Source organism: Castor canadensis, chromosome 10, assembly GCF_047511655.1.
Source record: "Castor canadensis chromosome 10, mCasCan1.hap1v2, whole genome shotgun sequence".
Classification (NCBI taxonomy): domain Eukaryota; kingdom Metazoa; phylum Chordata; class Mammalia; order Rodentia; family Castoridae; genus Castor; species Castor canadensis.
The window spans coordinates 13,288,103-13,360,191 of NC_133395.1; the positions used below are offsets into that span (position 1 = coordinate 13,288,103).

Sequence of the window (72,089 nt, forward strand, 5' to 3'; positions counted from 1 at the left end):
TGGCTGTCCAGCTGGGCTTGAAATCTGATGCTTCATCTGTAGCAAGTCTCTGACTTCTCCCTGTCATTAGTAGCCCTAAACACTCCTGCTTTATTGAGCTTCTCAGAGGACAGTGCAGAAGGGACTATTTTCCGAGAACCCAGCCCAAGACTCTTCTGTATCTTCTTACAAACAGTATTTATTCCCTCCATAACTGTGATTACAAAGGAATTATAACTGCTTTCTTTATATTTCTCTGCAAATAATGCTGGACAATTCTTCTTATACAACCATCCTTCTAGAATCCAGCCCCAGAACTCTTCAGATGGAGTGGGGATTTGTATTCGTAACTCACTATGTGTCTACGTGCACGAAGAAGTTTCCTCACTGTCAATCTTTACAAAGGAGTTTGCATTCTCAGAAAGATTGGTCACCTCAGAGGGGACTTCTAAATCTGAGACTTTATGAAGACTCTCTCAAAAATGTATATCTCAGGTTGAGGTAGGGCCTTCTTTTCTTCAGTTGTATTATGTGCTCTGCAGTTCTCATGGTGTTATCTTAACAGCTTTGATTTTTCAGCCTGGAGCCTTGCACACAGTACTGGTCAGTGTGAGACAATGACAAGACCGTCAGGGACTGGCTGTGGTGGCTGTCATCCAGCTGCTATCCAGCAGCACAACGTGGATAAGTTGTGTAACAGTTCTGAGCTTCAATAAAACTGGCTGGTGGGTAGATAAGGAAGGTCGTCACTTATCCTTATTCCCAAGGACTCTCTGACTCCACATCTCATTTGAACTGGTCTGATGGTCACATACCATAGACATGGAAGGTACTAGAAAGACCCAAGCTGAAGGTTGCAACTTATTGCTAAACTTCTTCAGCCCCCAAGAAAGGTCAGCCCATGTTCTGCATGTCCCCCTTCCATGTACAAAGTCAGAGACCAAGGTCAGCTGCTATTCTCTTAGAAACACTTGGCTCTTCTCTTTACCCCTCACATTGCTTCTTGCTAAATTTAGCAATCCTTTCTTCTTTCCTGAAAAGGAGTTCTAAAAATCACTGTTATCCTCAAACTCAAATTATGCTTTAAGCCAAAAAATATTCAGAACGTGGAAATGCAGTGTTTTTGCAAGGATTTAAATGCAAAGTCTACTTCATCATATTTTAATTCTATTTCATTTAGTGCTAATTTAAAACAGAAACCTGTGGTGTAGAGCAGAGGGGACAGCTATGATGCCAGAAGGGACAATCCTGGGAAAGCAGATAAGAGGCCTCTCCTTTGTCCCACTATGACTTGCCACCCTCTTCCTCCTTGCCTAATGCCCAGCTTTCTTAGCATTTGATTTAATAACTGCTGAGGCATCAGTGGGCTAACTTCATTGTCTCGTCCCATGTCACCTCTCATGATGACATATGAGCCCCTTTACAATGGAGCTGGTGCAGCCTGTCTGCTCTGCAAATTCAATCAAATGCACCAGTGGGATGAGTGGTGCAGGAGTAGATGAGGTGATAGCTGACTGTATCTGAGACTGAGAGGTTTATCAACGTCTGAGACCCACCCTTTGACTGCATTGTTCGTTATTTGCTGTTTCCCCTCAGAGGTTCCATCAGTACTGGAGCGTCTTGAGAATTTCAGCTGTCACTGAGAACTTCCTGGCATGAACAGGAGGACCAGTGTGACACAGGCTTGGCTTTGTGGCTGAGCCTTACGCTGTTCCCTGCTGCACTCCGGGGGCTGATACAGAAGGACCTAGTGTAAACCGATGCTTTCTCTCAGGAACCCAGAATAAGCGGGTTATACAAGGCAGGACTCATATCCAGCTGGCCAGTGGGACACCCAGGGGTCCTTGCAGACAGCGTTAAGCACCAAGTGAGGCATGGGGGCTAGCCATACCTTCCATTTTCTCCTGTGAGTTTTCAGGATGGGAATAGGAAAGGCATGAATGAGAAAACGTGGCCAGCTTGACACAACTGGAGTCATTTCTGTGTCCTGGCTTTCCAGTATCCTTGTTACTCAGGATGGTGTGATTAGCCACCAGAGAGCTCAAGTTCTTAAACTTGGTGTAATAAATTCTCATTAGGTAGGAATGATTGGGAAACCAGGGAGCAAGAATCAGAACTTCCAGAGGGCAGCCCAGGGTTATTGGCAAAGGTGGGGGTTTGGGTGGTATTAGGCAGAATTAACTCTCTCTTTCATCAGCCTTTTAAGATGGATGCCTCCCAGATACATAAGGACATTGAAGACTGAGTTAAGATTAAATAAGGTGGTTTATTTGACTACTTTGAACCAGAGATTTTGCCTGTAACTACACAAGATAAACGGTCTTTTAGGATTGTGGTGAACAGGAGAACTTGGAAACCACAAATCTGTATTGTGGGTGAAGGGGAGATAAAACCCATAAGCAGTTATGCTGGTGATGAATGCATGGTCTGTTCTAGTGCCACAGAGAAGAGGGTCCCCAGAGCCCTGAGGTACTGGCCACCATGCTGAGGTGTAGGAGGTCAGGGCAGGTATCACTGCAAATCCAGCCCAAGCCTGCTCAGCTCCAAGGATTTCCACCTTAAGATGCTCAGGGAGATAGAAAATCAGATGAGTGGTTTTGAGTACTATTCGCCAGAATGGAGACTTATTTACAGCTAGTGAGAAAATGAAAAGCTTGAAAGGAAAGTTAATGCCACCTGGCTGTAAGTATGGTCACACCCCGTTACACAGAGCAGACTATTGCTGGATTTCCAATAAACCTTGATACATTTCATTCTTTAGACTTGAACATGTAGTAGAAGTGGATGACAACAGGGAATCTCAAAAAGCGAAGGCGTCCTTTTTCCCTTACGTGAACATTATAAATAGGCTGACAACATAATCCGCTCACAACATCCATCAGGTGATAAACTCTGCCGTGGAAAACAGAAAGGAAAGGAACAGCAGAACCGTTTATCCCTTACTCCCCGTATGACCTTCCTTGGGTGAGTTACTTGCGCTCCGTCTTCTCATCTGAAAATGGGGACAATAATCCTACTGACCATACAGGGTTGCTACATAAGGCAGTTATCAGAGTACCTGGCACCAAACCCAAAGTATTCATTATATATAAAACGTGTTGTTAAGATACTTGGGAATTTACATGAAATTTCATGATTCATAAAACACATTTTCCATGTCATTGGGTTCTCATCACAGCTTAGCAAAGAAGACATCTTCATTCCCTTCGATCCTTTAAGGCGAGTCTCTTGCAGCATTAGGGGTTTTCCTCACGTGAGTGCACTGATCTCTGAAGATCTCTCGAGGGCTTTCTCTGGGCAACTCTTGCTTTTGCTATTTTATTCTGCAAGTCTATCTGCGTGGTCTCTCTTGGTACCCATCTTTTTTTGTCACTGAACTCTCTTGGCCCCCAATTTAAATCTTCTAGATTTGGAGTCTGCTTGGCTTCTGTGCACCTCCTTTTCTTATTATGCAAACTGGAAACTCCTAAGGCAGTAACTGGGGAAATTGTGGAGTTCTCCTTGTCAATTTCCTATCGGAGTAATCCCTGTTATTCTTTGTTATCTGTACCTGTTGCATTAAAACTATTATTTTTCTATAGTTTGTTCAGCCTTTTTTTTTTTGTATGTTTAAAATAGGAGAATAAATATTGACAGATCTTCTTTTCTGGTTTAAAAAATATACAATTAAATAATACAAAACTTAGAACATTACAAAAAAAAAAAAAAGAAATGCACATGGACCACCCAGACATAATCATTACTGACATTTTAAGATACAGTATTTCACTTCCATGGATTGAAACCTGCACTGAGTGTTATATTTTAATTAAAAAAATTTATAGGTAAAAATAGAACCTGTACTTTAATTTCAACTTTCATTTCTTGATTCACTAATTGAGGTAGAAACTTATGTTTCATCACATAATTTGTTATTAAATTACGTGATCTCTCAGAATATTGAAGATATTAATCACTTGTTTATCATATTAGGCACCATTTTCCCCCAGTTCAACACTTACCTTTCAACCGTGAGGGTTTTGACAAATAAGTTAAAATTTTTATGAAGTCAAATGTATTGGTCTTTTGTGATTATATTTCTATAGTGTTTCGGTTTAACAAGTCCTTCCCATCTAGACATCACATAAATATTTACCTACATTTTCTTCTAAGCCTTTTTTTTGAAATTCTTGACACCCCCCACCCTGCCAAGTCTAGCTAAACTTCTACCAGTGAATGGGATGACTGAAGCAAGTATTTAAGTGGAAATTTCTCCCAAATAACTTTCTGCTTTCCAATACTCTTTATAGAATAGCTTATTCTTTGCCCGTGGATTAAGCAACGTTCACTGCATCCAGGGCTTGTGGTTAGCAGGAGGATAGAGGCCTACAACGCCCATTCTGTCTCCCAGGTCTGAGCTGAGCACCCATTCTCAGCCCATGGTTTTTTTTGACTCACACAGTTCAGTGTGTTGAGCACGTTCTACAGAATGTCTAACTTTTCCCTTTTCCTTAGCCAAGGAGCTCCTGATGCGAATGTGGTGTGGATACCTACAGGTGCCATAATGAGAGTTTTGTAGCAACCATGGATTCTCAGCCGCCTCAGTGCTGGTCATTTCTTTGAAGGAGTAATAAACCAACCTGTCTCACATGACAGGACTTTCATACCAATGAACACACACACACACACACACACACACACACACACACACACACACACACAGAGATTGTCAGTTTGTCATCCCCTCTTCCTGTCACTCTTTACCAGTGAAGAGCCAAAGCAGGAAGAAGGTGAGAAGAGAGATTGCTGGTGCATGAGCAACTGTCACCATCTAAATATAGCTCATGCAAGTGGCCAAGAATCTTCTCTACAAATCCATCCCTTTCAGCACATTTCCTCATGTCTGCATCTCCAATCTGCTCTTATCCTCAATCCTTTTTTTTTTGGTGTTTCCTTCCAGCGTTCTACCTAACTATCTCTGCCCAGCAGCAGCAGGTTGACCTTTTCAAAGGAAGGTAGTGCTCATAGAGCTGTTCACAAATATTCCCATTTTCACTCCTTCATGGCCATTGGCACAACTGAACTCAGGCAGGCTCTAGTGACATGAGTGAATTATGAGCAGAAGATGAAAGAACTTCTGTGTTGTTTGGCACAGAGCTGATGACATTCCAGATGTTTGGCTACTCCATCAGCTTGGGTCCTGGTGTGAGTAGAGCACCCGGAAAACGATGAAGAATGTGTCATACAAGTGAGAGAAGTGAATCTCTGTTGTTTGAAGCCACCAAGACTTGCAGGATGTTTGTTCCACTGAACACTTACTAAAATCTGACCGATATATAGCATGAAGACTGTTTTCAAGACACAAATGGGATTTGTGGCACCCACTGGAGTATGTTCTTATTACCATAGAAGAAACTGGATGGGGTGGAGGGGTCAAGGGCCCTGGAGCTTCAGAGCACTCCCAGCCCAATCGTGATAACAGAGACCAATATTTTACACAAGAGCTGTTTGTATACCTTGGAGGAAGAACACTGCATAGACTTTTCTTGTATGACTGATTGGGAGCAAGACACAGTCTTGTCTTCTGTGACTCACCCGTCAGTTCAGCCTGTATGATTGACACTTGGGGTTAGTATACCAGGATGTAAAGAGGAGTTCATATTTTGATTTCAAATGATCCTACAATTGTGGCCACTTCCCCAGCAGGTGCTCTGTGAGAGCAGAAAAAGAAATAAAGAAATTCCAAGCAGATGCACAATTAATGGTAAGCACCGCCTTGTCTGCATTTTATCTCAGGACTAAAGCAAGGATAAGCATATTTAATTTTGGCCTCAATTGGGCCTTTGTAACAACTAATTAGTTATTTCAAGAGTTTTTCATAATCTGAATTTGAAAAGATTTCACTGTGCCTCATTGATCCGGAAGATTATATTCTTATGTTTTTGGTCCCCCCCATTTCTTTGTCATCATCCCTGTCACGGCTGTGGTTAAGCTTCATTGATGGGCACTAATTGGGTGGAAGGTCAATGTAAATCAGTTATTAGGCTGAATTAAAGTCAATTTTTAAAGAATTGCATTTTAAATGCAAAAAGCAAACTCAAACTCAATTTTCACAAAGTTCTGACAGAAGTCTTCCAAAGAGAAGTCCTGTTGAGCTGCTGTATTGAGTAGATAAATTTTACTTATAATTAGCAACCCTATTTGCATGCAAACAGTTAATGGGATAAAGTCTTTAAAAATGATTTGCTCTCTTCCAGGATAAGAATGTGCTTCTGAAATCACGTTGGGTCTAATCAGCTCCTTAGCAGAACCTCTTTGCACAGGCCACGCTGAACCCCAGCCTAGCCTACACTAACATACAACACAGTCTGGACTGGTGTTCTCAGAAGAATGTTAGTGAATGTAGTCAGGTATTTTTGCAATAGTGATTGAGGTTTAAAACATTCCCTGATTGCCCATTCCATCCTACATAACAGGGAGAGAGCAGAAATCTCCAAAGGCTTAAAAAGTTTTCTCATCTGCAAAATGAGTTTTTGAAATAGAAATTAAATTGTTGTCTATTTAGACAGTAATATTTCACATGCATACTTGGGTGTGGACTGATCCAATCCTACAATCACAAACTTATGTCATAATTGCAGCTGCCCTTCATTAGAATACAAAGTGAGTGGAGGGGATCTGAGCAGCTATAAGCATAAAGCCAGTGGAACTGGATATTTTACTTGTCTGTGGCTGTTGATGTGAGAACATGGTTGCTTCTCCTTTTTTCATTTGACAAGATTCTGCTCATCCTTTAAGGCTCAGATCAAACATCATTTCTTTCAAGCCTCCCTAGTCTCGCTGTTTGTATTGGTCACGGTTTCAGTAGGAAAGAGATGCACACTCAACTTGGGTGATTTGAGGAGTGTTTGTAAAAGGGATGTTTACATTGGTATGAGCAGGTGTATGGAAACTGTATGGATAGATGGTGAGACTTGAGAGTGTGTAACACCAGGGCCTAAAAACCCAAAGGAATTGTGTAGTCCCTGGGACCTGGTACAGTATCATGGTGCCAGTTCCGCAAGATAGGAGCTGAGAGCTTCATGGCTAACACAGTGACTCAATGGGAGAGGGAGCTGGGAGGCAAATGTCCCAGCCTTGCTCTGCTTTGGAATCCTTCTACCTTCACTCTCCCTTCATGGTTCCCTTATCAGCTGACTGGAAGTCAGAGTTGGGCAAGGGAGCTTGTTGATGAAGTCCAAAAGGTCAGTGTATTGTAACAAATTACTCCAAAAACCTAGCAGCTTAAAATAGCAAACATTACCCCATAGTCTCTGTGGAGTAGAAATTTGGATAGCTGGATTTGGGCTCAGGGTCTCTTCTGAGGTTGCATTTAAATCCTTGGCTGAAACTAGACTCAGTTGAAAGTTCTCCCTCTGTCCTCTGTTTGTATGGTAAGTTACCCATGCTCTAACTATAGCACTAATTATATTGGCTTAACATTTTTTGTGCCTCTGTTTATCTCTCTACTACAATGTAACCTCCTTGAAAAGAATGGCTGCATCTTATTTTTCTTATGTTTTCGGGGTCTACACAAGGCCAGGCTGTGGCAGGTACCCTAAATGCTTGAAGTTTTTAATAAATGAAAACTGTCTCTTGGAGATCTACAGTCAGCGAGGTGTGCTTTTGATTACTCGACTATGATTGAGCCTCTGCTTCATCTTCTTTCTTCTTTCCATCTCCCCTACAGTCGCCCACTGCTGTCCAAATAGCTTTGTGACAATTAAGAAATTGACCTAATATGCTATTTCATATATAAGATAATATTGACTGTTAAATCCTGGAGTATTTGCATATAACACTTTTTTTCTGAATACAAGAAAGGAAGGCTGGAGTGTTAGCAGTTCATTACTTTTCACCTCCCATGTTGACTATTTTGACTCAGGTTTTATCTACCCTTAGTGTTACTTTGGTATTCTCTATTTGCACCCCAAAGGCTTCTGGGTTGAAGTGCTTATATAAAGCAGGACTGTGACCATCCATGTGTGGAAAGACATTGGGCGCATATTCCAACCTTAAAGGCCTTGGGCTATAAACACTTCTCTGAAGCAACATAGCAGGTTCTTATGTGCCTGAGAAAAGGTCTCGAAGCTTGCTCATGGTTGGCTTCACAGGGAGATCCTTGTAGATAAAGCAGCTCTCTTATAGCCCCAAAAGAGACTACCTCCACATACGGCCAGAACTACCTGAGACGTCTCTGTCACATTTGATTTAGGGGTGGGCCAGGCTGTCTCTTTGGTATCACTATTACACCTGTATAGAGTCTCCTCTGCAGAGGAAAGGCTGAAAAATATGTTTTTCAGAATCTCCTTCCCCTGAATGGCCGTGGGCTAGTTTACCCAAGGAAGGAAAGCATATGAGACTTGGGAAGCAGTAGTAGGCAGATGTAGGTCCAGATAAGCTTCAGAAAGCTCTAGAGCAGTGGTTCTCAAAATTTAGCTTCACCAGAGTTACCTGAATGACTTGTTAATGCACACAGTGCTGGACTCCACCCCATCGGTAGATCTTGGGTAGGGCTTCCAAATTTATATTAATAACAAAGTCCAAGGTTATGTTGATGTCTCTGGTCCTCATACCACACTTAGAAAACCTTAGCTTTAGAGAAATAACTGCTCTAGTGCTTCCCTTTCCCCGATTAAGACTCACCATGTGTGGAACACACAACATGGCATCTCTTCCTGAATGAACTTGACAGATACACTGAGCCTCAGCAGCTAGGAGAGCTTTCCAGAGTGCTGAAGTTTACAGAATGGAATCAGGCTTGCTGGCACCTGTTTCTAAGACCCATGTGGCTTCCAGCTCTAGATCCCAGTCCAGTCTACTGCAGCCATGCTGGTCTTCAGCTTCCAGTGGGTAACGGGCCCCAGACCGGGCACTTTTGACTCTTGGTTCAGGGCTCCTCCCCACTGTGTGGGATGTAATAGGGCAGGACAGAACTCCAACTATTAGCTCTGGAATGCAGCCCAGGTAGTGGCCCTGAGTCACAGCTGATAATGAGTTTGCCATGGTGGTGGGGACATGTATGATTGTTATCACCATAACTGGGTGGCCATTGGAGTGTGCAGAGATCAACTGTAAGCAGCTGTGTGTAAAGAAGAGGAGCAAAGTTACTTCTACTGAGCAAAGGCTTTGGATTTGTGGTGAGGCTAAGAGGCTCCACTGTCAGCCACTAAGTCATCTCAGGAGGTGCTGAGCTGCTGGCCTCACAAGGCTCTCTTGGGCCATGCCTGGCAGAAATGACTGTCAGAACAACCACCACTTGAATGTTGCAACATGTATCATTTTATAAATTGTCACGATCTCACTGAATCTATAGGGAACCTTTTTTGAAAAAGGAAGAAATATTTTACAGAGAAAGAAACAGGCCCAGAGACTAACAGGCATTCTGAAGATCAGCAGTTAGTGGAAGAAGAAAGGCCAAGCCAGTCCTCTGACTCCAAACTCCACACTAGGCCCCAGACAAAGGGGGAAGAATCTGGGTTGAAAAGGTATGGAGAGGTCCTCTTCCACTTCCAACCTTGGAAAAATGCATGCTCCCTGCTGAACTAGGCAGGTTACCTTTTGCTTTCGATTTTGAAAAAATTGTAGATTCCAAGGAAATTGCAAACATAGCATGTAACAATGCCACAAATCCCTCATCATTTCTCCCACCATTTCTCTCCATCTTACCCAACTACTGTACATGATCACAACCGGGACAGATTATCTTGAAAGGAGCAGTGTCTCTCATAAAAGCCCCCCAGACCATCACAGGCAGGCAGTTAGAGTGATCATTGCTGTCACTTTCATTATCAGTTTGATGAATCCCTTTAATGTTCCAGAACAACAGATGACATGAGATGTGCCTGTCAGGGAGGATTGTTCTGAAGTTGTTTCAGCAGACCAGTCCCCAAAATTTGTTGTCTAAAATAATTATCCAATCATATTAATTGTACAAATTAAGGGGTTCCCCTTAATGCTATGATATTTCCATCATGCCTGTATCATGCTTTGATTGTATCCCCCAACCCTACTATGTTTTCTTCTTCACCATCTCCCCTCTCTCCCTTTGAACCTCTTCCCCATCTCTAGTAATCCACCATCTATTTTTGGGTCTTTTAACGTTTTTACATATGAGAGAAAACATACAATACTTACCTTTCTGTGTCTCAGTCTCAAAGATTCGTATCCAGGCCTGCACACCTCACCACTGCCTTGTGTCTCCTCTAGGTGGAAGACAGGTGGGCCTTTCAGACACATTTTACAAAAGATGAATTCCAACCAGGTTAGCAGGTACAGCAAGCTTGGCAGACCTTTCTGGAAATGTCTATGGAGCAGAAAGAACAGAGCGTAGTAGATTTGAGTTGAAGTTCTTATAATCAGTCTTGCATCAAAGATTGACAGTTCTTTTAGTATTGTCTTAAGAATGTTAAGTAAAATTGTAAATAATGTCTTGAAATTTAACTTTTTACAAACACCTGTTTTATTATGCCAACTAAATTATGAACTCCCAAATTGTGGAGCTTTGCAGTCTGTTGCATTTGCTGCTATGGTTTGATGATGATATGTGGAAACACTGGCAAGACTGTTGAAATACAGGTAGGCTGGCTTCCCAACACTGAAATTCAATGACTATGTGAGGCATAATTTGCCAGTTTGTAGTTATTAAAGAAATTAAACTTCCTGGTAAGCAAAAGCAGGTGTGTCCTCTTAGAAACGGAACGTGAATGCTAATTTGAAGTTTGTTAATCAGTGTAACATTGTCCATTTTGAAACCATTTATTTGTGCTTTAGGATTGAATGCTAAGAACCCACAACATGAATGCATTTCAAGATCTCAGCTACTCCACACTTGGCAGGTTTTATATCCCTCTAGGATTATCTTATATCCCTAAAAATAAGCACAGCTCACAGTCAACACATGCTAGGTAAAAGAGACAAAACCCATAGCTATGAACTGAATATTGTCTCCCCTCAAAATTCATATGCTGAAATCAGAGATGGAACCATTGAGGTAATTAGGTCACAAAGGTGGAGACCTTGTGAATGGGATTAGTGTCCTTACAAGCGGAGGCCAGAGAACTCTATAATTTCCTAGCCACTGTATGAGGACATAAGAAGTCAGCAGTCTGTAGCCAGGAAAGGGCCCTTACCAGAACCTAAGAAGGTACCAGCACCCCACCCTGATTTTGGACTTGAGCCTCTATGAGTAGATGCCTGAGGTTCATCAGCCACTCGGTCTATGATATTTTGTTACCTCTATTTGAAAAAAGACATCTATACTCACCTTGAAAAACACTGTTTTCTAAAAGAGAAAAATGTGATCATGTTCCCGTGCTCCAAACAGTGGTAAGGACTGCTGAATACAATTGCCATAGGTATTTTTGAACAGATGTGAGTGATACAAGGGTGAATCTTGTGTACATGAAGGTTGCCTTCTTTGGTCACTTAATATTATAGTGTAAGAATGTCTTTGTGTTACAATATTATATCTAGAAACAACAGTGTCATGTTGAATGGGCACTGGATAATTAGGTTATGGAAATATATTGAAGTCAGATGGTTCCACTAAAACCAAGGTATTAATATTTGGGTTTGGCAGTGACATTCAGCCTGTCACACAGGGCTTTGCAGTCAGTTAGCACACAGAAAACACTTGCGAGTCTGTAGACAGACTCTTAATTATAGTAAATGTCAATATTGTACACGTTTTCTGTTTTAATTAATTTATTTTTATGGTGGTAGGAATTGAAGGCACACATTTTCTTGACAGCATTTATTGTAATGGGCTTCATGTTAATGGCCGCTCTTATTCCTTTTCCCTGTTCTAAAGGAATCTTCTCAACAGGGGTAGAGTTCAGAGAGGTGTGTGCCAGCAGCCAAGGGTTGCATGCTACAGTGCTTGTGCTGGTGTCCCTGTGCTGTCTTTAATCACTCGGCTGTTCTGACTAGTGGTATGATTTCTAACAGCGCTACCAACAAAAATCCTGATCATTTGTAGAAAAAAGTAGTCATGATATTAACATCTCAAGTTCTTACTATTCCAATGCTAAAGATTCCTAAGCAATAAGACAAGAGATCACTTTACTGGTTACAAAGATAAGGATGCTGAGTGTGGATTGTGACTTCTCCAGGTGTAATGCAGAAGCTTTTCACCCATATTTGGGCAAAGACCCCTGGCCTTTACAAAATATAGGCAGGATAACCTGGATGAATTGTTTTGTTTTTTGCAGGTTTGTTTAGTCAGCCTATGTGGTACTTGACAATCAGACATATATCTGGGAAGCCAAGGATTTTCTCTTCATTTCGTGACATCATTGTGACCTTCAAGAAGAGAAGTGCTTTGATTGCAGGGCTGTAAGTGGGCACGGTTCCACTGCCAAGCTCAGCTAAGTGATGGTTGTGGCCTTTTGATGTACCCTGAAAATATGGTCACAGTCAGCTCAGGCCATTTGCGCCCTGGCCTTGGGGGACCAGTTGTAGAATGACAGTCGGGAGGCAAATTGATGTGAGGACAATCTCTCCATCGTGTTCAGCACTGCTAAGTTGTACTGAATGAGAAGCCAGGCTCAATTTCATTTTCCTGTTTCTTTGCAAACAATTATTTTATCAACATGCACTTGTATTCAGAGAATACTAAAAAAGGACCTGGTTTTCTCTGAGCTGGCACTAGTTTGCTTCTGTGTAGCTCTTGAACTCTTGAAGAGAAGCTGGAAGAATCTGCTGTTCTCTTAGTGTATTCTGACTATGTGGCATTGCAGAAGTTGTCCCCAACAGACCTCAAGCATGCATCAAGCAGAGGGGTCCTGTCTAGAGTTATAGGATGTCATGTACTTGTTAAAGTAGCCATTGACTTGTGGCTTTCTGATGCCCCTGAGTGTTTATTACACAGCAATTCTTGGGAACACTTAAAAGAGGCAAAATATGTTGGGAGATAGATTTAACATGTTTTGGGGATTTTCAATGTTTTCATAGGGTGGTCTCTAGTTCCTTCAATGAACTAACTCACCATCAGTCATTTGTTTGTCATATATACACATCTGTCACAACATCTGGCAGGATTGAATCTGGGAGTGCCTCTTTAGTTGTATTCAAAGGATCCCAGAACAAAATTCTACATTTAGGACCCATATGTGTGAACAATAGGTATTCCCAAGGGAACCCTCACTTCCTTCCTCAGCATCAGCAAGAAATCACCAGTGAAGACTGTTACATCAGGTGCTTAGTGGTTCTCATGGTGGCCAGGGGAACGGAGGGCTGGGTTTGACTTGACTGTCTTTGGTTTTCAGTTTGTGTATTCATTGGATGAGCCATCTATAGAATCGGGATCTAGAACACTTACCACCATCTGTTTTGGTGGCTGCCAGTCTCCCGGAAGCTGCTTATTTGTCTCAGGCTTCCCCAGAGAGATACACACATACAATTCCAGTTACTATGGCACATTGTGGGTGCTTGTCCTTAAGATGGAGTTCTTCGGGACTCCACCTGGGCCAGTGAGACCCATGTGGGTTTGATGCAAGTTCTACAGTGTGGGCTATGTTGTAGAACTGAAGAACTAACACAGGTATTGGTCCCCTGAGATCTCATTCTTCTAGGGAGATGTGGTAGGCCAGGGTAGCATTCCACTTGTTGGATTCTACCGCTCTGGAGACTCCTGCTCCCCAGCCATAAAACTGGAGACGTAGGCTGCTTGATGCTGGACCTTCTGTACCAGGGCCACCAGCTGTAGTCAGGAGTCTGGGAATATTAGCTGACCAGCACTTAAAAGACCCCAGGACCTACAAGATGTTGTGCCCCTGCCTCCTATTGGGAGCAAGGTACTGGTCCCAGGGGAAGGCAAGTATTACACAGCCCCTCTTGCTGATTCCAGTGAACTCACTGTCCAGGCCACCAAGAGATGAGCCTCAGGTCTCATCCCCTTCAGTCACACAGTGAACTCCAGCCCTTCAAGCTGCACGCTTCCTCTTCACTCATGCATGCTCCCCTCTGTCTGGAGTGTCCAACACACTTATGTTGGCTGGATCAGGTCCTGCTCACTCCTCAGGCTTATGGTAAGTACAACTGGAGATGTCCCTGCTCTGTGTGATGAGCAAAATCTCTTTTTTCAGTCCCCAAGCCCTCTCCATTTAGTTCCTTCTCTCCAGAGTCCATTTTCTCAGTGGTTAAGACAGATGGACGCTCTTGTTGTGGGGTGAAGGGCAGGGTGACCCTCTAGAGTGACCATGAGAGGGTGTACCTATGATAATGGGCACATAAGGATGGCACAAGCTGTGATGCACTCAATGCTGGCTGGACTGAGTTCCAGTTCTCCTTAGAACCTATCAGCTCCTCAACACCAGGGCTCCTTCCTTTACCTCTGTATTCTCAGCACCCAGGAAGCTATCCAGGTAAATTACACAAAGCAGCAAACAAATTGCAAACGTTGCAGGTTCATTTAGTCGGACTCCTCCTTCTTTTCTCCCTTTCTGTCATGCCTCTCTCCTTCTCCTCAGACAGTTTCAAGGAGCCTTTCTGTCTCATCAGTAATACCTTCCCCCCATTTTCCTAACCTGTGTCCTCTCTCTTTCTTGTCATTCACCTTAGTTTAGCATTGTTTGTCCTTCCTGAGCTGTCAGAATGCTTTGAACCAATGGCTCTGCCCCTACGCCCTACTCCAATCCAATCAGGCCACTGAAATCATCTTTTAAACATACCACCTGGTCATTTGCTCCCAGAATAGCCTGCCCTCGGGTCCTCTGATCCCTGCCAGTTGAGGCTTGCTTACGTGCACTTTAGGTGAAGCCTAACTGCCAAACTAGCTAATCACCCCACTTTACATACTGTGTTGTGACTGCCCAGGGATACCATTTGCCTTTCTAGAATATTCTCTTCTCTTCCTGGAAAAATCCTCATTCTTTGGCTTTTCAGTATGAGTTTCTGTTCCTGTGACATCTCAGCTCTACCCAACTAGAATTAATCACTTCCTTTTTGGAGATCAAGTGAGTTAGAACTTTCATCTGAGACAGCACTCATCAGCCGGATTGCAATGGTTGGTTTGTGGGCTGCTCTCACTAGCTCGATTGAGTGGTCCAACTTTACTTGCTTCGGTGAGTTGTTTCCTACCATACCTGGCACCTGTAGGTCTGGAATCAATACGAATCTGCTGATTCATTAAAAAGATAAGTCTGTTTAACCTTGTGATCTAGTTGCCTTTGGCGATTTACCAGCTAACATGAAGGGAGGGGCTGTTTATCAAGTGTCAGTCCTCAAAGCAAACCCTGAGATCAGTGCATTTCCCACTTTACAGTTGTGCAAACCGAGGCACAGACAAGTGAACTTGTCAACTGGGACCTCGTTCCTGTTTGTCAAATGGCCCTTGAACCCAGTTCTGACTCCAAGCCTGTGCTTTTACCATCATATTTTTTTTTCAGGTTTTTTTTTTTTTTGGTGCTATCGGGGCTTGAACAAAGGGTCTCACACTTGCTAGGCAGGTGCTCTATCACTTGAGCCACTCCACCAGCCCTAGGCCTATACTTTTGATCACCCTTCTCCATACTGTGTTATCTGAAGATTAAAGCCATACTGGGAATATAAGATTCTTTAGGGATAGAAACTATTATAATGTAAGAATTTATTTATTTAATTGCTCTCTGAGGGCTTAATTTGCAATATTAAAGAATTGACTCTTTTCAAAAATGGCATATTTATTTGGAAATGCCAATTGTTCACAAAATCAAATGGAAAGGAATTTCTCTTCAGAAGCTTATTGAACACATCCATGTTGATGCCCGTGGGAGCTGGTGACTGCCACTGTGGGTGGCAGTTGAGTTCTCCTGGAGAGGCAGAGACTGCCCTGCCTCAGTTGATTGGGGTATGAGTTGTGTGTTCAATTTTTAGTTTTCTTTTTCCATCAAGATAGTAGTCACAAGAACAGCAAGGATCACAGTGACTCCCCCTTTCACTAGCATTATCCGTTTGGTCTCCCTAACAGCTCCCAAGAAGGGAGAGGCAGTCTGCCCATTCCACAGACTGGAAAGTGGAGATTCAGAGAGGTTCCATGAAGCCACGCTTCCCTGCTATTTTGGCATCTGCCTTCATGCTTATCCAAATGAAAGCATTTTCTTTCCTAATGGATTCCAAGAATTTTAGCAAGAATTTGAAAGCCAAGGGTAAGTCCCTCTGCTTTAGAATGGTAGCATGCCCACTTATTTTTGGTTTGATGTTCTCTGGCTTGCCATTGCTTTCCTGGCTTTGTTCACAGTCTGGTGGACTTTTAGCTTCCTGGGTTGGGGATGAACCTAAGACTGACCCAGGGTAAGGACGTTTGGTGTTGACATTTCCAGTCTCAATTTCCTCCTTAGCTTCCTTCTGATTAATGGTCAGCCCTCCTCCCCCTGTGTTTCTGCCTTCTAGCCAGAGATGAGCTATCCAACAGGAACTGTGTTCCTGACGTTTTGGACTAAAAATAACAGCAAGAAAAGTCTTCATTAAGCTCCTGCTTCCCCAACTTGCTTTGTTGCAGCTCTCTGGGTTGTGCTCACACATTGGGAGAGGCTGCTGGCCCTCCAGAGAGCCTCTTTAAGCTGCCAGGGAAGGCAGAGGTAGGGGCATCTCAGAAGATCGCCCCAGGCTCGGGACGGGACAGACAGCACCTTATGTCTGCTTTATCTCTATTTTAATTCTGTTCCTTGAAGATTATTGTGTGCAAAAGATGTTATATCATGACGCCACATCATCCTCATAAATCATCCCAGTGAGGTAGGTGCCATGGTCTTCATTTTAAAGATGAGGACATGACACAGAGGTTAAGTAAGCTAGCAAATGTACTCAGCTAGTGACAGCATTTAAAAAGAGAGCTGCCTTGATTCATTGTCTTTTGATAAGTAGCTAGTTTGAATTCTAATTTATTACTATTATTATTATTAAAATTGTGAACACTCATTTAACAAACCATTTTATGCCTTTAGTGTGTACTAGGAAAGATGTCAGGCCTGGGGTTGGAGGTGGGGACGCAAGTCCAAAGTAATTCCGGCCTTCCAGTTTTCAGTTAAGGGATGAAAGGTCTCAGATCTCACGCTGAGGAAATATGAAGAGTGGTTGGAAAGGAAGCCATATTTGTTCTCCCAATCTCAACATGACAAACCTCCTCTTCTGTTTTGACCTCTCAGCAGGTATTAGATCTGTCTGGTCTCACACCAACCACTACACACATTTCTGCTGTGTTTTTAACAAGCGGCACACTGGGTACAATAGACCATTGCAATCAACAGCACCTTTACCTAAGCACAGACAATGGCGGGCCACGCCTTGGTGTGTCAGTAGGTGGCAGTCTGGCTTTGTACACACTGTGTCTGGGATCAAGTAGGACTCAGAAATCCACATGCCATGGAAAATCCCATCACCAGCCTCTTCAGATCTTTTGGAACCTAGAAGCAAGGCATTCTCCAAATCTGAAAACATAAATATTGTGCCTCAGCCATTTTGAGAAACTCTTAGCAGTTTGAGAAGACTCTGTAGCAGTGTGGCCTGAAGTTGACTGCTCCTCATCCATGGATGCTGAGCCTGCTAGACACCGTCTTAGATCCAACTCCCCTGTCCCATGTCCCTGGAAAGGGCTTCTGGCTCTTATGTGTATGGGAGCCTCTATTTCTTGCTCAGAGAATTCAAATGGCATTGTCCTGAAGTTCTAGCAGTTTTAAATCTCCCTAAGAGGATTGGACTTTGAGCACATGATAAAAGCGAGAACATACAAGGGAGGGGTGAGGACAGGTAAGACACCTAAAGAATTAGCTAGCATTTGTTGCCCTTAACGCAGAGAAACTAAAGCAGATACCTTAAAAGCAACTGAGGCCAATAGGAAAAGGGGCCCAGGAACTAGAGAAAAGGTGAGATCAAAAAGAATTAACCTAGAAGGTAACACACATGCACAGGAAATCAATGTGAGTCAACCCCCTGTATAGCTATCCTTATCTCAACCAGCAAAAACCCTTGTTCCTTCCTATTATTGCTTATACTCTCTCTTCAACAAAATTAGAGATAAGGGCAAAATAGTTTCTGCTGGGTATTGGTGGGGGGGAGAGGGAGGGGTGGAGTGGGTGGTAAGGGAGGGGGTGGGGGCAGGGGGGAGAAATGACCCAAGCCTTGTATGCACATACAAATAATAAAACAATAAAAAAAATAAATCTCCCTAAGATATCATTTGTTGTGATTAAATCATTGTAGGATTTAATATAACCTCAACTGAGACACCAATAACATGCTATTTGTGGACAATGATGGATGACAAAATAGATGTGAATTTTCCATGAAAAGCTTGTTTGCTAAGAAGACAATCCTAAAGATGAAAACATGGGAATCTTGTTGAATGAAAGGGAATTCCAAATCAGATATATGGTCATAGACTGACTGTATGAGCTGTACCATTGTCTACATCAAGCTGTATCATGGTACTTTCCACATTTATTGAATCCAGTTCTGCAGACTCTTCTTGGAAATTCTGAGTTCCTGGTTATCTTGAGTTGCTCTACTTACTAGAAAGAGTAAGGCAGTCTTTTCTTTAGACTTCTGTGTCATTGTATGGACTTTTAACTTGCAGTATATGCAGAAAAACTGGAGGTGGTCGCTAGCCAGGCACTCTAATCACTTGAGCCACACTCTCCAAATCTTTTTTGCTTTTAGCTATTTTTCAGATAGGGTCTTGCATTTTTGCCTAGGGCCAGGCTCACATTGCAGTCCTCCTACCTATGCTTCCTGGGTAGCTGGGATTACAGATACATGCTACCCCATCCAGCCTCCAATTTCTTTAAATTAATATGTTAACTAGATTAGTTTACTCTATTTGGAAAGCTAACTAATTTGGTCAGTTTGGCTAAATGGGTTTTACTATATTTTTGAGCTTTGTATAGAAGCAAGGAACTGTAGAATTGTCCAGTGACTTTCCTCATCACAGATATGGGATCATGTTTCTCTTTTTTCCATTTCAGGAAGTCCCTGATTGGCACCTATCAAATAAGACTCTTTTGGAAGCATCAGAAGGTTGTTACATAAGCCACTGGAAGCCACTTTTCATTTTTTTACTGTCAGAGATGAGTAACTACACACTGGAATTAACCTTGAACTAGAAGGTGTGTGCTCCATGACCTGGTGTCAGGGGAAGACTTCCATAGGGTTGTCTGCCCTGAGATCCCTCCTCCATGATGTCAGGCACCTATTTGGTCTTTGGAGATGGCCCTGAGAGACTCTCAGTCTTTAAAAGTTCCTCATATTTGCATTGCTAAGCAAATGTTTCTGTGGACCACATATTAAAGCTGAGGGATAGTTGTCGTTCACTTTCCAATCAAGGAAACCATGGGGAGGGAGCCCCTGTGTCCAGCCAGGTGCTGGTGGCTCATGCCTGTAATCCTAGCTACTTGGGAGGCTAAGATCAGGAGGACTGCAGTTTCAGGTCACAGTTCAAGGCCAGCTGGCACAAATCGTTTGTGAGAACCCATCTCCAAAATAACCAGATGGACTGGAGTTGTGGTTCAAACGGTAGAGCGCTTGCTTTGCTAATGTGAAGCCCTGAGTTCAAACGCCAGTCCCCGCAAAACCAAAACCAAAATGACAAAACAAATAAAACCTCTCCAGGCAGACAGGTTCAGAGGGGAGGAATGCAAGAGGGTGTGAGGAGTAACCAAAGGGTGCTGAGAGTGGGGATAATGACAACTAAACTCTTTTTTTTTTTTTTTTCATTTTTCTTTTATTATTCATATGTGCATACAAGGCTTGGTTTATTTCTCCCCCCTGCCCCCACCCCCTCCCTTACCACCCACTCCACTCCCTCCCGCTCCCCCTCTCAATACCCAGCAGAAACTATTTTGCCCTTATCTCTAATTTTGTTGTAGAGAGAGTATAAGCAATAATAGGAAGGAACAAGGGGTTTTGCTGGTTGAGATAAGGATAGCTATACAGGGCATTGACTCACATTGATTTCCTGTGCGTGGGTGTTACCTTCTAGGTTAATTCTTTTTAATCTAACCTTTTCTCTAGTTCCTGGTCCCCTTTTCCTATTGGCCTCAGTTGCTTTAAGGTATCTGCTTTAGTTTCTCTGCATTAAGGGCAACAAATGCTAGCTAGTTTTTTAGGTGTCTTACCTATCCTCACCCCTCCCTTGTGTGCTCTCGCTTTTATCATGTGCTCATAGTCCAATCCCCTTGTTGTGTTTGCCCTTGATCTAATGTCCACATATGAGGGAGAACATACGATTTTTGGTCTTTTGAGCCAGGCTAACCTCACTCAGAATGATGTTCTCCAATTCCATCCATTTACCAGCGAATGATAACATTTCATTCTTCTTCATGGCTGCATAAAATTCCATTGTGTATAGATACCACATTTTCTTAATCCATTCGTCAGTGCTGGGGCATCTTGGCTGTTTCCATAACTTGGCTATTGTGAATAGTGCCGCAATAAACATGGATGTGCAGGTGCCTCTGGAGTAACAGTCTTTTGGGTATATCCCCAAGAGTGGTATTGCTGGATCAAATGGTAGATCGATGTCCAGCTTTTTAAGTAGCCTCCAAATTTTTTTCCAGAGTGGTTGTACTAGTCTACATTCCCACCAACAGTGTAAGAGGGTTCCTTTATCCCCGCATCCTCGCCAACACCTGTTGTTGGTGGTGTTGCTGATGATGGCTATTCTAACAGGGGTGAGGTGGAATCTTAGTGTGGCTTTAATTTGCATTTCCTTTATTGCTAGAGATGGTGAGCATTTTTTCATGTGTTTTCTGGCCATTTGAATTTCTTCTTTTGAGAAAGTTCTGTTTAGTTCACCTGCCCATTTCTTTATTGGTTCATTACAACTAAACTCTTTACATGACCTCAAGGCTTTCTAGGACCTGCCCTGCCCACCTCTCCCCGTCTTGCTTACTTATTTGATTACTTGTGTATTTTTTAGCTTTCCTCTGGGTTTTGTTTTATTATCAGACTTTTGTTTTTTACTAAGAGATTTTGTTTTGCCTAATGACAGATATTCTTGTCTCTTGCCTCTTGGAAATTGCCTACCATTGAATAGGCACTCAATAAATATTTATCATATAAATAAATTTAAAAAAATCAAGTATAAGCTCATTACTTCAAGACATGAACTTGTCTGTTGGACATGAGACCATCAAGGACTGTGAGAGGCCTAAGTCACTCTTGCAAACTAACAGGCAGCCTGTCACAATGTCAGGTGCACTGACAGAAGACGTGAGCTTTCTAGGACTGATGTAAAAGACAGTTTACTATGCACTGTAATATCAGTAGCCAGAGTATGAATGTTTGAAGCAGGTTCCCCAGCTTAAATTTCTGCAGGAGAAAAATACAGAAGGCAAGGTAACATCTGCATACACAGAGGACATAGTAAAGGAGAGGAACCCTTGGCTTGGGGAACCCAAATATTTTATAATGGACAGCAAGCCTGTCTGATCATTGACCTGAAGGGAGACAATATTTTTATTATACTAAACAAGAAACAAAGCCACCCTTTGCTCCAGATGAAGACACTACCTCTAAATGCATATTTCAAGGATATTTGACTGAATGCAAATGTCTTTGAAAAGATAATCTAGGACCAACGCAGTCAGTGCCTCTGCTTGAAAGATGTGCAGAGCTGTGGGAGGTCCATGGAGAACTGACCCCTTTGTCCATCTTCCTGGCCTATCTTTCACTAATCATCCTTTTCTTCCATCTCTCCTTCCCATCCCAAGAAAAGCTCAAATAATGTTTGTTTAATGCAGCACTTCATCTTGTCTAGCACACATTCCTTTCTTTAGGGAAACAGCCTGTCAATAAATTGACCTTGTTTCTGGGGTGATCATGTGAGCAGCCCTTTTTCTAGAACTGTGGAATGGTTCTTCTCTAATCAGGTACCCATCAGTTAGTGGGTTCCTGGTGAAGTGTGAAAGGCAGGCAGAGCTATGGGGTAAAAATTGAACACTTCTTTTGATCGCAATTTTTACTAGAAAAATGAGTTCATTAACTTTTTATTAATACTACCATAGACATTATGCAATGTGTACAAAACCCTCAAGGGTTTTAAAGACTAGAAAAGATTTCCACTGTTATTTATTTCTTCTCTGCCCCAGAGTACAGATGAACTTTTATCTGCTGCTTTAGTGGAAAAGAAATTAGAGTCCCTTTATTTTGCAAACTGTGGGTCATGACCTGGTAATGGGTTGTGAGATCAATCAGGTGGGTCTTGACCGACAATTAATGATAATAAAAGACAGTGGAATAGACAATAGCAGAGGGCATTGTAAAGCTAAGTATTGCTTTATGAAATATTTATATCAGATTATATGTGAATGAGCTGGTCTATAATATTAAATGTATTTCTCAATGTGTGCTGTCATCACAGAGGTTACGAATCTACTGTGGGGAATATTAGAAAGTTAATAAATTATTATTCACAAACATCTTGAGCTCTACTGGGCACATCAGATACATGAACAGAATTAATGCCAAATGCTGATGGAGCCTTGGGAAGCAGGCTTTCAAAGTTTCAGAAGACAAAGCTAAAAACAAATAGCCAGTAGGATGGGTAATAGAATACAAATTTCAAATAATCTCAGCTTAAATTAGAGAACTCTGAATGGATAGATACTTGAAGTCCTGATTTTATGGTTGAAAATGTATTCCACCAAGTTAGAACCACTGTTTGTAGAGCAAGTTAGATTTGGACTCTTCTGTCTTTACTGTGAAGTGCATCCTGTCTGCAGATCTTTCTTCACATTGTGGGGGTTCATCTGCAGGGGATCATTTGTATTCCTGGTAAGGGACATGTGGAAGATGGCCTGAAAGATGGAACTTTTACTTGAACAAGAAAACACTACAGGCATAAAGACAGTGACGTTATTTGGTTGTATATTCTGTTTCAGACAGCTAACACATCTGTATATATTTGGAAGGTATCAGCTGAAAAAGAGAGTGGTGGTACATGTGGTCAGACAGCTGCCATAGCTGTGGCATTGTCATAGCAGCTCCTCATCAAGTGACTTCTGTGCATTAGACATTGTAATTGATGCAGTGCAACATTTCTTTAAACAATTCATCAGCAACCACCATTTACAAGGCCTGACTCTGTTAGAAGTGACGTAAAGCATTTCACTTGGACTGTTTAACTTAATCCTCCCTACAATCTTCTGAGGAAGGTACCACTTTTATGCCCATTTCCTCATTTTTTGCAAATGAGGAAAGCGGGTGTCAGAGGGATAGTTACTTGCCTGGCATCACACCGTTGTTCATTGTTAGATTTTGGCTCAGTGTGAAGAGAAACTCTTTAACCATTTAAACTGCCTCAAAATGGAATGGCTAGTGCTTGATGAAATGACATCATTGACCTTGGAACTAATCAAGTAGGAAATGTCTCCCATTGGTCAGTATCCCTGGAAGTTGAAGTTCAGATACAGGAAAATTGATGTCAGATTCAGGAAGGTGACTTCAGGCAGATGTTTTAAGGGAGGCGGTGGGACTTCCCCTGGTCTTTGAAGGAAGAGTAGGAAGCTGGTGCAGAAGAGCAGGCTGGGAAAGTCTGTTGGAGGAGTTAGAGAAAGCATCTTGGTAACAGAGGAAGGTCTGCGCAATGGGTATTGTTTCTGAGGGATCTCAAGGGAGCATGTTGCAGTTTACCCCTCCTTCAAGCCTTTTTTGTCTGGTTTCACCTTCCTGCTACATCCTTGACTGCATCAGTCCACCTGCTCCCCTGCCCACCTCCTCATCTAACTCAGTACCAAACTGAGTTCTGGGTGTACTAACAATGACAATTCTCCACCTTATCCCTTGGGCTGTTTTCTTTTGCCCCCCAACTGAATCCCACCCTATGTGGGGCTGTAGAGGTGAAACTTAGGCTCCCACTAAAAACTCTTAATATTAGTCATGCATCTTGTTTTCCATCCAACTCTCAGTTGCCCATCACTTCTTTCCTCTGCTCAGTTTCTCAGACTGTACTTCTGATTTGTTCAGGCTCCCTTGTGAAAAATTTTTGGGAAAATCCCTCTTGGAATCACTGCTACGCTGGATCTGCCCCAAATTCACTTGCTGAGATCCTAACCTCACAGGTGATGGTATCAGGAGGTGGGGCTTCTGGGGAGAGAATTAGGTCATGACGGTGGGGCCCTAATGAAGATGATTAGTGCCCTCATAAGAGAGGCTAGAGAGAGCATATTTTCCTCTTCTACCATGTGAGGACCCTGGGAGAATTCCTGTGACAAAACTGTTACGTGCTAGACGCTGAATCTGCTGGTGCCTGAATTTTGGACTTCCCAGTCTCCAGAAATGTGAGACAACAATTTCTGTTTTTTATAAGCTACTAAGTCCATATTTTATTATAGCAATCTGAATGCACTATGACAGCATGTTGTGGACTGAAAGTCTAGGTTTCCTTGCAGCTGTCAGCGGGGGAGTCACCCTTCACTCTTACAGGTTACTTGGACTCCTTGCCATATGACATTCATCACATGACCTCCTTCCATGTTTGGAATCTTTCTGACTTCCTCTTCTGCCATCAGCCTGAGAAAAACTCTTACTTTTAAAAGGCTCCTGTGTATAAATTCCAGGTCCACTGGAAAATTCCTTTTCCCATATAGCCTTAGTCATAAGCACAGTGATGATACCGTATTATAGGCCCTACCACACTCAAAAGGGAACGTATCATGCAAAGGTTAAGTAACTGGGGTCGTCCCACAGTTCTACCTACCATGTTTGGCAAATCCACCCACTTGGCCTTCTTACCTCGCTGTTTGAATGTTAGTGAGAGTGGAGGAGGTCTGCTGCCAACTCTCTTCCTTTAGCATTTTTGGTGCTATTGATTATTTCATTAGATGTTTTTCTAGTGATTTCTAACTACCTGGATTGTGCAGTGCCTGACACATGGAAAACGCTTGATTGCATATGTGTCACTCCGTTGTAGGCTGGATCCCTAGGTATGACCACTGTCACCTGTTGGCAGGACAAAGCAGAGTTCCTTGTTCACTGATGGAATGGAGACCACCTCCACAGTGCTTTGGCAGTGACTCAAAGCAAGAAGGCAAGGTGAGACTTTGCTGGAAATTGAAAGTTTGATTAATCTTCCAATATGTACATGTGTGTCATGGGGGATTGGTCAGGACTGGGTCAGGTCCTAGAGTGTTGGCAACAGTGAGGTGAGCATTTTTGAGATAAGAGTTTTAAATACATTAAGGGTGCAAGTAATCACTGCTCTTTCAGGGAAGAATTGGTGGGTCTTTTAGGAAATAGCTGTAATGAACAATCAAGACATTTTCTTGAGCAAAAATGTTCTAGAATAGTATTGGCATATTGATAGACAGTGAGGTATGTGTCTATGCAGTTATAAGCTTCAGTCTCTAAGCTGTGTGTATGTGTGTGTGAAGATGATTTTAGCTTTCTTTTGGAAATTATCAAAATGAATTTATGATTTCAAAACATATAATTTTTAAGAAATGAAAAGAAAAATTTTCCAGAGTTTATATTTTGGGTATTTTTACTCTTATTCTTCAACATTATGTTACATACATTTTCTTCTGTCATTAAACGATCCTTAAAGATCCCTGTTTTGGCAGTACTGAGGTTGAACTGAGGACCTCACACTTGCTAGGCAGGTGCTCTACCACTTGAGCCTCTCCCGTCAAAGTACAACTCTCGTGGGAGTGTAGTGTTCTGTTCTAAGAATGTGACATGGTATATTCCCACCATTCCCTACTATTAGATATTTAATCATTTTAAACAATGTTACAAAGTACATCTTGTGTTTTCTGTGATAGATACCTAGAAGCAGGATTTGTGTGTTGCAGAGTATGAAAACTTTAAGGCTTTTTACACATGCTACCAAATTTATCTCTACAAAAGAAGGAAGGAAGGAAGGGAGGGAGGGAGGAAGGAAGGAAGGAAGGAAGGAAGGCTATTTCAGTGATATTACTTCCAAGAGTGTATGAGCAATCTCATCTCAGAGCAAGCTTTCCCGCCATTAACTATTGAACATCTTTTGGTCAATTTGATAGTAGGTTGAACCATATGAACTTGACAATATCTGAATATTTTCTGTCCACAAAACATCACTTCATGTAGTTCAATATAAAAATATTAATAATAACAATTAAAATACTAGTGAGCACATACTGGGTCCTTACTTTCCCTAGGGGATGGCCAGGGGCCATGCATCCCCAAGAAGTGGTGGCCAGAGGGTACACTTCCCTTTTCTGGCTCATCTCCCCAGGGAGGTGGTTCTCAGCATTCTTTAGGTGTGGCTGATGTCCTTACAGATCTGGCTGTCATTTGGGGTTAGGCCAATGTAATGTGTCGGAGACAAGGCTCCCTTTGTGAGCCATTCTGTCTTGACCTTGCCCACGGTTGTTTGTCCCAACTTCTCCATCTCCAGCACAAGATGGCGCCGTCCCTGCTTCTCTTCCGGGAGTTTACCTTGCCGCCGGCGTGAACGTGCACCCTATCAGAAGTCCTATAGCAGAACCAGCCAACCAGCCTGCACCTCGTCGTACCCCTCACTCCCTCAGCACATAAATACCCCTGTGTGAACAATGCAATTTTGCAGCTTGATCAGAACTCCTGTCTTGCTGTCATCCTTCGTGTCTCTTGTCCCTTCATTCTTCCCCTTCTAGGTTCGCTACCCACGCTGATGTGTCCTGCAGGACGGGACATCTGGCGCCCAACGTGGCTGTAGCTATTCCTTTGATTGCGGGGACAACACCGTCCTTCGGGAAGGCTTGGGCCCAAGCAGAGTTCGCGATCGCCTCGGCAAACGCAACCGAGAGACAGATCCAGGAGGAGAGTGAGGACGGCGAACGGTGAGTGACCCACCCTGGGACAAGCAGTGTCGTCACATGATTTGTTTCTTTCAGGCCTCAAGGAGGCCCTCAAGACACGAGGGGCGCGTGTTAAGAAAAAAGACTTGAGGTCATTATTTTGTTACATAGGAGATTTATGTCCTTGGTTTCCTCTCGAAGGAACCATTGATGGTAAAAGATGGCTCCGGGTCGGAGACTGTTTAAAAGACTATTATGAATCTTTTGGCCCCGAAAAGGTCCCTGTGACTGCCTTTTCTTATTGGAACTTGATTAATGACATTCTCAAAAGTGCACCCTTTGATAATGGTACTTTAAAACTTGTTAAAATTGGGCAAAATGCTATGCAGCCGGCTTCCCGCCCTCCTACAGGGGTCTCTGATGGTGGAGGACCCATGGATGCTGTCAAACATCTTCAAATAATCGAGCTTTTAAAACCCCAAATCCCTGAACTCACGTATCACCCCTTAATGTTGCCTAAATCTCAGATTCCAGATTTAGATCCCAATACATTAGATATTTTGGGAAGTACCTTCTCCTTGCTTAACACTTCCAACCCCACCCTTGCTAAGGATTGCTGGCTTTGCATGACCACAGGAGCAATAATGCCCATGGCAATACCTGTTAACTCCACCATAAATAATCAGGATACCTGCCAATCTGGACTTCCCTTTAAAGTACAGCCTATGGATGCACCTACAGTATGCCTTCAAGGCAGGATGCAAAATAATTCTTACGATATTGACGTTGGGGTTAGTTCTTTTGGAAATTGCTCATCAGTTCTAAATTATTCCTCACCCACCCCAGCTCTTTGTCCCCCCAACGGTACAGTTTTTTTGTGTGGAGGAAACTCAGCCTTCCCCAGGCTTCCAGCAAATTGGACTGGTGGCTGTGTTGTTGCCTTATTACTCCCAGATATTACTGTTGTCTCAGGAGATGAACCTCTGCCCATTCCTAGCTTAGACACCTTAATTAAAAGACATAAACGGGCAATACAAGCCTTACTGCTCCTTGCCAGCCTTGGAATAACAGCAGCTATAGGCACAGGTACAGCTGGGTTAGGCACGGCTATACACTCTTACCGTCGCCTATCTCAACAACTTATAGATGATGTACAAACTCTATCTGGAACCATTAAGGATTTACAGGACCAAATAGACTCCCTGGCAGAAGTGGTCCTTCAGAACAGGCGAGGCTTAGATCTGCTAACAGCCAACCAGGGAGGTATCTGCTTGGCCTTAGGGGAAAGATGCTGCTTTTATGCCAATAAATCAGGCATATTACGCACCAAAATTAAACAGCTTCAAGAAGATTTAGAAAAGAGACGAAGGGAGCTATTTGAAAACCCCCTCTGGACTGGGCTTAATGGAATTCTACCCTACCTTCTTCCACTATTAGGCCCCTTGCTAGGTCTACTTTTAATTGTGATCATAGAGCCCTGCATTATAAACAGGCTGATACAATTCATTAAAGAACAAATTAACACCTTAGCCTCTAAGCCTATACAGGTCCATTATCATCGCCTGGATATGGAAGACCGTGCTCCTGAGACCTTCCTTTCAATAGAAACTCGCTAAATGCTCCATCTGGGTTTCCAAATTTTCTCTCTGCCACCCCCTCTTCTTATATAACATTCTTGACCACTCATCGCCCATTGGGCCCTCCTCCACTGGGCCCCTCTGCTTGGGGGAGGCAGCACCCAGGGAGAGTGATCATAAAGGCTTTTCTAAACGAGGGTGCAGGTAAGACTGCAGGAGGGTGGATCCTAGGATCCCCAGACCCAAGACCTCTGTATGACATGCCCTGGTGCATGGCGGTTGGCATGCTCCTAAAAAATCCGCCTCCTCAAAAAACATGCCGAGGAGATTCTCTTGAGAACTTAGCAAGGACGCTTGCTTACAAAGCAAAAATGATCTCCACCCTGAGGAACTGGGCCTCTGTCATCCCCTCTCAATAAGCCGACATATTCTGGTCATGTTTGTATAAGAATAAGGGGGAAATGTCGGAGACAAGGCTCCCTTTGTGAGCCATTCTGTCTTGACCTTGCCCACGGTTGTTTGTCCCAACTTCTCCATCTCCAGCACAAGATGACGCCGTCCCTGCTTCTCTTCCGGGAGTTTACCTTGCCGCCGGCGCGAACGTGCAGCACATAAATACCCCTGTGTGAACAATAAAATTTTGCAGCTTGATCAGAACTCCTGTCTTGCTGTCTCCTTCGTGTCTCTTGTCCCTTCATTCTTCCCCTTCTAGGTTCGCTACCCACGCTGATGTGTCCTGCAGGACGGGACAGTAATGTTTTTTTGGAAGGTGGAAAGAAAATGTTTTTAGAAAAATTCCATCCATATAGGCAAGAGTAACCCTTTGGTATAGTACTTTTCTCCTCTTCCTCCCCCTCCTCCTCCTCCCCCTCTCCTTCCTCCTCTCCCTCCCCACCCCCTCCTTTTTTCACACAGGGTCTTGCAACATAGCCCAGGCTGGCCTTGGACTCAAGATCCTCCTGCCTCATTCTCCCAAGTGCTGGGATTATAGTCACGCACCACCATGCCCAGTTCATTGTACTTTTTAGTAGAGGAAACAAGTGCTGAAGTGACCCAGGAGTTTCCATTATTAATAAATGGAGAAGGAAACCCACTGCAAACTGTTGCTTCAAAAGTTTTAAATTATTTCTTCATTCACTGACACTTGGTTCCAGGTTAACTTTAAAGACCCCAGTGGCATCCCCCTTCTCAGGTGGAGCCTGAGGTTTGGCTCACGGTGGTTTACAGGAATGTGTGTGAAAGCCACTGAGCTCTAGGAGTTGATGTCTCTCCTGGTTTGTTTCCCCCCAAGAGGAGTTTTTCCTGCTACCCTGTTCCTTTTCACCTCTCACCAGCTCTTGGTGCCCTCGAGGCTTATATTCTAAATAGAAAGTGCAATCTTCCAATTTGAAAACCACTTTTTGAAGCCAGGGCACTGTGTAGTAGTGGCATCCCACTGTTAAAGGTTTAACTACATCTGTGGAGTGGTCTCCATGGCAGGCCACCTGAGGGCTGCTCCTGAGTATTCTCTTTTCCCGTGGTCACACTGGGGACTTGCAGCTTAATGACTGCAGATAAGAATGACAATAAATATGAGTCCCTGTGCATGGGCGGATGTGGAGAGAAAGCCCTGAGCCCTTTTCAGGGTAGCACACGGCTGAACCAGGAGCAGTGTCTGCATGGACACACTGTCCTTTGTGATGCTGAGCTATTGTTTCAAGGACACATGCTAAGTCATGGTCACTTCTCAGGGAGCTGCTCCTGGTCACTGAAGGCTTCTGTTGACCCCATCTGCTGCAGACTATTTTAGGACTTGGTGCTTCTGTCAGGAGTTTCTCCCACATAGAACAAATGTTTTTCTTCCCCTTTGTTCTTCCTCCAGTCATTTGGTGTCACGCAGTGGAGAGCTGCCCTGGCAAATTTGAGCTGTGTGTTCATGCTCTCCTCACGTGCTTGAGAAACAATCTCAGATCTAGCTCTTTGGGGTTTTGACTTTTTCCCTTTTCAGGCTAGAATGGACTCAGCACTGGTGGGGAGTGTATAGGGTTGCTTCTCAAATTCTGGTATGCTTACCAGTCACCTGGGGTGGGGGGATGGGGGAAGAAATTGTTAAAAACGCAAATTCTATCTCAGTAGGACCAGATTGAGGCCTGAGATTCTAAATTTCTAAAAGGCTCCTAGCTGATTCTGCTGCTGCTTGTCCAGAGACCATACTGCATGGGTTTTCACTTTGAACACTGGAGTCACCTTGGAGAATTAAGTACCAAGGTCCAGGTTCCATCCCCGACCTGAGAACTCAGAATTAAGGCAAGTGGGATACAGACACAGGGATATATATATATATATATATATATATATATATATATATATATATTTATTTATATATATATATAAAATACATTTACTACACTTGCACACACATACATATGTGTATGTACACACACACACACACACAACATTCTTCATTGAGAGTTGATACAACCATTGCATTTAAGAAATCATTTAATTCGGATTCAAAAGGCAAAGTTTATTGCAATTATACTACTTCCTTAGCATGTTGTACTCAGAGAGACATACTTAGGTGCTCTGGCTATCACACGTAATCATAATTACACTTATCCCTCCTCACCCAGCTTAGTATTAGCCAGTTTACAAAACAGTCCATGTTGGCTCTCCATTCCATAGAAGGTATGGACCCAACTCCTCGCTGGCATTATGACTCCTTTGTTTTTTGGCCATCCATAGCCGTTTCCTACTACAGATTTATGTTGGCCACACGTCTTGTCATGCGCACACTACAGGCTTCCTGTTCACCTATTGTTGCTTCCTCTCTTCGCTCTGCCCTACAATCTCCTTTTACCCCACCTTCTTCTCTTGTATTCCCCTGTTACGTGGGTGTAGTCATAGCCACCCATTACAATATGGGTATGAAATGTTCTTCAAAGACCCATGCTTGCCAGTCCGTGGTGCCATTGGGAAGTGGTGGAACCTTAAGAGGGGCCTAGTGGAAAGAAATTAGGCCATTGGGGGTGTGCCCTTGAAGGGAATATTGGGACTCTGGCTTCTTCCTGGCTTTCTCTTTGCCTCTTGGCTGATATACAGTGAGCAGTTTCCTCTACCACACACTACCACCATGATGTTCTGCCTCTCTACAGGCCAACTAAGCCTAAAATGAGAACTCTGAAACTATGAGCCAAGATAAACCTTTCCTCCTTCTAAGTTGTTCATCTCTGGTATTTTGTCACAGTGATGGAAAGCTAACACCTCCTCCTGGGAGGCCTATTTCAGTTCTTCTGTGAAACTGTCCCTTGTTCTCTCTTCAGTTAGCACAAATCTACGTGGTTTTGGTTTTTTGGAAGTTTCACTCTGTCTTTTGCAATTTATCAGTCTGCTTTGTATAAGTTATTTTTACATAAATCTTCCTGGTCCAGACTGTGAACTCCCTGAGGCAGACCACATCTTATTTATCTGTTTGTCCTTCTGGCTCACTTTCAGTTTGTTCTTTCAGTTGCTCACTAAAATTGGAAACATGGGCTCTTAGGGGTATGGTGAGAATGGTCCCTGCAAGAGGCAGATGGTGGTCCATTATTGGATTAAGAGGCCAGTTCAGTGCTAGCCAGATCTGGTGGGTCTAGCATGGACTAACTTCCTCAGTCTGCAGTACCTGCAAAGGGTTCTGGGCAATCCAAGTCAACCCTGGCTCAAGGACAGTCTGTGTCTCTCTGATTCTGAGACTACAAGGTGCTTAGGTTTACCATATTGGAAGGTCAAATTGTCATCTCAACCCAGACCTTCCTAATCGGGAATGACTCAGAATGGGGTGATAATTTTTGAGGTTGCGCTGTGCTATGGGGAGGGGAAAGGAGCTCATGTACTCATCACCAGTAATCTTGTAGTTGGAATGTGTTAACCAGATGGTGTTATTTACTTTTCACATTTACCTTATGAGGTGGTTGTTATTATCCCTGTATTAAAGATAAAGAAAGCAAAGTTCAGCTAGGTTTGTGCTTTGCCCAAGGCCACATAGGTAACACATGACAGCCCATGTTTGCTCCAAATTCTGTCAGACTCTGAAACCAATACTGTTTGCTTTAAAGGAGAAAACTTGTATCTCCTGTCATGCAGTGTTTAGCTGAGATTCCCTTCTCATAAAGATACAAGATAGTGACCCAGACTGGTGTAACTTCTTGCATGACAGAGCTGAACAGGTCTCTTAGGAAGCCCTCCTCCTCCACCATATGCTCTGCAAGAGCAGAGATGGAGGCTTCCACCATTATATCTTGTCCTTAACTAGGAGTCAGAATGGAGCAAAGTTAATTGAACAGAAGGTGTTATCTGACAGTGTCTGGAGTCCTTGCTCTGCCAGTCCCTAACTGGGTAATCTTGGCAAGTTACCTAAATCTCCTGAGTCTTGGTTTCTTTAGATTATAAACTGAGGTGAATATTAAGTAGGAGAAATCACTTATATAAAATAGACATTCCATAAATTCTAGATGAAAGCAGATATGACTCTGGACCCAAATCCACAAACATGTTTGTTCTTTTCTATAATTCAACTTACTATTTATGTAGGTGTCCATTCTTTTGGGATGAGTGGAAGCACTCAATTTGAGTCTCTGATTCCCTTTCCAGGTGGGTATGTTTGAAGCTTAGGTAGTGCCAAGGTGCCATATGAATGGGGCACATATGGTCCTGGGTGACATGTCCACAGGGACATCTACCACTCAGGGGGCCTTCTGATTTGGTCCATGTGCAGATACAAGAGTCCTGCATTCTTTTTCAGAATCTGTCTGTCTTGGGGGTCACTTTATCACTGAACTCCTCATCTTCTGGTAGTGGGTTTTGCTGCTTCCCTGGGACACTAACTAGGAAGCAAGGCACAAGACTCTTCATCTGGGATCCACCACATTCTCATCCTGTGGGTGACTCACACCGCATGGTCATGCTGACCCACAGAGACCATCTGCCTCTTTTATATTCTACAAGTCTGGAGAATCCTTTATTCTACTCTGGGGAGGAGAAAATGTCCTCTCTTACGCCTGGCAGTCATTTTGTCCAAGCTTTTCTAATTCTCCAAAGGCACCTGCTTTTGAAACATGGAAGACAAAGAATTCTCTTTCATTCTTTCCTATCCACAAAGCCATGCCTTTCTCCTGAAGCAGTGAGCACAAAATGACTTAATTGGGATGTGGGTGGGAGGGAAAGAGAGAAACCAAAGGGAGAAAATAGGCATGCAGGGGAAACCATGGACTAATATTGCATCATCTCATTACAGCTCCACTCAGCTTCATCCTTGTTACGGTTCTGCTAAGACCCTGTCCTCGTCTTTTCATCCTTGTGTTCTTAATCTTCTGGCATGGGCAGTTCTGTGGGTATTCTGACTCTCTGTGCGATTAAAGCCTTCTATGCACTCGTTCCTGTCAGTTTTGCCTTTTTAGTCATATGATAAACTCATTAGGAATTTCCTACCGAGCTTGCCTGTGTTCTTAGGCAGTGAACACAGTGAACGTTGACTGACTCACTCACAGAGGTGCTGACTTAATTCTCTTGCCTCAATTCTCTTTTCATTAGTAAAAATACTTCATATAAATGTTTCTAAGTCCTTGTCATCCCATGAGGCTAATTACATATAAATAATTATCTCATATTACCTGAGTGGCACATGACAAATATTCACAGAAAAAATTTAAGCCTATTGAAATGAATATTATATATGTATACATATGAGTGATTGCATATATAAAAAGCCAGATAGCCAGTTTTGAAATATATCAACTACAAAATCTTTTTTTCTTCTTACTATTATTATTACTTATGGCAATGGGGTTTGAATCTAGGGCTTTGTGCAATCATTCTACCACTTGAGCCAGGCCCCCAGCCCTTTTGTTTTTATTTTGTTTTTGAGATAAGGTCATTTTTACTTTACTGGGCTGGCCTCAGACTTGTGATGTATGCCTCCTGAGAAGCTGGGATTATAGGTGTGCACCGTCATACTTAGATACAAAATCTTTTTTTTTCTGAGTCATATGGAGTTCCTCTTACTGGGAACCTCAAGAACAGAACATGAAGCACTGTGCTACCTCAGAAAATGCAAGAAAAGGGAAGTCAGCTAAGACTGACAGTCATTTCTCTTGTTGGAAAGGGTTGGGGCAAAGCTGGAGTCTTGTGTTTGGTCTATCATGGAAGGAGCTTGGAATAAGAAAAAAAATGAGCCAACTGAAAATCAACCACTGTTTTTATGTCCTTCAGATAAGGTCATTGGCAAACTGCTGTCCACCAGGTTGAAGAAACAGAGGTAGATAGAATCACAACTTGACAGATGAGAAGCCCCAGAGCAGAAATTTCTGAGCAAACCAGCATAAGGGCAGAAAGCCCTAAAATCTGCTGAATTTCTAAAGGCTCCATGGGACAAGCCTGAGAGTTAAAAATTGCAGAGGGTCTAGCCTTAGGGTTGGGGTCCTAACACTTTTATGAGGTTCTCATCATGAAGACCAGAGAAAAAAAAGTGTGCTTCTTCCAAAAAGAGGGAAAAAGACATGATTTTGAATTATACCCAGAAAATTCTGTTCTTAACAAGGGCTGCTTACAAGAGAATCTATTTTACTAGAGCCTAGCCCTCTGGGGCTTTCTGAAGGGCAAATGTACACAGGGAAGGGAAATACCCAACTCTAGTACTTTCTGTTTTTCCCGTCTTTTCTGGGGGATGGATGGGAAACAAAAGAAACCAAAACTGAGACACACTGGTGAAGGTCACAGCTCAAGGACATAAGCTCACCAAAAGACTGAGACAAATCGCAGGACTATAGAGAGCTTTTTCAATTCATCACAACAGTGGGGCTTCTGTAAGATACCAGAGAATTATAACAGAAAAAAACACACATGTGTTCTGGACTTTATTTAAGAATTTGGTCAAAGCTGATCTAGATACAATCTCATACACCGAGGGCTGACAGATGGCTTGGACACAAAAGATGGAGAGAACAAGGACATGAGTCCAGTTCTGGACTGAGCAAAAACTAATGGTGTCAGCCTCATGCAGATATCCGTCCAAGAATCACACACATCATGTAAAATTGGGTCTAAGACAAAGACTCAAGGAAGAGTCACTTTGTGCTAAGAGAACCTATCATTGGGCAATTATCATGAGGACCCAGAGGCTTCCCTGAGGAGGGAAAGATCTGAAAGTTGAATGAATCTTAACTAATTTAGGAGGCTTTCCAAGTGAAGGGAACATATGTTCGAAGACTCTCAGGTGGGAGCACCATGGTAAGAATGAACAATTGCAAAAGCCAAAAGCCCAGCCTCTTAGGTCTTGGGAGCAATGATCAAGAATCTGTCTGGGCTGGGAGCCAGTGGCTCACACCTATAATCCTAGCTACTCAGTAGGCAGAGATCAGGAGGATTTCCATTCAAAGACAGTGCTGGGTAAGTAGTCTGTGGACCCTATCTCAAAAAAACTGATCATAAAAAAGGGATGTCAGAGTGGCTCAGGGCCTCACATTTGTTAGACTGGCAAGGGTGAGGCCCTGAGTTCAAACCTCAGTGCCACCAAAATAAAAAGAAGTCTGTCTGTCTGGATGGTGTTGGGAGGTTGAAAGAAATTGAGGGGTTATTACTTACAAATAAGCACTGTGTATATTGCAGGCATTTTCTTGGCAATTTTATAAAAATTTAGATATCACTTACAAATGATATCCAGTCTAAAAAACAGCATGAAACCAAAGCAGAATGATGGCTAGGTATGCCAGTTACATCCATCATTCATATAGCTTAGGAGGAAGCTGAATCCAGGCTAGAAAAACTTGATGGAATAGCTGACAAAAGACAGGTAGAAGCTGAACATGCTAAGAAAGAAATCCAGAGAGAATTAACCTAGAAGGTAACACACATGCACAGGAAATTAATGTGAGTCAACTTCCTGTATAGCTATCCTTATCTCAACTAGCAAAAACCCTTGTTCCTTCCTATTATTGCTTATACTCTCTCTTCAACAAAATTAGAAATAAGGGCAAAATAGTTTCTGCCGGATAGCGAGGGGTTGGGGGGGAGAGGGAGGAGGCGGAGTGGGTGGTAAGGGAGGGGGTGGGGGCGGGGGGGAGAAATGACCCAAGCCTTTTATGCATATATGAATAATAAAACAACAAAAAAAAGAAATCCAGCAAATAATCTCATTCACAATAGCCCCCCCCCAAACCTAGGAATTAATGTAACTAAGGAGGTGAAAAACCTCTGCAATGAAAACTATAAAACCTTGAGGAAAGAAATTGAAGAAGACACCAGAAGATGAAGTGACCTCCCATGTTCATGGATGAGCAGAATGAATATTGTGAAATCTATATTACTAAAAAGCAATCTACAGATTCAATGCAATCCCTATCAAAATTCCAATGACATTCTTCACAGAATTTGAAAAACCAACTCTAAAATTTATATAGAAACTCAAAAGATCCCTAATAGCCAAAGCAATCTTGAGCAAAAGGGGCAATGCCGGAGGTATCACAATGCCTGACTTCAAATTCTACTACAGAGCAATAGCAATAAAAACAGCTTGGTATTCCCACAAAAGCAGACACAGAGACCAATGAAATAGAAGAGAAGACCCAGAAATAAACCCACACAGCCATCTGATTCTTGAAAAGGGTGCCACATGGGTTCATGAAAGCAATGTTAGGAATCTCTCTGTATAGCTATCCTTAACTCAGCTAGCAAAAATGCTTTGTCTTCCTTATTATGCTTGTGCCTTTTCTTCAAGAAAATTAGTGATAAGGGCAGAACAGGACCTGCTTGGAACTGAGGGGGGGTGGTGAAGGGGGAAAGGGTGGAGGAGGGGGACAGAGTGGAGAAATGACCCAAACAATGTATGCACATGTGAATAAATGAATAAAAAACAAAAAAGAAAACAAATACAAGTATATGAGAGAAAAAAAAAGAAAAGGGTGCCAAAAACATACATTGATTAAAAAAAAAAAGAATCTTTAGCAAATGGTGCTGGGAAAGCTGGATATCACATATGGATGAGTGAACCTAGGTCCTCTCTCTTACCCTGTATGGATCAAAGACTTTGAAATTACTTAGAAAACACTTCAAGATAGAGGTATAAGTTCTATTTCTGAATAGGACTCCAATATCTCAGGAAATAAAAGCCAGAATTGACTAATTTGATTACATCAACTTATAAAACTTCTGCACAGCAAAGGAACAATTACCAGAGTAAAGAGACAGTCTACAGAATGGGAGAAAATATTCACCCAACAAGGGATTAATATCCAGAATATATGAAGAACTCAAAAAAGTATAAAGAACAAATAATTTAATAAATAAATGGAAAAATAAATTGAATGAACAGTTCCCATAAGAAGGAAAACAAGTATAAATGTCCAATAAATATATTTTAAAAGTGTTCAGCATCTTTAGATATCTAGGAAATGCAAATCATCTTACTCCAGTAAGAAAGTCTATTAAGAAAACAGCAAATGATGGTGAAGATGTGTGTTGGGGGAGGGTGGTGGCAGGGAACCCTTTTAACTTGTGGGTGCATATGAAAATTAGTGCAGCCACTATGTAAATCAGTATGGAAGTTCCTGAAAAAAACCCCTAAAATTAGAACTGCCTTATGATCCTGCTATACCATTTCTGGATATATACTCAAGGGAATCAAAGTTAGCGTACAATGGAGACACCTGCACACCGTGTTCGGTGCAATTCACAACAGTCAAGTTATGTCCATCACGGTTGAGTGGATGAAGGGAATGTGGTAATACACACACAAAGAAGAAACATAAGGAAGAAGAAATTATGTCTTCTGCAAAAAAAAAAATGGATGGAACTGTAGATCATCATGTTAAATGACATAGGCCATGCTCAGAAAGATAACTGTCACATGGTTCTTTCATACACAGTCTAGATTTAACAAAAAAGACATGAAAATAGAAGTGGGACTATTTGGGAAGAGGAAGGGGAACAGTGGGAGGGGAAGGAAGGGTAACAGAGGGTAATGGGGGGGAATTTAAATAAAATACATGTTCAGTTGTGTCATAATAAAACCCATTATTTTGCACAACTACTATAAGCAAATAAAAAGATATTAAATCAAAAAAGACAAATCAAAGCAATAATGATGCAATAACACACTAGCCTGTTGCAGTCTGCGTGCTGGTCTGTACATCTAGTACTGTTTCTTTGCAGCCTAAAACCCTGGAACTCATGCCTGGTTCCTGTCCAATAGTGACTGGTGTCATCAGTGCTAAATATTTTTACAAGATGAAGTTTCCTTACCATTTTTTTTCTTAACATGGCACAAATGTCTTTGTAGTTTCTTTCTCTTTATTGCAACTTTTTTCAAAGAGGCTTACGGGTGGATTCAACAAATCAGCCAGACTTGCACTAAAGTTACTTATATAGGATTGTAAGTTTTTGTCTTTCCTTCATATATTTCTACAGGTTTTTCCTTAATGTGGAGAAAGCTTGCTCGTGTTTTAAAATAGTACTCAGAAAAATGACAGAAGAAACAACATTTCTAGTTTATACAGATATAATCTGACCATGTCTCAGTCAGATAGGACCTATTCTGTGTTAAAGGAATAAGTATTGTAACAGAATAACTTGCAAGTTATTTTTAAAACAAAGCCACTGGAAACCTATTCGTGTAAATAAGTAGTGCTGTCTTCCCAGTATGTAACTGGGCAGATAGTATACTTTTTTCTTCTTGCAGTATTGGGGTTTGAACTCTTGTACTTGCTAGGCAGGAGCTTTACCACTTGAGCCATGCCCCAACCCAGATAATATGTTTTATAACAACAAATGGTCCACTTCATCTGAAGTGCTCTGAGAGTCTGTTGTGAACTGAGTGGCACCTCACCCCCTCCCCCAAATGTGCTGCTGTGCTCATCACCAGTGCTGCTGTGTTTAGAGAAAGGACATTTATGGAAGCAATTAAGATATAAGGGCTGGTCCATCATCCAATAGGAACAGTGTCCTGATCAAAAGAGTCACCAGACAGCTCTCTCCTTTCTCTTCCACCTGAGGACCCTGTGAGAAGGTGGGTGTCTGCAAGCTAGGGAGAGGATCCTCCCAGACCCAGCCATGTTGGGCCCTGACCTCAGGTTTTCCCCAGAATTGCAAGAAAATAACTTTCTGTTGTTCACTCAGTTTACGGTGTCTTGTTATGGCAGCATGAGCTGACTACTAAAGAGCCTTTATACAGTCTTTTAAATGTCTTCAGAATAACATATCTTTGTCTTAAGAAGGCACATTTTACGTTTGGAATTCGCCAAACCTTGTTTTGAAGCCAAGGCGACTGAAGAAAGTGGATGAGTGAACAGAATAAGGACATTTTCCAAAATAAGAAAAAAAAATGAAATTTAGTTCTCCAGCAAAAGCATTGCTTTGGGCTGGATTTGGCGTAATTACAAACAAGGCCAGTATCATTGTGACCATTGTGTGATCTTCCACAGACTCACTTGGAAGGACAACAAGTGATTCTGTCATTTTCAAAATTAATTTTTCCCTTGATTATAAAAGAACAAAGATATATTAGTATTCATTACAGAAAATCCTCCCAATTTAGAAAATCATAAATGAATTAAACAGTAGAAATTTGCTAGCCTGTCATCCAGAGATACTGTCAACATTTTGTAGATTTTACGCTAGAGCCCACGGCCCCCAAATATCTACATATGCACAAACAGAAGCTCATGTATTTGGGATCACACTGATAGGGTGGATCTTGTCTTATTTCCACTTAACATTATACTATGACCATTTCAAAAGTAAGCCAATATTCCATCCTATCACTATATCAATCTTCTCTTTAACTTATCTATTGTAGGACATTGAACCCTTTCCAATGATTAAATCTTACAAATAAGATTTTAAGTGACATAGTATTCCATGGACTTTGTCCAAATGAAGTTGATAATTAAATGGGTTTTAGAAGTTCACTTCAGTTCCAGAAAGCTAAGTGTGCCAATGTCTCCCAGTTGGCAAAAATTTTAAAGAAATGAGAATATAGAAGGGACTAGGGTCAGCTTTTAAAGTAATCACCAGATAGCACGTATTTGAGGTTGAGGTATATCATCACAGTGAACCCCTGGTCCTGAAATGAGCCCAGGTGTTCCCTATGTGCTGTAAAGTTAATCGGAATGGTCTAAGGTCTTAAATCAATATTTGCAACATTTCGTGGTAAACCACTTATATAAAATCCAGAGCTCTATACGATCTAATCGTGAAACTTTCTCCACTTTTTAAACAGTTAATCATGGAGCTTTGTTTTGCCTACAGTCAGCAGAAGAAGACAAACGATGCACACCCTGAATTTTCTAACAGTTATTGTCGAGGAACAACCACAGAATATAGTCTACCTACCTCAGTGGTTGCTAGCTTAGAGGTGGCCCAGTCAGAAGTAATGTCACTGTGGGCCCCACACTTCCTTCTTCCCTGTTTTCTGTACCAATTTCTTGGGAAGAGGGTCAGGTGTGGTTCTTTTGAGCTGCATATGGACCCTGGTGAGGGCCTGATACCACATATTCTGTAGGACAGGAACCCGGGAACCAGGGCATTTTCTCCCTAACTGCTGTCACTTCTTCCTTCTTTCTCATCCTTAGCTTAAAAGCTCACCCCTTCTCTCCAGGGAAGAGAGAATTGATATTTTTCAATAGTCTATCAATTGGTTTTCTGGCTATAGTTTTCACCATAGCTATCTGATCCGTCTTTAGAAAAATTTACAAGTTCTAAGCAGGCACTCTTACTGCTTAAACCACTCTGTAAGCTATGTAAATGGCTATCTCTTTACAGTCTGCAGGACTAAACCTTAGTATCTTAGCATAACATTCAAGGATCTTTGAGGTCTGGTCCAATCCCTATCAGACTCCATGCTCCAGTAATATTCAAGTGATGATAGCTGAATTCCCACAGTCTGACTTTGGGAAAGTTCCTTAGTTCTTCTGTGCTTTGGCCCATTTAGACATGGGGACTGGGAACTGCATAATAGGATTGTGTGAAGGTGACATGAGATAGCATGAATTAAAAGCTTAGTGAATTGCTCAGTGAATTCTATTGTTATTTCTCCTTCCTGGACTTCTTCTTCACTTGACCTCCACTTTCTCTTGTCAGTTTCTTGTCTTTCCTTCGAGATGCAGATCAAGTATCTCCTCCTTTGCTGAGTGTTCATTTGGATCAGCTAAGCCAAGAGCATTGCTTCTTTTGTTGCCAGTTGTACTTGGGACTATGGCTCCATCATCAGTGATACCTCAATGCAGTCACCTGCTTCCATACTTGCCTTTGCAATGAGTCTGTAAGCTCACAAGCCAGTTGTCTCTGTAGACCTCACTTAGCCCCAAGCTGGGCACACCCTAGACCCTCACTTGACTTTTATCAAATAGGTTAAGATGAGGGTGCCATACAACTCAATCCCTCCCAGCCTAGTTCCCATGTGGGAAGATGGGTGACCTTTAGGTCAGCTGAATTTTTAGCCCACAGTCATGTCAGGTGGTCTGTGAGCATCTAGCCACAGAAAGACATTGCAAATGCCTTCAGCTGACATTCCCACCCCAAGAACGCAGCTCTCAGCAACTTTCTTTGTGCTTCATTCAGCATAAGAGCCATGTTGCAGAGAGCAGGGAGGCAGATTCTGAGCTGGCCCTGCTCACCAGACAGATGCCTGATTTACTCTCTCTAGCCCTCTCATGTTGATTTTGCACCAGTAAGAACATTTTCATTGTTGGAAGCCAAGCTCTAAGACCAATCTGACTGTTGGGTGAGAAGGAATTTACTTCATTTTCCAATATTGCAAATTCTGCTTCTTCTTAGCAAACAAAGTTGTCCATGCAGCAGTACCAGTCCTTCATAAATCTCTTAAATAGCTCTTGTGTAAAATCTGATACAATTCCAAAATGTCCATAAAGATGATTAGAATAGAGCACAGGAATACCTTACCTTGCCACAGAGAAACCTATTTAAAATCAGGCTTAAGCTGATTTTGAAAGATTGCAAGAAGCGAAAAATATGTAAAGTAGGGAAAATGTGCTATAAGGGAAAAAAAAATGTGCGAGAGACTATCACTCTGTGAGAGAATTGTAATCAGATCCTGGGCTCTGCTGAAAGGATGACACTGGCTCTTTAAAGTCCTTAACAATGCAATTGAACTGTGAGTCTTAAGGTCAAGGTGTCAAGTATATGACAAAGATTACTATGGGGTCAAACATTTAGAAAGATCCAATATTAGGACCTCCACTGTACTGGAAAGTCATTAAAATGGTATTAAACATTTTTAGTGGTGTGAGAAATATTAGTGAAGTAATATTAAACCAGACAGAATAATAATAATTAGGAAACCTGATATGCAGAATGATCTGAAATATGTCAAATGAGCAGTCAAGGATAGAGAAAATCTGTTGGATCTATCAAGGTGACAGCTATGTCTTTGACTAGAGAGTGAAATTAATATTCTCTTTCTGCTCCTGGCTTCTATCAATTTATCAAATTAAGTTAAGCGAAAACATTTGATGATTATTTATTTTGGTGAAATAATCTTTGGCTCATGTTTTGAACTGAAGATTTGCTGGTGAGCTATTGGCTCTTTTGGAATATTCCATCTTTAGAGGATGATAGGGCCTGGGGAGACCAGCCTGTCAGAAGTAAAGTATCAGCTAGTCCAGCCCAGCCTGAGAACTGGGATTTATCGCTTATCCCAGATAAGCGATTGTTTGTGCTGGGGAGACAATGTGGGAAAACTTTTTGCATATGGGTGTCTATTATAGATTAATGCCAACTTCCCATGCCTCCTATGGGAGCCTTAAGGTTTGGACCAGCTATTCCCAATATAGGAGAGGAAGTGAGCATACTATTGGTGGAGAGGAAAGGGTTCAAGGACATAGTCACAAGGCTATCGAGCAAGATGGAAGCCATGTAGAGCAGAAAGGCAAATAAGTAAAGAACTTAAGAAGTGGTAAAAATACAAGATGGCTCTACATTGGCCTGCACTGGAAGTAAAGTAAAATGAGATTACTCCAAAATCTCATTTTGGGAAGCAGAATTTAAAAAAAAAAACAAAACAGAAAATTAAATGATCTTCTTTGCTAGTTTGCACTGGAGAGAGATAACTAGATTTGAGGAGATTGATGGTGGCATTGATCTGTGAGGCCCCATTGAAAAAGGAAATTTAGATGGATATGTGTGGAATCTTTGTCCATCTGTCTTGGCTGTCAATGTTGCCCAGGTCAGGACCTTTATGTTGCTAGAGAGGATAGCAGAGGGAAAACAATTTCACTCCACTTGTCAGAAACTTTGCTACATCATAGTCAGACCCTGGTCTTTGACTCAGGAGTATTAGGCAGGAAAAAAAAAGACATTGTATCTTCTCATTTTACTAATTAGTTGGCAAGTGAGCACCTGGTCTCATGAGATAATTTAGACAGATGGTTGTGATGTCTCTAGTCCTTATGAATTGTAGGGATCTTGGGAAAAATTGACTCAATAAATACTTTGGGGGCCTCTGTGATGTTTTAGACCCCACTATAAACAGTGACTAGTGGCACTAGTTATGGATCCCCATAACTAATGACCTCAAGGAATTGTTCAAAATATGTTTTAAGCTGAATTGTTTACAGTTGATCGTGGAAGACAAAGTTTGTAAGGGAGCGAATATGAGCCCTGGTATGAAACAGGTCATGATCTGTGTCTGGGTCCTGATACCTAAAGCAGTATTACTTTGTGAAAGGCTTTTAATCTCTTTGGATCTCAGTTTCCTCATTTTTAAAATGTATTACTATGAGGGGTAAAAAGATCAACTTCTCCAGATGATGCCAAATTGTTTTTGCAAATGTAGGCACTCCCATTGCTTCATTTCTTCACTAACTCTTGGTATTGTCAGATTTCCCAGAAGTGAAGGAGAAAAAATATCAAGCAAAACCTCAAATTCCTTTACAAATTTTTGTATCTATTTCCTAGCATGAAGGAATTAAACCTGGCATCCAAGGAGATAAGAATTGACCAAAAACTTGGGGGGAGAAATGAAACAAAAACAAATAAAGCAATGGGAAATTGAGCTAGTAAAGAAACCATATGTGGACTTTAGAATAACTGTGCTCGATACATACAGGGATTGAAAAACAAGATTGAATGGGATAGCCAAAATTTGTTCTTAAAAATAACCAAATGGAAATTGTAAAATTGAAAAACACAATAACCAAAGCAATGGGTTTGTACACTTAAAATTGGTTAAAAGGGAAAATTTTGTTATGCTTATTTAACCACAAAAAGAGGGAACAATAGATGGGTTTATTAGAAAATTAGACATTTGTTAAGTGGTTATTAGTGCACCAATTAGAAAAAACATTCAGACTGAAATAGTGAAAGGAACCAAAAGATAGAAAAGAGTATAAAAGGTACATGGATGTGCTAAGTCTAACATAAGTGCAATTAGAGTCCCAGAGGGGAAGGAGAGAGGATATAGTAGAAGAGAATATGAAGAGATCGTGAACAAGACTCCCCACACCAGGGAGATAGGAAGTGGACTTGATAACATTGCGGCAGGAAGTGGCCAGTGAGGTTGGGGACTGGAGGTAGTGTCGGGCTTCGACATGGTGACCCAGTTGAATGCCAGCCTGCCTACCCCTGAGCAGCTCGGCTGACGAGGCCAGATGGTACCCTCTGCAGGAGAAGCATGCTTACAAAGGCAAGAACACCTGCTTCTTTTCTTCTGTTCTTGCCTCAGCTTGCAGGCTCCTCTACCTGAGGTACCTCCTGCACACCCAGACTTCTTCCTGCTTATCCAGAAATAGAGTGGATGCCAGGGAGCAGACAGTAGCTGTCCCCGCCAGGCTGCATCTCATGTTCCTATTGCTGCTGTTACTGTTACCCTGCCTCTGAGGTCCAAGTCCTTGATGACTTGCCATCTCACAGACCTTTCCTTTCTTTCCTGTCTCCCATTCTGCAGAGACACTGGTTTTGTTACTCATTGGTGGATTCAGAAGACCCTGGTTGAAAAGATCTCAGGCCCTTGGTGTTCTGAATAAAGAACTGATGTGTGGAAGCACACAGATGGAAAGTAGTAGCGGAGTTTTATTGCAAGTGAGAGGAAGTGAGTGAGAGCAGAACAGTACACTCCCCAAGGAGCGGGGGGAACAGGCTCTGAGCAAGGTGGCTAAAGAGCACTGGTGCCTTGGTTTGGCTGGGTCTTTATACATTATAAAGGGTGGAGATTTGGGTGGTACTTAGGAGTGGCTTTTCGTGATTGACAGATTGATTAGCTGCATGTGAATTCACTCTGTTATAATGAAATGCAGTCCCTATTTGTTAGTCTACAATTAGGGATCCTTGTGTACATGCCCAGTTTGGGTCCAGATGAAAATTCTTTTCAAAAGGGGTATTTTGGGGCCATTCTTGGTGATTTGTGGATGATCTATGAGGGTACCACCTGTACTCATGTCCTGGTTTGGATACTTTCCCTAAATTTCCTGCCTTAGTCTCTGACTGATTTCACTACCTAACACTTATCACTTTCCTTTTCCTCCTTCTGACAGTGGGCTGACAGAACCCTGAGTATGGCATAACTCCAAGGCTGAATTCCACCAGAATTCTACCAGTAGAGGCACCCTGGAAGGTCGTTACATGGGGTACCTACCACATGAATGGTGCACTCTGGACTTGGGCATCCCTGCAGTATTCCAACCCGTGTACCTGGAAGTGGAAAGCTCCATGAAGCCGGAAGTGGAAAGCTCCATGAAGCCTGAAGTGTGAGCCAGTTGAGAGAGCTTTGCCCTCCACTTTTGGATTGGTTTATGATTTTGGTATGACAAACAAGTCCTCCTTCTTGTGGACTTTCTGTTTCTTCTAATCTTAGTACCCCTCCTCTGGCCAGAGTTGTAGGTACCTTACTTGCTTTATTCTTCATAGTTCTTGTTGGGATTGGGCATGTGATGCAGAGTTGACCAATCAGAGTCCTTCCCTGGGATTTTCCCATGCATACATGAGCAGAAAGATGCTCATGAACAGAAAGATTTGATAGGGGATTGCTAACTGGGATTTGGAGGGGGAAAATGTCCATGGTACTGCACTGCATATGTATAGACCATAAGGAATAGAAAGGAATTATACCAAGTATGTGTGTGTGGAGAGACAGAGAGAGAGAATTATTTGAGTTCCTGAGGTCAAGTCTCCTTTCAGACTGCCCACCTGTATAAGCCTTTACCTGCCCTTTTTTGCTCAAGATAAATTGAGTTGAGTTTCCATCTCCTTCACAATGCCCCTGAAAGCAATAACATCCTGGTACCTTAGGCAGTTTTTTCACAAGGATTCTAATAGTAACCACAAAATACACATTATTTCATAAGCCTGTAAATTGTGGGGCTACAGAACTGGGCAAGATCACTAGAGGATGATTTTACATCAAGTTAAAGCAACGCAGAGGAAACAGCAGCAACCAGCCCTGCCTGGAACTCCAGACTCCCAAAGGCAGCCTCTGCACCTGGGCTGAGCATTTGGGTCAAATTGGGCTGCATCCTCCACCCTAACTTTCGCTGGGCTTGAAGACAAGGCTCTTGCTGCCCTGGGTCTTGCCAAGCATTTTCCTCTTCTCTAGACAGCGTGTCTGAGAGGAAAAGGGACGAAAAAACATCTCTGGGTTTTTGCTGTCAGCTAAAATTGATGGAGAGCTGACTATTCTGGCACTGCTGAGTGTACCCGGCTGACGCACTGGTTGCCATGGTACCTGAGCACACTCTGCCATTGCCAAAATCTCTGCACCTGTACCTGCAAAATGCCACTGGTGGGGAGCTTATTGTCGTGATTAAAGAAGTTAGTCATGCATAAACAGCACTGGAGAAGATTCTGCTGCCTGGAACAGGGCGTCTCTATAGGTCAAACAGGAACACTTTGTGGATGCACTTTAGCAGGTAGTTCAATTCATTTAAAAGCATTTACTGAGAAGCAATGGTGTGTCAGATCTGAGGGGATGTGGGGGTGTGGAAATCTCGCTCTGCAGACAGGGAGGTCATACAGCAGCAGCTGAAGGGTTGTTGCAGGCAGAGAGGGAATCACACAAGGACACAGCTTGGCTGGTGTTTCAAAGTCACCAGTGGAGAGAGAAAATTGCAGACATTTCCATATTTTTATTGGTGTGGTGTGGAAGGTTGTGGTGGTGGAGGGCTGTTTGGTAGTAACCTGTTTGGGTCTCTTCTTTCTTGTTTCCAGATCTTATGCTATTATTGCTTTTTCTGCACTCTGCCCATGGGCTCCTGACCCTCTCTGGTCTCAAATGTACTCCTTTTCAAACTATTCTCCACCTGGAAGGGAGGTCATGGTTTGACTGTGATACTCTCTGCTCAAGAACCCTCCGTGGCTCCTTCTGCTGTCTCCATGATCATACTTGACTTTTCTTTCTAGAAAGATCTGTGTCCTACCCCTCAACTTCATACCCTTAAGTTCTACCTGATGGAACCAGGCACTTACCTGCAGTATCTTCCTTATATGGAATCCTTTAAGGTGCAAGTCACCAAAAACTTCCTTCTTGAATCCTTCCATCTTCTGAGCAAACACAGTATTTCCCTCTCATAATTTCCTTTGTGCGTAGCACTTTTCAATGGTCTTGAATTATAATTATTTCATGTCTTTTGTGACTATCTTGAGGGCAGGGCCATGCTGATTCATCCTGTATCATTCAACCATTTTAACATGCTGCCTTGTTTTGGGTATCCAATTAGTATTCATGAACAAATTAATGAATGATGGGATAAATTAATAACAATAAACATTCAGTAATAAATTGTTATAGAATGATAGTTAAAATAGGCTATAGCCATGACTTTCATAGAAATGTGAAATGAAAACTTGTTAAAGATTTTATGTAGAGCATGGATGAATGAGGAAACCAGCAAGATGTTACAACTGGATCAAAAGAGAATTCTAAGAATCAAATGTCTATAGCTAGAAAATGATGTTGAGTGAATTTATAAGTAACATGAAAACTGGTGTGGGAGTCAGTTGAAATTCTATGGTAAACAAATTCATTTGCATGTATCTGTGGACAAGCTTCTGGGATATGCCAAAGAACTCAGAGACCTTGAAAGGGGCAGAGATGCCTGCAATCAGATACCCAGGGGTATCTGTAAATATCAAAATTGATTCTTCAGATTATTGACTATTAAATGGAAAAGCGCCTGCTTTTCCATTGATGACACCTGGTCATCCTTTCAAACCATTTCAAACTTCCTACATTTTTTTCTTCCTGCAGTGTATTTTACCAAAGGGAGATCTCCAAGTGTGTCTTGTAAATTGAAGGTACTGATGGTGTCCTGGTGGTCAACAGTCACCTTATCCCATCCCTTTGACTTTCTTATTCATGAATACGTTAGCTTACCTTTGATTATCATTTATTAAGATAGAGGGTGAGAGTAATAATGACACCCAGTGCTGTGCGCCAAGCACCATTGTAAGTGCTTATCATTTTATCCAACAACCCTATGAAGAAGTCCTAATATTCTCTCCATTCTAAGGTGTGGATGCTGAGTCGTGAAGCAATGTCCCCGAAAGTCACATGGCCATTAAGGGATGGAGCTGGAATTAAACTCTGAGTTCATATTTTTAAGCACTTTTCTGTAACAATATGTGTAGACTAGAAGTGGGGGATGGTAGCTAAAACTGATTTTAGAGGTTAAGTTTTAAATATTTCCTAAGTAAATTCTAATGTATAACTCTTTGTTTCAGGAATACAGCCAGATAAATAGTTTTGCTTTTTGGAGGGAATTTTTCCCTAAGCAAAATTTACTTAATAGAAAAACCTCAAATTGCGGAGTTTACTCCCACTGCTATAGGTTCCTGCAGGTTTCCTGTAGACTTCTCATCCTGCAGTGTAGGATTGCACAGTGGGGTTAGTACACAATGAAGGTGCAGTAAGTTGTCCGTATAAAATCAAATGAGTTTACTTGTTAATTTATTAATTCATTGAAAGTATTTTGGACATTTTCTTTTTTTTTTTTTTTTAAGGATTGTGTTATTTATTTTTGTTTTTATTATGGTTGTACTAGGGGTACATTGCGACAGTTACAAAATTTCCTACAATTTATCACAATTGAACTCACCCCCTCCATCATTCCTCTGTATCCCCCTCATTCCTGGAATAGTTTCAACAGGTCTCATTTTTCCATTTTCATACATGTGTGCAAAATATTTCCACCATATTCTCCTTCTGACCCTCTTTCCTTATCTCCTCCCCCTTCCCACTGGTCCCCTTCTTTTTCTTTTCGTTTTTTTTTGGCAGTACTGGGGTTTGAACTCAGGGCCTTGCGCCTGATAGGCAAGTGTGTTGCCACTTGAGCCTCTCCTTCAGCTGAGTTTATTTACATTAAAACCACAGGATTTGAGCAGCAGTCTTCACCATCAATACTAGCTATGGCTCTGGATACCCGGAGGCCGTAGTTTGAGGAGGATCCTGGGAAGCAGGGACCTTGACATGGCTTTAGGTGACGCTTGCAGCATTTGACAGCATCATGACTCAGCGACGAACTGAACGGCTAAGTAGAGGAGGAAGCCAGATGGGGCTCCCTGACAGGATGGCACAGCAAGCTCTGTCCTCACTGCTGTGTGGGGAGCCTGGTCCTCTGCCTCAGCTCTGGCTTCCTTGACTGTCACAAAGATCTGAAAAGCTTGGAGGAGACCCAGGGAACAGAGCCACAAAAGTTAATGAAAGCTTGGAAATGCTAAGGCCTACAAACAAAACTAAAAGGACGAAGATGATTCAGGAACGAGGAGAAATTTAGTGGCAGCCTTAAAAAGCTATGAAAAGCAATTACAAGGAAACATGGTGACCAGCTTGTGTTTAGTGCACACTGAGTGGATGAGAAATAGGCTTGGATGTAAACACCGTTCAGTCTCCAGTGCTGTTAAATACCAGAATTGATTATTGAAAGAAGTTAGGTTTCTTTTGATGGCTTTTAGAAAAGCGGGTGACACATCTACAATATATGTGGATGATGTTTTCAGAGTCACACAAGTGCACATTGATCTCTTAAATTTCTAAAGACAGGGTCAGGCGGGGTGCTGCATGCCTGTAATCCCAGCTGCTTGGGAGAGAGAGAGCGGAAGGATTGCGGTTCAAGGCCAGCTGGGGAAAAATTAGTGAGACCTCCCATCTCCACAAATAAGCCAGGCACAGTAGTGTGTGCCTATAATCCTAGCTATGTGGGAGGCATAGGCAGGAGGATCAAGGTCTAAGACTGGCCCTGAGCAAAAGGTGTGAGACCCTATCTGAAAATAACTAAAGCGAAAAACGGTTGGAGACGTGGCTCAAGTAGTAGATTGCCTGCCTGGCATGAGCTAGGCCCTGAGTTCAAATTCTGGTACCGCTAAAAAAGTTTTTTTTCCTAAAGACAAGTTCTAGGAGTCCACCTGGATTATGTCCTTGAGATTACAGTTTGCTCTGGGGATGTGGCTCTGTCACTCGTTGACAGGGCATGAGCTAAGCTGGCCTTTGATTCCTGTCTGGAGCTGCACTTCTACTTCCTCCAAAGGCTTTGGGGAAGCCTGGTCTTTGAGCCAGTTAGGGTCTTATTTACATCCTAGCTCTGCTGTTGCGTCCTCTGTTCCAGCCAGTTACCTCTCTCTTCTGGGACTCAGTTTCTTCTTCTTAAAATGGAAAGATTACCTCAAAGTTTTTTTGTGGAAAATGAAAATTCATAGTGTATGTGGGAAGCCCTGTGTAGCTCCAGGACTCTCTACTGAGTAATAAAACGTTACCACAAATATTAATGTTTGCTTCACATGATAATAACTGGGAAATATTATTTCCAGGGTAACATGTGTGACCACTTATATGCAGACTATTATTAAATGTTATCCCACTGCAAATATAAATCGAAAACACAACTTTAGTTCAGAAGGCCTCTTTTTTTTCTTTTGTAAAGAAGTATCAGTATGAAATGTGCAGGCAGGGACATACAGCATAGTCCCATTGTCCTGTGCATGAAGGCCTCTTGGTGGCAGATGATTTGATGATTAACTTACTTTGGTGATTAAGGATGACCTTATAAATGTCCCCTCTTAGCCTTTACTGCACTCACTGTCACTACAGTGAGACCAGGAGAAGTCACGAAGGAATGCTTAGAAAACAAACAAAGGGGAAGTTAGAAAAGAATGCAAGCCCTGTCCCTTGCTCTGTGAGTAGTTCCCTTATTTTTATTTGTTTCTTGGCAGTCCTGGGGGCTGAACTTAGGCAGATGCTGTACACGTAAGTCACACCTCCAGCCGTTTGTGCTCTGGTTATTTTCGAGATAGGCCCCATCTGGCCTCGACTGTGATCCTTCTGTTTATGCTTCTTGCTCTCGCTGAGAAGGCGAGGGCACTCCCATGCCCAGCTTTTTATCCATTGAGATGGGGTCTTGCAAACTGTGTAGCCTGGGCTGGCCTGGAACCATGATCCTCTTGATCTCAGCCTCCCACGTAACTTAGGATCACGGGTACATGCCACAGTGCTTAGCCACTGGTTGAGATGGGGGGTCTCAAGAAGTACTTTGGCCAGGGCTGGTCTTGAGCCGTGATTTGTCTGAGCTCAGTCTCCCAAGTAGCTCATCTTACAGGCTTAAATGACCACAGCTGGCCTCTATTTTTATCCAAAGGTGGAATATTCAGCAGAAAAAAAAATAGCAAAAGACAAAGAACTCCATCTGAAGCTTTGTGTCTCTAGGTGCATGGGGTCTCATTGTGTGGGGTAGAGATGAAAAGCACAGGGTTGGAGACAGAGGGATGGAGGACAAGCCAACACTTTGCTCTGCTTCTTGGGCCACCACCTAGAGATGAGCAGGGGAGAGCTGGAGGCACTGGCCCTGGGGAAAATGTATGTTTACAGCTGAGTAACACTTTTATAATTCTGCATTTAAAATCTTGCTTTCTTCTAGGGACCAAACTACCAAGCTATTTGATTATTAGACGATCATTTGTGTAGGCAGTGGTACAGTCTGAGGTCTGAGTCACTTATGAAATGATTCATTTGGAACCTGTTTACCGGGGAGTCTCAGTTCCTTAGGGAATAAACAAGAAACCTCCATTCTTGGTTTAATTTTTACCTATAACTTCAGTCCAAAAATACCATTCCATTGGGTCATGAGTCCTAGCCAGATTCCAGAACTTTCTCTCCACTGGAGGAGTCCACGGACTCCACATCTTTCTACCCATGGTTACCATAACAGATGAACTCTAAGATTTAAGACACAGTCTTGTTTATTCTAAGATGTCTGACCCTAAGATGTCTTCCTTTCCCTGTACAGTGCTGTCCTGTCTTTGCCATTAACAAGATGGCTGTCTGGCCTGGTTGTCACTGGGAGCTTTGAACTCTCTCACCCTTAGTCATGTCCCAGTGGGACATGAGAGATGGGATTCTTTGTCCCCTCTGGTGATTCTTACGTGCAGCTAAGGTGGAGAGGTCTGCCAGGAAGTTGACTGGGGAGGTGTACTATGTTGCTCGACACCAGTTCCTTTAGCTCCTCAAGCGTATGTAGGGACAAGGGCCAATTGTCCTCTGCTTAACTGGAAGTGGCAGTTGCTTTCTTGGTTGGTCAATTTCCCTAGCTCTGGTAGAGACCCATATGTTGGCTCACCCAGGAGGTACAGGCATGGGGGTGATAAGATGGAAGCCCAGGTGTCTTCCCAAGGGCCTCAGGCACCCAAGGGTAACTCACATACTCCTGCTGTGTCCAAGATGGTGGATGCAGAAGGTGTGCCCCATGTCTATCATCTACCTGTCTATCATCAATCATATCTATCATCTCTCTCTCTCTCTCTCTCTCTCTCTGCATCATCTGTCACCTATCAGTATACAGAGGACTATTCATTTTAAGAAATTCGTTCACATGATGGTGGGATTGGTGTTCTGCAACCCGTTTTGGGTCCAAAGTCAGTCTGGAAGGTAGAATTCTTTCCTCTCTCAAAGACCTCAATCTTTTCCTTAAGGTCTTCATGTCATTGGGTCACCCCTTCCCATTATGGAAGATAAACCGTGGGAAATAATTTTCTGTCATTTAAACCACCCAATCTCTGGCGTTTTCCTTCAGCAGCCTGAGCTAAGGTGATGGCTGTGATGATAAACTTACCTTTGTTGAGATGCGATGGGAATATTGCGAGAAGGCACACATGCGTGTGTAAGCAGGTACACACAGGTAAGTGCACACAAACGCACATGCACACGTATGTGTAAGGGTACACATGTGTACATATTCATGACTTTCCTTTCCAGCATGAGCGGGACTTTCTGTCTTATTGGAAAAACATGTCTTTTGTTACTTCCTAATCTCTCTTCTGCCATTGCATTTAAATTCTGAACTGGTTGGCAGTGGTTACTGCATCCTCATCAGACACAGTGTTTTGGATCAATCCGTAAGTCCTTCCACACGGTACTGGAAAGTTTTAATGGCGTGGCATGAGCTATTTGATCAGTGTGTCTGCCCAGCTTCCTCCAGAGGATGAAAGGGTGTTTGTGAGGCGCTGAGAGCAAGGGAAAATGCGAAGCCCACATTTAATATCTGTTGGGTGCAATTCATATTTTAAATATCATAATTGTAGCCTTTCCAACTCATTATTTTTTAATGTAGTTAAATACAATTCATTAGCACAGTGCTGAAAATAGCAATGACATTTCTTCATCACAGAGGCGTGCCATCAGCAGGTTCTGAGCCCACCGAGACTTTTGTGACTTGGTTCAGCAGGGCCACAGGACATCATGGATTTTGCCATGTGCAGGGGCTGAGTATGAGTGGGCTTCTGCTGGGGAGGAGTGGTGTCCTCATGAATTGGGCCGGCCCGTACTCCCTGCCTGTCCCCCTTTTCCACCACACAGCCTCCTGATCAGTGCCACACCTCGGAGAAAGCTCAGGGGGACTTAGGGGCTCATTACCACCTCCTGCTTTTCAGTCACCTTTGTTTATGGGATCATGGTTGTCTATAGTGAAAAACAGCTCCCCACAATTCTTCTCCTCCTCCTCTCCTTCACCTCCTCCACTTCCTCCTCCTTCTTCTCTCTTTTTTGGTGGTACTGGGGCCTGAACTCAGGGTCTTGTGCTTTGATAATTCTGTCACATTTCAATGTTCCACATTGTCCTTAGTGGGTAAAAATGTGGAACTGGAGTTTGGAGAGATGGGGCAAGGATGCAGGATGAAGGAGCAGACATGTCTCAAGTCTCATTCCCTCTAGCCTCCATCTCCCACCCCACCTCCAACCCTGATTCAGCCTCTCTCCCTCATCCTGTCTGCTTCTGCCCTCTTCTTCCTTCCTCCCTCCCTCCTCTTCTCCTCCCTCCTTCCCTCCCTCGCTTCCTTCTCCTCCCTCCCTCTCTTCCCTCTCCTCCCTTTCCTCTTCCTCCTCCTCCCTCTTCTGCTCTCTTCCTCCCTCCTGTTCTCCTTCCTCTCCTTCTCCTCTTCTCTCCTCCTCCTCCTTCTTCTTCCTCTCCCTCCCTCCCTCCTCCACTTCTTCCTCCCATTCACCCTGCTCCCTGTACCCAACCTGGTCTTCTGCCACCATTTTGTTTCTCTTCCATTTCTCCTTCTGACCCTCTCCTCTCCTCTCTCACTGCTGCTGATCCCTCCTGGATGTGCAAAGGTTTCCCCACCTTGGGCATCACAGGACAGAAAAGCACGTCATGTACCAGGGGTTCCTTTTTCCAGTCACTCACTGCTGTTCATGCCTTCCTGGTGTCCTTAGGCATGGCAGGTGCCTCCTTAGCACCCACTCGAGGCCAAGCTTCTGGCTTTGCTTAAGTATATGTCCACATCCGCACCTTGGGGACAACCCCTGCTGCTCTCAGAGAAAGGAGCGGACCTTTCAAAGAGCCTTTCTTGTCTGTTGTCTTTCATTCAGCTATTTTCTTTATCCCAAAAAGAAAATGTGGAAGTTCTTAGAACTCTAAATTTGGGTATTTCCAGGTGTGCTTTTTTGGAGAAGCCTTACCGGTGAGGACGTCTATCATTCTTTCCCATCCTTTGGGGATCTTGGGGGTGGCTCACATTCCAAATAACCACATGGATTTCTTTTCATTTTCTCTCTCTCTCTCTCTCTCTCTTTTTTCTTTTGGTGGTACTGGGGCTTGAACTCAGGGCTTCCCCCTTGCCAGTCCTCACAGATTGCTTTTAAAAGGAGTGAATCATGCTTTGAAGGTCAGCCATACCACTCCTGGGTATGTACCCACAAGAAAATCTGTGCACTACAGAGACAGCTCCACACCATGTTTATAACAGCACTAAACACACTAGCCAAGTTAGGAGTCAGACGAGGTGCCCAACAACAGAGGAATCAATAAAGAAAATGTGTTGTCTATACAGTGGAGTTTTACCAAGTCATAAAGAATGACTTTCTCTCTTTGGCTGGAAAATGGATGGAACTGGAGATTATCATGTTGAGTGATATCATTTTATACCAATAAATAAATAATGTAGTAATAAATATTAAAATTTGTAAGTTTGGATGTTTGTGTGTTTAACACAGTGCCAGAGTCTGAAGTACATAGTAAATATGAGCCATTAAATTTTCTGTTTTCCATTTATCTTAGTTCTTCTTCTATCCTAATACTCATCTAGTTTTTAATCTTATTGGTCTTCACTTGTAGGAATGGAGTTAAAAAGAGAAAACATTTCCTATTCCTGGTTCTACTCTTTTATTTGTTCTCCTCTAAGCAATTTCTCTGAACTACTTAAGATTAAAAATAGCAAGGACAGTAATAACAATAAAACTGCTTTTTTACTCCATTTTCTTCCTCTCTTGGCTTAGTTTTAAATACAATAAAATTGTCACTTTATCCTCCATCCTTGAAATATAATCCCTTTTTCTTCTGAAAATAATGTCTTGGAAGATGCAAAAATATAAGGAGTTTGATTTTAATTAGAATTTATTCAAGGTCTTGAAGCTACTCACGTTTACTTGATTCAAGGAATGGACACAATGTCCTAACAGTCAGAAACTAAAATGGGACACAGCTAATAGAACATTTTCTCTTCTAAAAAGTCTTCTGCATTTCATTATTAACAAATAAGCTAGCAAGTACAAAGGCATGTTTGAAGGTAGAGATCTGTGTGCGGAGCTCAGGAATGAATTGCTCCATTACCGTGAACTTGCGTGTCCATTGTGCACACAGGAGGGTGTGTTCCATGTGTGCTGATGAGGGAACTCAGTGTTCAGCGACAATCAACAGAACACTCACAGGCTGGGTACCATGCTAGTTTTTCTACCTATTTCTCCAACAACCTTCTGTGCTCCAGAACACTCCTGACAAATGCCTGTGAAAATCTTCCTTTAGATAATGTCCACTGACCCTTCAGTTCAGCATGTCTAAGACTGAATTTACCATCCTTATCCTGGCTAAACAACCCCTTTCCACTGAGTCTTGGACACTGGAAACTCGGCTACACCTGGCTCAGGCCCTTCTGCTGTCAGCCTCTCCCCATACAATCACACACTGTCATGTTCAGCTGATTCCTCCTCTTGACTATGAGTGGAGGCTGCTTCCTCTCCCACCCCACTGCTGTTCTGCCATTAGACCCTTGTACTTTCTTACACTGGCTCTTTCAGTTGCTTTGCAACTTTGTGATATAGCTCTACCAGTTCTTACGTGTTTTCTGTGTTCTAGGTGACCAACCATCTCAGCTTGGCCTGGACTGAGCTGTTTTCTGGGATGTAGAGCTTTCATTTTGAAATTAGGACAGTGCCAGACACATTGGGACAGTTGGTCACCCCTCCTGTTACTATTTCTTTTCAAGTCCAAGTTTGAGGCCGGTGGATCAGATTTACTGATTGTGGGTCATACATTACAGCAAAGAAGGCTAAGAAAGCATGTGCCGTTTTCCAGATTTTTCTAATGGAAGTTGGGCTTAGCCTTATAAGGGAAAGGAGTCCCCAACTCCAGCAGAGGGATTGGGGAATGGGTAGAAAAACTCAATGACAAATATCGCTATGGTTTGGAGCACAATTTGATTGTGTGCCCCAAAGGTTCATGTGCTAGAAGTTGAGTCCCCATTATAATGCCATCGAATGGTGGGTGAGGCCTTCAATGAGTGTAGGGCCTAGTGGGAGATGAGTGGGTCATGACCACCCTCGTGAAGTGATTAATGCCTATGTCACAGAGTGGGTGAGATTTCGAAGGATGGCTTGGTTTCTTAAGAGAAAGTTGTTATGATAGAATGAACACATCCCTCCCAGTCTCTCACCACAAGATCACTCTTCCATGTACTCCTGACACATTATACTGTCTGCCATGTTTGATGCAGCTAAACAGTCCTCACCACAGGCTGGCCTGCTGGGGCTGCCCGATTGTGTTAGTCAGTTTTCTGCCACTATAACAAATACCCGATATAATCAGCTTACAAAGATAGCAGATATGTTTTGGCTTGCAGTTTTGGAGGTACAGTCCATGATTGATTGGTCTTGCTGTTTGGGGCCTGTAGTGAGGCAGCACATCATGGTGAAAGCATGTACTGGAGCAAAACCACTCACCTCATGGCAGAAAGCAAGAGAGAGGAAGGGACTGGGGTGCCCCTGTCCCCTCAAGGGCATACTCCAAATGACCCAAAAATCTCCCACTAGGCCCAACCTCCCAAACGCTCCACAAACGCCCAATAGTGCAATGGGTTGAAGATCAAACCCTTAACCCATAGGACTTTGGGAGACATTTATCCAAACCATAGCACCAGCCATGGCTTTTCAACCTCCAAATGGTATCTGTATAAATCTCTTCTTTATAAAGTATCAAGTCTCAGGTATTTTATAATAGCAACACAAAGCAGACCAAGACAAATATCTTCACACACTGTTTCTGTATATCCAGTCTCCCTAACTGTAATGCATGGCATTCTCTGTCTTAAAGTAAAGCTCATATTATGCCAAGTCTCCCTCTCTACCCTTAAAAATCCTCTCTTGCTTCCTATAAAAGATGAAGTCCAAACTTGGTGTGGCTTAAGGACTTTCAGGGTCTGAGTCCAGCCTCCATTTACAGCTTCACCTCTTACTATTCCCCGCCTTATACTCTTCCTCCAACTTCAGGCTCACCTCTCACAGTTCTTGAATTGTGCCATATATCTTCATTCTTTCATGGGTTTGGAGTAAGTTATTCTGTTTACCACAACTGCCCTCTTCCCCCAGGGCAGTTGTCACCACTCTGTGATGCCTTACTGATCATGCCAGGCCATAGTCGCCCACACCAGATTAGCTGTTTCTTCCTGTCTATGCTAACAACATTATCATTACCATGCTGTATCTTTATTTATATCTCTCTCCTTTATGTTATGAGTGCTGTAGGAGCTGAACAAGGAGTAACTCCAATCTCCTTTTGTATGAGAAACAGAGAAAGAAAGTGTGACAAATTATATACTTGAATAAACTATAGTAACCTAAATTTAAACGAATTCCATAAATATACATGGCAAGATATAAGTTGTTCCCTAAATATTTCTTTCCTTACTTTTACTTTACTAATGGAATCTCACAAGTTTAATGGGCATGCTGTCTGTTTTCTCCCTTTTATGCTGGTTGGAATATCCACTTGACGATAAGAATTGAGGCAGAATCTAACACTAAGGATGGCAGAATGAGACGGGGCTCCGATCCCCAATACCTATAGACAATAAATTGTTCCTGGATTGTTTATGCTTTAATTGTTATGTATGAGAGAAATAGACTTCTATCTTTTTAAAACCACTATTAATTTGACTTATACGACCACAGTCAAACCTGTAACTTAATTAATATGAGAGAGGAAAGGTTACAGGTGAAGTAACCCTTTTACATTCTGGACTAGATCCAAGTCTGATGGGAGGATGAGCGTGGGAGAACACAGCCGACACACTTTTTAGTTCACTGGGGAAGGATGGATTCCCCAGTGAAGCATTTTTTAAAATTACAAATGCTTCTCTAGATTAGTGTTTTTAAATATAAAGTGCTCAAATCTTCTTGTAAGTTATTATCACAGGAAGCAGACTAGAAAAGGAATGGAAAGAGAGGCAGGACTAGAAGCTGTTTATTCCCCTTTCATTGATATCCCTTATATCTGGCTTTTGATTGATCCAGATAAGAACTACTACCAAGAGTCCATGTCAGGCCCCTGGCAGAAAGACCACAATGCAAGACATGATTTCTGACTTCAATAGTACAAACAGATACATAAACGGAAGACCAAAGTGGATGGATAGGTAGGAAGGTAGGTAGACAGACTAGTTGATAAAGCTGGAGTATTGCTTTATCAATAATTGAAAGACCAATAATTGAAAGACTATTCAGAAGACGGAAAAGCAATATGGCATGAGGGAAAATTAAAACTTTGGGATGACAATTGGGCATTTTTGCTCATTTCTTGTTGGCTGTCTCACTGGGGGTAAATCACTTAATTTATCTGCACTTTACTCTCCACAAAATGGGTTAGTGACACACATCTTCTATGATTAGCATGTGAATCAGAAAAAAACATGTGGGTTCTTATGGAAATGCTGGTTATTATTTGCTTTCATGCTTGCATTTATGCCGTGTGGAATTTTGTGTATAGACTGAGATAGACATCTAATTTTAATTTTTCCCATGGGGGTACTCTATTGTCTCTATATCATTATTAAAATAGAAGTCTTTTGTTCTGTGGTTCCATCTCTGTAATATATCAAGATTCTCTAAAGCATGGATCTGATTCTTGGTTTCCTTTAATCTCCTATTTTTTGTTAGTCTGTCTGTACAATTGTTTACTGACTATGTATGCTAGTTTTGTATGTTTTTATACCTGGTAAGGGAATTCTTCCAATTCATTCTTGACTATTTTCCTGTCTAGAATCTAGATCCATAGGAAACACTGTTAAGATTTGGATCAGAAGTGCACAAATTGGCTTTGAGGAGTATTTAAAGCTTTAAGGAACTCAAGGGTGGATAAGAATTGATGGGCAGAGAGAAATGAAGGGTTGGGGGTATAGCAGAAGGAAGATAGCAGGCTTAAAAGCACAGGGTGTGTGTGGTCCATGGAGTGGCCTTGTTTGGTGAGTGATGGGGGCCAGTGGAGAGATATGGAACTGGCCTGGAAAGCCCCAAAGCTCTCAGGTGAGATGTGGAACTCACAGAGGGAAGCCTGTGCCAACCCTAGACCCCTGAAGGTACCATGGTAGTCACCTCATAAAAACTGACTTCTTATCCAACTTTGTGAAATCAGAATGCAATGAAGATTCATATAAGAAAAATTAGAGAGACAGAAGTTTAGCCAAATGTTAATCAGGCCTTAAGCTGTGAAGACAGGCTCTCAATGGGAGCCCTTTTTGAAACATGCTGTTATTTTACCTATGGCTACAAAGTCCATGGTATGCACCCTGCAGGAGTGTAAGCTAAGAAATGTACATTCTCTGATGATTTTCCCACATGTGCAATTAGTTTGACCAAAACCTGCTCAGCCAGAGGTAGTCATTAAATTCTAAAAGTGGACCCTATTTTCTCTGACTGAGCCTGATGGGGTAAACCAGTTAACTCTGCATGCATTGTATATTCTGTTTTCCTGTTCTTTACCATTGTGATTTCTGGAGCCTGGAAAGCCACATAGTTCTGCATTATTATACATAGTCCATGCTGGTTGAGTCCCCTGCAAAGCTATTTTAGAGGTCATCAAGGTATTAGAATAAACAAACCAGTGTTTGAAGAACCACAAGAGATGAGTTGTCCATCTAGAACTGCCTCTCCTATGGGAAGTTCGAAAGAGTCCAAAGAGGTGAGCAGCTGCTCCTGAGTGGGGCTGAACATTTGGGACAGAGCAGAGACTAGAACGCAGATCTCCTGATTTCTGGTTTGCTGGGACATTTGCCTTCTCCTTTAGACATCTTTGTTGTCTTACTGGTTACTCTCTTGCTCTCTGGAAATCAACTTCTTTTTTAGTTTCCTAGTTTAGTTCCAAAGTACAGATTTGACCGCTTTATCTAAATACCTGGGTTTGGTGTTGTAATAATATAATTTGCATAACTCAGTACACACAGCTTGGAAGTGAAATCAGGGTTATAAAACAACTGTATTCCTCTGGCCCCACCACTGACAGCTCTCCAAATCTGGGCCCACACAGGTTCCTCACAAATTGTTCTAAGAGTCCACCAAGAATGGGGGATTCTGAAATGAAACCCTTTGCCATACTGTGATTCCTGACATTTTCTTCCATGCTGTGTTGTGATGATGTTACAGGTGGTGACAAGGCTACCAATATTCCCAGAAGACATTGACCGATTGCTGGTGCCTGCCTAAGACATCATGGTTGTGATCATAAGTGCCAATCCTTGAGTTGATGAGGCTTCTGTGATGGTATTGCCTGACATCACCATGGTCACCATTGTCAGCTGGGATCCCAGCAAGAATTTCTGAGAGGGATTGGAAGAAAACATGAGTGACACAGAGCATGCTGTACACTGAATTACGCTTCTCCTCAATGTTAGATCATTTCTACCAGCCTGTACCTTTTGTTCCCTGAGGATAAGATCCCACTAACATTTCCAGGTAGACTCATGATGTACCCATCCAATCAGGCTTTCAAAGTGGCCAGAACTCAGGGCTGGACACAACTTAAGCTCTAGTTTGGATTCCCTGCTACATTTTTACTGAGGGTAGTCTGTAAAATAGTAAAGGTAAAATATAAAGTCTGCAAGATATAGTTTGACAATAGTGGAGGGCAAATAGCATAAACTGGGGTGTTAGAATAATGGTGTTCAAATCATGACTCCCCTACTTGTGGCTGTGTATGTCCCTTAGCAATTTATTAAACTTCTTTGGGTCTCAGTGTACCCATTGAGGACAGTTCCGAGAAAATGAGATATGATGCATTTTGTACAATGCTTAGAAGTAGTGGAAGTCCAATGACTGCAGAATGAATAAGCCAGACATCCAAGACTGAAAGTATTGAAAGAACAAACTTCTAAATGTTTTTAAGTCTCAGAGATCCATGAACAGGAAACACAGAAATTTGCATAGCAGGTTCCTTTAAAGTCACCCAATGACTCATTTATGTAATAAACATATGTGCTCTGGTTCTAGTATGTGTTAAGCACATATGGAGCTTATAATCTAATAAAGAGAATTTTGTGTGATAAGTTTTATGACAGGGAATTAAAGGTATTATCAGATTTCAATGACTCAAGGATGTCATTTTTTAGAAGACGCACTGGGACTGGGTTGTGAACTAAGAGCTCTGTGCTCACAAGGCAAAGCAGGCACTTTACCACTTGAGTCACACCCCCAGTCCACATTTGCTCTGGGTATTTTGGAGCTGGGGAGAAAAATGCATGCTGAATTTATGCACCTCTGAGAAAAAAATGCTAATAATTTCAGAGTTTAATTGATTGTCAGATATCAATTTTAATGGTTTGGTTAACAATTTTCATTGGTTGTAGGACATAACATTTGAAGGATGTTAAAATGAAAGAAAGTATGTATTTTAGAAAAATAAATGAGATGAAAAATAGGCACAATAAAGAAGAGTTTACTCCTTATCAGAAAATGCCATAAAAAGAGACAATAGAGTTAGATTTGGAAATTATGAAACTATTCATATTCAATCATGGTAGTGGATATTCATCAGCATTGAGTTCCTTAACTTTCAGTGCTCCGTTCTATGTGGGGAGAGGCCCCCTTATTGGGTAACCACAAAAACACTTTCACTGAGTAGCCTGAGTATGATCCATGGGACATGGCTTGGGCAATTCTTTGCTCTTCTCTGCGACTCTGATCTTGAAACTACGGACACAAAAATGGAAGAGAAGTTTAGGATTTATTCATAATGAAGGCAAGCAGCAATGGGGTTAGTGGTGTCTACGCAGTGATAAAGATCTTCTGAAGAGGCAATGATGACCTAGAATAAGAGGGACAAAGGCACCATCCATGGCATTCTATCTGAATCACTCCTGTATCATGAGCTAATGGGAATTCCTGCTTTCTGACCTCCACTGCTTCTAGCCTAGATCCTAAACTTCACTCTTCATTCTTCCTAAAGATTATTCAAATTACTCTAAATCCCATCATGTTTTCTTTGGCGCTCCCAGTGGTAGACCCAAAGATCTCAGTAAGGGAGGAGGGGAATGAGACAAAGAAGAGAAGACGGATGATAAAGGATGTGTTATTAAAAAGAGATGACTGTGAGTGACAGGAATTTAAACCTGCTGAGGAGTTCTGGAACTAGTGTAGGACTTGCACCTCGTAGTAATCCCACCCAACGTCTGAGGGAGCATTTACATACGAACTATTGTTAGTTATTGTTAGCCTGGAAGATCTCAGGATTGTTAGTTCTTTGTCACTCGCAACTGTATGATGCTAACAGGTAAAGTGGGCCAGGGGAAATTGATCGTGTGCCGCAATGGTAGGGCCAGAGATAGACGGGTAGCTAGCTGGTGCCATACCTTCCAAGACATGCTGTTCAGGTAGATTGGCCAGATGGTTTCCATTGATTACTATAACTTAAGCTCCACTCACTGTGGCACTATAAACATGTCTCTTATCTTTCTGTAGCTTCATCTTGCCAGTCAAGGCCGACTTTCTGGCTATAGTTCAGAGAATCAGCAAAGAGAGCTGATGTTTTCCTGCACTGGGAAACTTTATCAAGACACCGTATCATTTGAACCTTACCTCTGTGTCCTTAGTGGCTTTAAGAGGATTTGCATCATAAGAGGATTTTCCAAACTGGAGCCTCTTTGGGTCATTCTACTGAGTAGGCTGAATTATGATAGTGATGGCAGGTAAAACAAATACAATCGCTAGAAATAGCAGGATGTCATTTAGTTTTTCATCCTTTAGAGCATCTGTCTGGCAAGCGGTAGCATTTGGAGCAGTCAACAGCTTGATTTAACCAGCAGTGTCTGATTGGCAGTCATAAGCATTTTCTGACTCAAGTGCTCAGATAAACCATAGTGAGATAAAGTAGCTGGTTTGCTGATAAGAGTGGTCTCTGTGCTCTTTCAAAACCTTTAATCTGAGTTTAATTTTGTTTTATTTCATGCTGTCCTATGGATCCTGGAGGAAGTTACCTAACAATTGTATATTTTATTAAAAATAGACATTCATAAATTGGGTAGTGAATTCAGTTATTTTTGCTGTTCTGAATTCAAATTTAGACTCAGAAAGAGACTTACCCTAGATATTAGGGTCTGTGATAGCTGACCATTTAAGTTATGTATTTCAGTTTATTTTTATGAGCATTATAAAATGAATTTATCATCCCTATATTGAATAAGGGGCATTGGAGACTCAGAAGGTTAAGGAAAGCTGTAAAGATCACACAGCTACAGGTGCCAAGCCATAGCAGGATTCAATAACTTGCCTTTTACTAATGCTTTTGCCTTTAGACCGGGGCAACGCAGAGATGTCCACTTCTACTACTACTTTTCCACGTAGTACTGGAAGTCCTAGCCAGCACAAGGCAAGGAAAGGAAATATAGACTTAAAAACCATAGGGGAATTAGTGAAATTGCCCTTTTTGCAGGGGATATGATAAGCTATATAGAAAACCCTAGAGACCCTGAAAATAAGCCGTTTAGTACTAAACATACAAAATTAATTGTATTTCTATACACAATGAATGTTCATTTAGTCTCAATGAACACATAGAGACTAAAGTTAAAAATATAGTATCACTTACAACTGGTCAAAAAAGAGAGAAATACTTAGATATAAAAATCTAGTGAAATTGTGATTTAAATGGTGAAAACCGAAATACACTTACAAATGAAATTGAAGAAAATTTAGTTAATGGGGAGTCAAATCATGTTCCTGGATTGAAAAACAATTCCAGAAACTTTGTGTTTTTGCAAATATAGACAAAATAATTCTAAAAGTGATAGGAAAGGGCCAAAAAAAAAAAAAACTCCAGAACAACCAACAAAATATTCAATCAATCTCCCAGGTTTAAGACTTTTATATGGCTATACTAAATCAAGATGACGTGGCACTGGTGAAGGTTTGGATACATAGAACAATGGAACAGAACAAAAAAACTCAGAAATTGACTCACACAAGTGCCAACTGATTTTAAACAATGTGCAAAAAGCACTTAGTGTTTTCAACTAAGGTGTTGGAACAATTTGCAGCCATTGGCAAAAAATAAAGCTCAACTTAAACCTCACACACTAATAAGAAATTGGCTCAAAATTTTGCCTAGAACTTTTGCATTTGCAGTCATGAAGAATACTTGTTTGCAGATTTGTGTAATGCATTGAAAAATATTCCTTCCTCCTCAATGTTCTGAAAAATTTTCTGCAAAATTAGTGTTATTTCTTTTGATGCTTGGTAAGATTCATTAGGAAAGCCATAATGTCCTGGAATTTTCTTGGTGGAAAGTTAACTTAACCATACATTTCATTTCTTTAAAAGCTGCAGAGCTGTTTAGGTTATCTATTTGCTCTTGCCTGAGCCTTGGTGGTTTGTCTTTTAAGGTATTTGTCTATTTCATCTGCATGTTGACATATTAGCATAAAGCTATTCAAAATATTTCCTTATTTTTCTTTTAATTTTTGTAGAGTCTATAGCAAAGTCACTTCTTTCGACAATAATGTGTATTTCCTTTTTTCCTGATGAGTCCCGATAAAGATCTAACAATTTTATTACTCTCAAAGACTTTGCCTTCAGTTTCAGAATTTTTCTGCTTTTTTGTCTTTCTGGTTTCTGTATTGATCTTTATTATTTTGCTTATGTTGGACTTAATTTCATCCTCCTTTTTCTATTTCCTACAGTCAAAGGTAGGATCACTAATTTGAGAAATTTTATTCTCTTTAAAGTATCATTTAGTATTAGCAATTTTTCCCTCAAGACTGTTTCCAGAAGCAATGTCCAAAATTTAAGATGTTGTGTTTTTACTTTTCTTCAGTTCAGAATATTTCCCAATTCCCCTTTGGGTTTTTTCCTTTGGCTCATTCATTATTTTGCTTTCAAATATTTGTCAAATATCCAGAGTTCTTCTCACTGATTTGTAATTCCATTCCATGTTGCCAGAGAATAGAGCTTTGCTGTTTTGTCAGTGTCTTCCACATTCGTGCTTGATTTCTGAATACGTTGGGTAAATACAGTGGTAATAATTGCTGTGATATCTTTTCTATTCTTGGAATGAGTTCAGTAATTTGGGAAGCAGTGTGGTCTTTGGGAGTTTTGCTTTTACAACATTTTAGTCTTGACCAGAGCAGCATTGAACATTTTATCTGTGTGACTCCCTCCTGAGCTGCAAACTCTAGCTTAAAGACACTAGTTTGCTCTCTCTCTCTCTCCCTCCCCAATACGTGAGGATATATATCAAGGACTCCATCTATAAATCAGGAATTGCCGGTATCTTACCTTGGACTTCTCAAGAAATGGGAACAGAAATGACTTTCTGTTGTTTAAGCCACCCAGACTATGGTATTTTTGTTACAGTAGCCCCAACTGACCAAGACAGAAGCCTCACAGACAAAGCTTGCTGATCTCTAGTAGTCTATGGACATTAATTGAAGAATCACACACACTAAAAGTAAAATTACAGTTATAGTAAGTCCTGTAAAGGAGAGGTACATAGCAATTTAATAATGGCTAATTCTTATAATGCACTAGGTACATACCAGGAATGACTTTAAACGCCTCACTAACCCCCCCAAATGCTCAGAACAATGCATTGAGGTAGTTGACATTACGAATGCTATTTTATCAATAGCAAGCTCAGGCACAGAAATTGTAGTGATCTTTCCAATGACATTCAACTAGCAAGTGGGGTATTTAGGATTCTAACCCAGAGAGTCTGACTTCAGACTAACCATTACATTCTCCTCTCTCTCACACTATGAGCATGTGTCATGTGTTGTGTGTAACAGACAGTGTGTGAAAATGACCTCATCAAGGAGTGAGTAGGGATTTTCTTCAGGAAGTTGTGACTGTGCACATTTGAATAAAAAGTAGAGGAGCTAATTAGGCAAAGGGATTGGAGAGGTGGGTTGAGAGCATTCCCATAAGAAGGACCATGTTTCCGACAGCTGCAAGTAGGAGAGACGGAAAGGAAAGATGGTGCTTCTGGATTTTAGAGAAGGAGGAGGGGCTAGATGGGGATGTAGAGATAGTGCATCTGTGAACTGTGCTGCATAACAAATGTTCAGCCTTACAACAATGGCCACTCATCATTTCTCCCAACTCTATAGACGAGTAGTGTGATTATTCCAGGCCACGTCAGGCTTGGTAGGACTCACTATCATCCAGGACAGCTGTGGGTTTATTGAGGTGTCTGGTCTTGATGGGTTCTCTCATGTTCTTGGGACCTCATCTGGGAAACATGTCTCCCATGTTCTGCTCCACTTGGCTGGTCATTCTTCAGCAGGCTAGCTGGGGCTTGTTCACTTGGTGGTTGCACAATTGCAAGTGAATGAAGGGAAATGCACACAGTTTTTGAGTTATAGCTTCAGATCTAGCCTCAGAATGCACCCCTTCCATTCCATTCTATGGCCAATGTAGGTCTTAGGGCCAGCCTGCATGGCAGGTTGGACAAATAGACTCTGATTCTTAATGGCTGAGCTGCAAAGTCACAAAGCCACATTGCAAAAACCAAGGATACAGAAGAGGTGGAGAACATGGGCCATTTTTGCAGTTGACTATGGGTGAGTTGGGGCCATAGCAGGCAGGGCCATACAGACATTTTAAAGTACTTAGTTTTCATTCCATGGATACTGGGCAGTTACTGAAGAGTTTAAGGTGTACTTTACCTTTGAAAATTCATTCTGGCTTTGGAGAATAGGTTATTATAAGGGAGAAGATGTGATGGAGCATGTAGGAAGCTACTGTAAAGTTTAATGGCATGGTCCACCAAGGCAGGCATAGAGTTAAAGAGATTTGGGTGATTTTCAGAGACAGTTAGAAGGTTTAATTGACAAGATTTGTTGATGGATTGGACATGGATTATATGTTGAATTTCTAGACCATAAACTACTTAGGATGGGGACAATTAACGATTTTATATATCTGAAATCCCAGTGCCTGATACATCTGAAATCCAGTGCTTATTTGGAAAATGAATGATTCAATTTTATAATGCATTCTTTTTTTAATCAATTTTTGGAACCGGGACTGGGATTTGAACTCAGGGCTTCTCACTTGCAAAGCAGGTGCTCTCCTGATTGAGTCACATCTCCAGTCCAATGCATACTTTTTTAATATCCCCAGTTACATGTAATTCCTTTTGGTTTTGTATGCAGCTCCCTTGGTTTTTTTTTTTTTTTTTCTTTTGTTTGTTCTTTGGTACTTTCTAGAAACAGCAAACACAATGTCTGGGATTATAAAAATGTAGCTCATTTGTTAACTCTCCCACCCCCACAGCAGGCATTCTGTGCTTTGAGCTCTGACCTCATGGAAAATGAATAAACCTAACAGGACATTCATGGCTCCCAACATGACTTCTCCAAGGGTGACTTCTGGAAGCTGGACCAGACTAATCAGCTCCCCAGGCTCTCCCTAATAGAAAAGCACAGTATGGGCAGGCGATTGAAGCTGAATGCAATGGCGCCCCTGGCTCTGGTTAATCTGCTGTTATTTCTTCCTCCCTGGGAATGTGCCCAGTAATTGCTGTAAGAGGCAAAGGCTCAGTTATCTGAAAACAAATAAGGAAATTGAGGCCCTAGCTCATCTTTATGGGGGTATTTGAGGGTGAGCCACTCAGCATAAAGGCCTGGCTTTCCTTCATCATTGCAGCAAAGGGCTTTGCTAATGCAATTTAGTAGACTGAGGCAGTGCAGGTGAAGTGAGCAGCTTTGCATGCTTCCTGTGTACTGATCAGGGCAGCCAAGGGGTTCTACCTCTGTCAAGGTTAAGTTTCTCTTTCATATTTACTTCTCTTCTCAGGGGGACCAAGGAGCTGTTTAAACAATTGGCCATTTCTGGAGGAAGATGAAATGTTTGGCTCTGCCACTGGAAGGGCTCTCTCTGCCTGTTTGGCCTGCCTGGTTGGAGGAGTTGTTCATTCTGCCAGCATCTGAGCTCTTTCAGTATGTCCAGCCCACTCATTCCGTATCATGGTGCTCACAGAAGCTGCAAAGACTGGAAAGGCGAGACTGCTTTTTAAAAAATGCCCTTAAGCTTCAGTTGTTGGCATGTGAAATGCAGAATAATGCAAGCTTCTCCTTCCCTGTAAGTAGCAAAGCAAGTCATTTTGGCAGTTTCCGATAACAGAGGCTGAAAATGGAAACTCAGTGCAATTTATTTAATACCTACAAGTTGCCCACTAGGTTTTTAATGTGAAAGACAGTTTTGCCTTAAATAATTGGCTCAAATGAAAAAACAAACAAACAAAAAACCTAGAGGGCACCTCTGTAAGCAACAATCAGGGCTACTTCTGAGATGATTGCCCTGGTTATTGTTGTAATGGATGCTCAAAATGATGACCTTTCTGATCCATTGCAGCAACACACCCATTTCTGCCCCGCCCCGCCCTGGAGAAGATGAACTCAGAGATTGAACAGGTTCAATGTGAACAGAATCCTCTTTTTGCCTTTTTATTTGAAAAAATATTTAAGGAGACATTTCTAACTAGTGTGTACCTCACCCTAGCCTCCTATTACCACTGATGAGATCAAGGCCGCTTAGATCCTGTCTACCTCTTAACAAGTCCTCTCACTGTGGAGCTATTAACAATTTTTTTAAACCAACAGTATCAAGGCACACTCCTTCTTGCATTTTCCTGTATCTGCAGATGCACACCTGTCCCGTAAGCCTCATTGACACCAGGTGGTGTAAGAAAACTGAATATACAATTGGACACTGGCTGGACCATATATAAAAATAGAATTCAGAGCCAGAGCTTATAGTAACCTGCCTTGGAAACTGGTCTCTTCTCTATAATAAACAGCCCTGGCTTTAGGAGGGCTGTTCGCTTTACATTGCACTTCCAGAAAGTCAATTGCTATCTGCAGTGACAATCAAGGATGCTGAACAAGGATGTTTGTAACAATTGGCCCCAAATGGCCAGGGCTAGATTGATAACTGACAACTTCCCTATTTTTTTCCCTTAGTTCCAATTTAGGACCATCCAGAAAAGCCAAATGCACACTTCTAACCAATTACATAAGCTGCCCCCCTTCTTGTTAACTAACCCAGCCTCCCTAGACCAGCAGCCTCCAATTAGGGCACTTCCAAATCTTTCCTCCTCAACCACTGTAAAGTCCTCCTACTCCCCCGCCTGCCTTTGAGTCTCTGTTGAATGTAAGTCGTGGTGGCCAACCCCTAATCCTCTAGTAAGCTCTGAGTCAGTAGTCTTTGCTTACTGGTCTTTGTTTACTTCCACATCTGGTTCCATTCTTGGGTTTTACTCTACCTGGATGTGCCTGTGATCCTCTGGAAATTATCCTGCCCAACTTACCCTGATCCCACAATGGGACTTGTGTAGATAGAAGGCAGAAAATACACACCCCTGCCATAGAAGTAAGCTGCCTCAGAGGGAGAGTAGTTAGTTGGCCATTCTTTTCTGCTCCTAAGCAAACCCAGAAGAACAGTACTACAAGTCCACTCTGGGAGAACCTTTGAGAGTGGACCTCAGATTTGACTGGAAGTTTAGCTCATTTTCATTCCCAACAGAATAAGGGAAAGGCAGACAGGGCTGTCTCACTTTGAAACGTTTGCTCCATTATTATTCCTTTCATTTAGTCCTTTAGTATACAGTTATCACATGCTGAATCTAAAGATTTAAATTAATTTATCTTTTTAATTTTCAGAGTCATTTTTGAGCACACCGTTTTGGTTCTGGAGAAATGGAAGTTCCCCTACAGTGCTCCTGGGAGGTAGCTTCTTAGAGTTTGCTGGTAGGGGTCAGATTCACATTTTCTATCTTATATCAGGAGGTTATAATTTGTCCTTATTTACATGTTGTAAGTTTTCTGATGCTAACTTATCCATTGTTTCTTGAGTCATTTAAAAAATTATTGGTATCATTCAGAAGCACTCTTGAGATGTGCTCATTGGTGCTTAAACTTGAAGTACAAGCACTCAAATATGCATACATTCATTTAGTCAACAAATATTTTGAAGGCCCTGCAAAGTTACCATGAAGCAAAAGACACGCAAGCTTAAGGGTCTCTCTCCTTCCAATGTCCTTCCAAATCCCAGGGGCCCTAGCAATGCATTCTCATATTCAGATGACATTGTAAAATTTGCAGAAGTAACATATTTTATATACTTTTATTTTTTCTTTAGTCTTACTTCATTTTTAATTGACAAATATATATATATATATATATATATATATATATATGGGCACAATTGGATGCTTTGATACATGTATACATTGTGGAACGATCAAATCAGAGTAATTAGCAAATCTATCACTCAAATATTTACCATTTCTTTGTGTAAGCACATCTAGGATCCTCTCTTTCAATTACTTTGACATATTATCCAGAACTTGCTCTTCCTGTCTAATTGTAATTTTGTACCTGTTGACCAATGTCTTCCCTTTCCCCATTTACCTCAACCCCCAGCTTCTGGTAACCACCATTCTTCTCCGGTTTTCCTTTCTGAATTCCTCTCTGATACACAACTTCCTCTCATGTTGAGTGAGTGTGGAAGAGTGGTAGGGAAATTTGAGACTCGACTTAGGGGTAAGTTGAGTTAGGAATTCATTGAGTTTGAGTTGAGCAAGATATGTTTATGTGTATAGCTAAAGTATTGCTTTCAAATAGTCAAGTAGCCTGGGCTGTGACTTCATTGCCAATGATCCACCATGTGCTATTCCTACCACTGGTTTTGGATTACTTAATTTAGAGAAATTGTTGAGAAACCCTCAGACGCTTGCCAGAACCTAAGGCTAATCCCACCTTGCTTTATAGCTTCAAGTATTTCTCTTGACTTATGTTCCACTGT

The 72,089-nt window shown here is 42.0% G+C and overlaps 1 long non-coding RNA gene across 1 annotated transcript; it reads left to right on the forward strand.

The window, feature by feature from the left end:
- Positions 1–18,122: 18,122 nt before the first annotated feature.
- Positions 18,123–28,948, forward strand: LOC141411434 (uncharacterized). The gene is made up of 3 exons (XR_012436165.1): positions 18,123–19,079; positions 24,884–25,005; positions 26,586–28,948. It is a non-coding gene; the product is annotated as an uncharacterized lncRNA (long non-coding RNA).
- The last annotated feature ends 43,141 nt before the right edge of the window (positions 28,949–72,089 follow it).